General features: G+C 42.6%; 1 protein-coding gene and 1 non-coding gene across 4 annotated transcripts; one reads left to right on the top strand and one right to left on the bottom strand.

Moving 5' to 3' along the window:
* Positions 1 to 7,478: 7,478 nt before the first annotated feature.
* On the bottom strand, positions 7,479 to 7,550 carry TRNAE-UUC (transfer RNA glutamic acid (anticodon UUC)). The gene has a single exon. It is a non-coding gene; the product is annotated as a tRNA-Glu (tRNA).
* A 4,590-nt stretch (positions 7,551 to 12,140) lies between these two features.
* Positions 12,141 to 38,710, top strand: ANAPC4 (anaphase promoting complex subunit 4). 3 transcript variants are annotated; one of them, XM_077815789.1, is made up of 28 exons: positions 12,141 to 12,317; positions 14,339 to 14,444; positions 15,374 to 15,506; positions 17,104 to 17,178; positions 17,338 to 17,364; positions 17,452 to 17,496; positions 19,091 to 19,175; positions 20,023 to 20,133; positions 20,628 to 20,711; positions 20,938 to 21,024; positions 22,491 to 22,555; positions 22,650 to 22,692; positions 22,790 to 22,866; positions 23,354 to 23,454; positions 23,528 to 23,579; positions 27,850 to 27,905; positions 28,566 to 28,612; positions 31,021 to 31,077; positions 31,282 to 31,338; positions 31,982 to 32,075; positions 33,247 to 33,344; positions 33,873 to 33,934; positions 34,030 to 34,068; positions 34,154 to 34,255; positions 34,877 to 34,954; positions 35,862 to 36,032; positions 36,801 to 36,924; positions 37,389 to 38,710. In XM_077815789.1, the coding sequence occupies exons 1-28, from the start codon at positions 12,210 to 12,212 to the stop codon at positions 37,602 to 37,604; spliced, it is 2,400 nt and encodes a 799-aa protein (XP_077671915.1). In that variant the 5' UTR covers positions 12,141 to 12,209; the 3' UTR covers positions 37,605 to 38,710. The 3 variants fall into 3 exon arrangements, with proteins under 3 accessions (XP_077671915.1, XP_077671914.1, XP_077671916.1); XM_077815788.1 differs by having other exon boundaries at positions 28,566 to 28,615; XM_077815790.1 differs by lacking the exons at positions 20,023 to 20,133; positions 20,628 to 20,711; positions 20,938 to 21,024 and having other exon boundaries at positions 28,566 to 28,615.
* Positions 38,711 to 68,218: the final 29,508 nt, after the last annotated feature.

The following is a 68,218-nucleotide window of genomic DNA, read 5'->3' as shown; positions in this document are numbered from 1 at the left end:
GATGTGTAGAAAGAATAGTAAATATGGCAGGCAACCAGCTTGGCTTAACAGTGAAATCCTTGTTGCTCTTAAATACAAAAAAGAAGCTTACAAGAAGTGGAAGATTGGACAAATGACCAGGGATGAGTATAAAAATATTGCTCGGGCTTGCAGGAGTGAAATCAGGAAGGCCAAATCACACTTGGAGTTGCAGCTAGCAAGAGATGTTAAGAGTGACAAGAAGGGTTTCTTCAGGTATATTAGCAACAAGAAGAAAGTCAAGGAAAGTGTGGGCCCCTTACTGAATGAGGGAGGCAACCTAGTGACAGAGGATGTGGAAAAAGCTAATATACTCAATGCTTTTTTTGCCTCTGTCTTCACGAACAAGGTCAGCTCCCAGACTACTGCACCAAGCAGCACAGCATGGGGAGAAGGTGACCAGCCCTCTGTGGAGGAAGAAGTGATTCGGGACTGTTTAGAAAAGCTGGACGAGCACAAGTCCATGGGGCCGGATGCATTGCATCCGAGAGTGCTAAAGGAGTTGGCGGATGTGACTGCAGAGCCATTGGCCATTATCTTTGAAAACTCATGGCGACCGAGGGAGGTCCCAGATGACTGGAAAAAGGCTAATGTAGTGCCCATCTTTAAAAAAGGGAAGAAGGAGGATCCTGGGAACTACAGGCCAGTCAGCCTCACCTCAGTCCCTGGAAAAATCATGGAGCAGGTCCTCAAAGAATCCATTCTGAAGCACTTAGAGGAGAGGAAAGTGATCAGGAACAGTCAGCATGGATTCACCAAGGGCAAGTCATGCCTGACTAATCTAATTGCCTTCTATGATGAGATAACTGGCTCTGTGGATGAAGGGAAAGCAGTGGACGTGTTGTTCCTTGACTTTAGCAAGGCTTTTGACACGGTCTCCCACAGTATTCTTGCCAGCAAGTTAAAGAAGTATGGGCTGGATGAATGCACTATAAGGTGGATAGAAAGCTGGCTAGATTGTCAGGCTCAATGGGTAGTGATCAATGGCTCCATGTCTAGTTGGCAGCCGGTATCAAGTGGAGTGCCCCAGGGGTCGGTCCTGGGGCCGGTTTTGTTCAATGTCTTCATAAATAATCTGGAGGATGGTGTGGATTGCACCCTCAGCAAGTTTGCAGATGACAGTAAACTGTGAGGAGTGGTAGGTATGCTGGAGGGTAGGGATAGGATACAGAGGGACCTTGATAAATTGGAGGATTGGGCCAAAAGAAATCTGAGGAGGTTCAACAAGGACAAGTGCAGAGTCCTGCACTTAGGATGGAAGAATCCAATGCACCGCTACAGACTAGGGACTGAATGGCTCGGCAGCAGTTCTGCAGAAAAGGACCTAGGGGTGACAGTGGACGAGAAGCTGGATGAGAGTCAACAGTGTGCCCTTGTTGCCAAGAAGGCCAATGGTATTTTGGGATTTATAAGTAGGGGCATTGCCAGCAGATCGAGGCACATGATCATTCCCCTCTATTCGACATTGGTGAGGCCTCATCTGGAGTACTGTGTCCAGTTTTGGGCCCCACACTACAAGAAGGATGTGGAAAAATTGGAAAGAGTCCAGCGGAGGGCAACAAAAATGATTAGGGGACTGGAACACATGACTTATGAGGGGAGGCTGAGGGAACTGGGGATGTTTAGTCTTCAGAAGAGAAGAATGAGGGGGTATTTATAGCTGCTTTCAACTACCTGAAAGGGGGTTCCAAAGAGGATGGCTCTAGACTGTTCTCAGTGGTAGCAGATGACAGAACAAGGAATAATGGTCTCAAGTTGCAGTGGGGGAGATTTAGGTTGGATATTAGGAAAAACTTTTTTACTATGAGGGTGGTGAAACACTGGAATGCGTTACCTGGGGAAGTGGTAGAATCTCCTTCCCTAGAAGTTTTTAAGGTCAGGCTTGACAAAGCCCTGGCTGGGATGATTTAATCGGGGATCGGTCCTGCTTTGAGCAGGGGGTTGGACTAGATGACCTCCTGAGGTCCCTTCCAACCCTGATATTCTATGATCTAGACCGTCCCTGACAGGTGTTTGTCCAACCTGCCCTTAAAAATCTCCAATGATAGAGATTCCACAACCTCCCTGGGCAATTTATTCCAGTGCTTAACCACCCTGATAAACCACCTTTTCCTAGTGTCCAACCTAAACCACCTTTGCTGCAATTTAAGCCCATTACTTCTTGTCCTATCCTCAGATCTTAAGGAGAATAATTTTTCTCCCTCCTCCTTGTAACAACCTTTTATGCACTTGAAAACTGTTACGTCTCCTCTCAATCTTATCTTCTGCAGACTAAACAAACCCAGTTATTTCATTCTTCCCTCATAGGTCATGTTTTCTAGACCTCTAATCATTTGTGGTGTTCTTCTCTGGATTCTCTTCATTTGTCCATATCTTTCCTGAAATGTGGTGCCCAGAACTGAACACAATACTCGAGTTGAGGCCTAATCAGCATGGAGTAGAGTGGAAGAATTACTTCTTGTGTCTTGCTGACAACACTCCTGCTAAAACATCCCAGAATGATGTTTGCTTTTTTTTTTTTTGGAAAGTGTTACAAACTGTTGATTCATACTTAACTTGTGATCCACTCTGAGCCCCAGATCCCTTTCTGAAGTACTCCTTCCTAGGCAGTCATTTCCCATTTTTTATGTGTGCAATTGATTTTTCCTTCCTAAGTGGAGTACTTTGCATTTGTCCTGATTGAATTTCATCCTATTTATTTCAGACCATTCCTCCAGTTTGTCCAGATCATTTTTAATTTTAATCCCATCCTCCAAAGCACTTGCAACTCCTCCCAGCTTGGTATTGTCTTCAAACTTTATAAGTGTACTCTATACCATTATCTAAATAATTGATTATGTTTATTATGTAAATCCTTCTAAGCATTTATATTGGCAACACAGTAGTGTAATGAAATTATCTGCCTAAAACTGGCAATTTATCTCTAACGTCAGGAAGAATCCTGAGTTTGAGAGGCTGTTTCAGTAGAGCAAATAAGCTATTGACATGCATGTTGAAGTGTAGGTCTGAGGTTACAACCATTGGTGGTGGGTATCAAAGGCCGAGGAAGTCTGATCCTCCCCAAACAGCTTTGTGTAGCCCTGCCCACGCTCCACATCCCGACCCTTTCCTGCTTCCCATCGCTGTGTTGTAGAGGGCTATTCCCCCCTGTGGCCAGGGCCCAGGCTGGGGCTAATGGGGGCTGGCCTGAGCTTTGGGGGTGGAGGTACATGCCTCCCATCCGGCACTCTGGGGCTGGGGATGGGGGAAGCGTGCTGCTCGCCCAACCGTCCAGAACTCGGGCTAGGGGAGGAGGGCCATATTCCCTGCCCACCCACCTGGTGCTCTGAGGTTGTGGGGGGGCTGTGCCACCAGCCTGGGGCTTGGGGTGCTCAGACAGCCAGGGAAGAGGGAAGGCTAGCAGCTGCATGAGGGGACCTCTGCATTCCGGTGAGAGGGGCAGGGCCCGGGGTTCACCCACCACCCATGGTTACAATCCAGGTTCACTCCACTTTCTTGATTGAAAAACATCAGTTTGCGTTTTATACTACTATTTTTTTTATTGATACATAGGTTTAATTATATCAGATATTCACACCAATTTTGTTTTGTAGCAGTGTAAGGTTCAAAGTTGAGTGCTAGGCTGAATTTAAGGTGTTTTTTTTTTTAAAGTTTATAAAGCAGTCAAATACCTTGTTCTGAATGCTCAAACCTTAAAAGGAGAGAGTTATCAAAAAGTAATTTTCCTAGTACAGTGTTTATCGCTCACTCAAATTCCTTCACCTATGTGAACACAGGGAGAATATTATCCTGGGACAGGAAGAAAAAATAGTTTGATAAACAACTAAGCCCTGGTCTACGCTATGGGGTTAGGTTGAATTTAATCGCGTTAAGTAGATTTTTAAAATGACTGCATCTACACAATCAAGCCCGTTCTGTCGACCTAAAGGTCTCTGAAAATTGACTTCTGTACTCCTCCCTGGTGAGGGGAATAGCGCTAAAATCGACCTTGCTGGGTCGAATTTGGGGTAGTGCAGACGCAATTCGATGGTATTGGCCTTCAAGAACTATCCCAGAGTGCTCCAATGTGACCAACTTTGAACTCCAATGCACTAGCCAGGTACATAGAAAAAGCCCCGGGAAATTTTGAATTTCATTTCCTGTTTGGTCAGCGTGACGAGCTCAGCAGCACAGGTGACCATGCAGTCCCCCCAGAATCGCAAATGAGCTCCAGCATGGACCGAAAGGGAGACACTGGATCTGATTGCTGTATGGGGAGATGAATCTGTGCAGGCTGAACTCCGATCAAAAAGAAGAAATGCTAATATATATACCAAAATCGCACACGGCATGGTGGAGAGAGGCTACAACAGGGACACACAACAGTGCTGCGTGAAAGTTAAGGAGCTCAGGCAAGCCTACCAAAAGACAAAGGAGGCAAACGGTCACTCCGGGTCAGAGCCCCATACATGCTGCTTCTACAATCAGCTGCATGGCATTCACTACCCCACCATTGTCCATGGACATCTGCAAAGGGGTAGTCTCATTCAACAGGGAGGAGGATTTTGTGGATGAGGAAGAGGAGGAGGAGAATGCGCAGCAGGTGAGCGGTGAATCCATTCTCCCTGGCAGCCAGGACCTTTTCATCACCCTGGAGCCAATACCTCCCAAGGCAGGATCCCCAACCCTGAAGCCGGAGAAGGCAGCTCTGGTGAATGTACATTTGTAAGTACAGTACAGGGTTTAAAAGCAATAGTGTTTCATGTTTGATTTGCCCTGAAGAATTGGGATGCATTTGCGGCCAGTACAGCTACTGGAAAAGTCTGTTAACGTGTCTGGGGATGGGGCGGGAATCCTCCAGGGACATCTCCATTAAGCTCTTCTGGAGGTACTCTGAAAGCCTTTGCAGAAGGTTTCTGGGGAGGGCTGCCTTATTTCATCCTCCACGGTAGGACACTTTACCACGCCAAGCCAGTAGCAAGTAGTCTGGAATCACTGCAGCACAAAGCATGGCAGCAAATGGTCCTGGGTTTTGGTCACATTCAAGCAACATTTGGTCTTTATCTTTCTGTGTTAGCCTCAGGAGAGTGATATCATTCATGGTCACCTGGTTGAAATAGGGGAATTTTTGTAAGGTAACAGTAAAAAGACCCTGTTAATGCTGGGTTGTTTGTGCTTGGCTAAAAGGGATCATCCCACAGAATAGCCATATTGTGGGGTGAGGGGAGGTGTGTACTGCACATCCACCTGAAAACCGCAGGCCCTCCTTTTTAAATGTGGAAACCCAACCGGCATTGCTTGCTATGGGAAAGGATGGCGCTGCTGTTTGAAACCATTCCGACATGTTATGAAGGTGGAAGAAGCCAACCCTGAGTACCAAAAGGCTTACCATGGCTGCTTAGAAACCAAATTCTGTTGCCCAGCCATTTGTGATGTGTCACCATACTGGCAGGTGCTCAATATAAAAGGCAAAATGCAACCTTGTACCTAAAGCACATGTGCTGTGTGCTGTGAATTGCTTGATTCACTGTGAAAGAGTCTCCCTTTTGTTCTCAGAAATGTATCATCTTAAATTTTACTCTCCCTTTTTATCTCCTCCCAGGTGCAAATGTTTCTATGCTCCCCCTATCATCTCCGTCCCTGAGGTTTTCACAGATTAGAAGGTGGGGAAAAAACGCACTCACGATGACATGTTTTCCGAGCTCATGCATTCCTCCTGCCCTGATAGGGCACAGCTTAATGCATGGAGGCATTCAGTGGCAGAGGCCGGGAAAGCATTAAGTGAGCATGAACAGCAGAGGCAGGAGGTGATGCTGAGGCTAATGGGGGAGCAAACAGACATGATGAAGCATCTGTTGGAGCTGCAGAAAAGCCAGCAAGAGCACAGACCCCCGCTACATCCATTGTATAATTGCCTGCCCTCCTCCCCAGGTTCCATATATCCTTCTCACCCAGATGCCCAAGAACGCGGGGGAGAGGCTCCGGGCACCCAGCCGCTCCACTCCAGAGGATGGCCCAAGCAACAGAAGGCTGTCATTCAAACAGCTTTGATTTGTAGTGTGGCTACAATAAGCAATGTGGCCTTGTCCTTCCCTCCTCCTGCACCCCACCCCACCTGGGCTACCTTGTCAGTTATCTCACTTTTTAAAAAATTAATAAAGAAAGAATGCATGGTTTCAAAACAATAGTGACTTTATTTCCTTTACCAGCTGTGATTGAATGGGGGAGGGTGGTTGGCTTACAGGGAATTAAAATAAAAAAAGGGGGCGGGTTTGCAGCAAGGAGAAACACACACAACTGTCACACCGAAGCCTGGCCAGTCATGAAACTGGTTTTCAAAGCCTCTCTGATGTGCAGCATGCCTAGCTGTGCTCTTCTAATCGCCCTGGTGTCTGGCTGCTCAAAATCGGCCACTAGGCGATTTGCCTCAACCTCCCACCTCGCCATAAACGTCTCCCCATTACTCTCATAGAGATTATGGAGCACACAGCAAGCAGCAATAATGGGAATGTTGGTTTTGCTGAGGTCTAACCTCGTCAGCAGACAGCACCAGTGAGCTTTTAAATGTCCAAAGGCACATTCTACCACCATTCTGCACTTGCTCAGCCTATAGTTGAACTGCCTCTTACTACTGTCCAGGCTGCCTGTGTATGGCTTCATGAGCCATGGGAGCAAGGGGTAGGCTGGGTCCCCAAGGATAACTATTGGCATTTCAACATCCCAACATTTCAACATTTAATGGACTGGGAACCAAGAAACCTATAGTAATGGCTTTGTAAAGTATGTATAATTTCTGTATGGACACATGTATTTAAAGAACATTTTGTTATTACCTTTTGAGTTTTTGGCTAGCTGTTCTTCAAACTCCTTTTTGGCTCTTCTTCTTACATTTTTACACTTAATTTGGCAGTGTTTATGCTCCTTTATATTTACCTCACTAGGATTTGACTTCCACTTTTCAAAAGATGCCTTTTTATCTCTCACTGCTTCTTTTACATGGTTGTTAATCCACGGTGGCTCTTTTTCAGTGTTTTTTAATTTTGGGTATACATTTAAGTTGAGCCTCTATTATGGTGTCTTTGAAAAGTGTCTATGCAGCTTGCAGGGATTTCACTCTAGTCACTGTGCCTTTTAATTTCTGTTTAACTAACCTCCTCGTTTTTACATAGTTCCCCTTTCTGAAATTAAATGCCACAGTGCTGGGCTGTTGTGGTGTTCTTCTCACCACAGGAATGTTAAATGTTATTATATTATGGTCACTATTTCCAAGCAGTCCTGTTATAGTTACCTCTTGGACCAGATCCTGCACTCCACTCAGGACTAAATCGAGAGTTGCCTCTGGATTCAAATGTGCAAGAATTAGTACTTTTCTGCTAAAGTTTTTCAGTCAGATTACACAAGGATTCTTTCTCATTTCATAGAAGATTAGGGTTGGAAGAGACCTCAGGAGGTCATCTAGTCCAACCCCCAAAATTTTGCTGTTCCCATACCGGGAGTTGAACCCGGGCCACCTGGGTGAAAACCAGGAATCCTAACCACTAGACCATATGGGAGCTGATATTTGAGGAGTTATATAGTTACATAAGTATATACAATGTAAATGTTTGCTATTACATTGTTTTCACTTATCTGTGTCCTGTTATAATGTATGTAACATTCAGTGGCACAAGTACAGTGGTACAGTCTGATAGGCCATACCAGTAAGATATTTATAGCTGGTACAGCATACTGGAAAGACAAAGGAGAAGCCCGCCCCCCAGCCCCGCTGTGACACTGTATTTCAGGGGAACACCCTGCATCCCCATGTTCATCCTTATGACATGGTTATGTTGGATTAGATTGATAACTGGTATATTTCTGATATGGGCAATGTAAGAAAGAGTGACTCCACAGCAGACCCCAGAATTTGGCCTGACCATTAGAAAGAAATATGTTTCTCAACCACCCTGCTGAGTCTGTGCTGATTGAAATTGCCTGTCAGTTTTACAAGATCAGTGTTAATTGTAGAAGCACATCCAGAGACAAAGAGATTGTTCTAAAAGTAACAAGATAATAGCTGCCTTTATGGCTGGTACAACTTTGTTTTCCTGAACTCTGAATAAGATGTGTGAACCCCTCACTCTTGCATGCTTATCTTGTTCGTTTCCTTTTAGATATAAGTGGGATGAATAGACTTATTGAAGTCTGCCATGTCCCACTGATTTTAGAACGGTTTGTTAAAGGATGGGTAGATGATAAAATGCAGATGTGACAGGATATACGTTGGAGTGTGAGTGTGATTGTATGCATGTATGTATGATTGAATGAGGAATGAAAGATTAAAGGTTGAGGTGCCAGCCTTAAAATAAGATTGTCTGGCTAAAGAAAGCAGTGGACGAGATAGCCTGATAACCCTGAGGGCATACCTGTGCCAAGGACAAGAGGGCTGAAGAACAAGATAACAACATACTGTCATTTTGTCATTTCTGTACCATCTGCATGATTGACTATCACCTCAAACATGAGAACAGTGATTGATTATCATTTCAAACATGAAAACAACATGATGAAGCAAACCCTTTAAACTTGTATGAGAATAAATCCCTATAAGAACAGACCCTGAAGACTGAGGACTTTGGGTCTGATTCTGCAAACCAACCCCCAGCAGCATCGGATGCACATCTGACAAGGCCCTGCTCCACCCTCATGTCCAGGCCACCTGGCCAGTGACTTGGCACGAGCAACTCCTAGGCTGGTAACTATAACAGCTTTGCAAAACTTGTGTGTGTATGTGTGTGTGTGTGAGTGAATGAGATGTTATAGCTATAACTGATTGCTTACTCTGATTCTTTCTGTATTCAAAATAAACGTGGCATTTTGCCTTACCCCCTTTAATAAGATCCTGCTGGTTTTTATTTTATTGGTAAAACAATTGTGTGGTATCCAATGCAAAGTTTGTCATGTCGGGTGTCTACGGAAGGCTCACAATGCACTGAGCATTGTTGTTATGGTAATATTACAGGTTGTAATTTCATGTATGTAGTTATGAGGCTGAAAATGTGTCGTCATAGCTTAAAACAAGTCCAGGCAAAACTCCAGGAAGAGGGGCAGTTCACACCTCATCAGGGCATGCAAGGGGCAAACCCAGCCCAGCCGCACAGGAACAAAGGACACTGGCCTAGGCAGCAACAAAGGATCTGCTGGACTCTCAAGTGAGTCACCCCCCTTCCCTTGGTCAGTTTGGGACTACGATGAGGTAATGCTCACCTGACCTTGAAGGGAGGGCAAAGCCAAGAGGGAAGAAAGAACATGATAAAAGGGAGAGACGTTTGCCATACTCTTCTTCTCTCTTCCACCTCCATCTACAGACACCACCACCAAACAACTGAAGCACTGATCAAAGGGGAGAGCCTGGCTGAAGGGCAACCAGCCAGCCTGTGGTGAGAAGCATCTAAGTTTGTAAGGGCACTGAAAGTGATAAGATCAGCTTAGAATCCATTTTGCTTTTATTTCATTTGACCAAATCTGACTTGTGCTTTGACTTATAATCACTTAAAATCTATCTTTTGTAGTTAATAAATTTGTTTGTTTATTCTACCTGAAGCAGTGCGTTTGGTTTGAAGTGTGTCAGAGACTCCCCTTGGGATAACAAGCTTGGTACATATCAATTTCTTTGTTAAATTGTTGAACTCATATAAGCTTGCTGCATCCAGGGGGAATAATTGGACACTGCAAGACAGAGGTTCCTAGGGTTGTGTCTGGGATTGGAGATACTGGCTAGTGTCATTCAGTTGCACAATCCAAGCAGCAGCTGGCCAAAAGTGCTCATTCATGTAGCTGGGAGCAGCTTTCATGCCAGAGGCTATGTGTGAACAGGAGTGGGGGTTCTCACAGCAGAGTAGGGTAAGGCTAGCTCCCAAAGTTGAGGACTGGAGTGACCTAGCAGATCACTGGTCCAGATAACAACAAGGGAACATCACACCCGCCCCCTGCCCTTCCACGGAGCTGCGTCTCCTCCATCTGTACAGCATCCCCGCCGGAGGACAGGGCTGGGGTGGTTCTGGGGACGGTACAGGCACCAGAGGAGCTGCCAGAAGTCTGTTCCTTTCCCCACTGGGGACTGCAGTGGGGAAAAGGAGTAGAACACCAGCAGCTCCTCCGGCACAGCTGTACTGCTCCCAGCTCCACCCTCCGGCAGGGCTGCTATACAGACAGAGGAGACACATCTCAGTGAAAGGGCAGGGGGAGGGGCTGGGGGCAGCACAGCTGTGCTCTCCCAGGAACCACTATGGGGAAAGGAGCAGAACGCGTGGCCGCTGGGCAGCCCCACGCCAGCAGCTCCTCCAGCGCAGCTGCTGTACCACTCCCAGCCCTGTCCTCTGACCGGGCTGCTGTACAGACCCCAGGCAGGAAGACTAAGGAGATGCAGCTGCATGGAAGGGCTGGGAGTAGGGCTGGGGGCGACACAGCCATGCTGGTGGAGCTGCTGGTGTGGGACTGCCTGGTGGCCCCATGTTCTTGTGCTCCTTTTGCCGCTGCGGTTCCAGAGAGCCCTGATCTCCCGGAAACCGCAGTGGCTAAAGGAGCAGAATGTGGGGCCGCTGGGCAGCCCCATGCTGGCAGCACCTCCGGCGTGGCTGTACTGCCTTCAGCCCTACCCCCAGCCCTTCCACGCAGTGGCATTTCCTGAGTCCTCCTGCCTGGGGTCTCTCTGTACAGCAGCGGAAGGCAGGACAGAGCCCCCCCACCAACCCCTGGTAATTTGGGATGGATATTCATCATGAGAAGACTGCAGGGGCCCCAGGCTGGGGGGCAGGAGGCAGAGGAGTCACGTGGGGAGGTCATGTGCCCACCCCCACTTTGTGTCACTCCCATGAGTGCAGTGTACCAACAAGAAATGGGTTCTACTTGCACCACTGGTAAAATTCCATTAATTTTCATGAACTTTAAGCACCAAATACACTCTTACACACTTAACAATCACTTTGATCTATACTAATATACAAATGAATTAGCTGGCTTCTAGCTATCCATCTGTAAGCGTTCAGTGAGGCCTGGGGGTTTGGCATGAGCTGGCACCTGGTCTGCTAGCATCAAACAGCACACAATCTCTCTACCACAAAAAATGGAAGATCAGAAATGAAAATACTCATTCCTATTTAGCATTACAGCTACAACTCCAATCTGTGAAACCACGGGAGCAAACTACCCCACACAAAAGCAAATGATAATTACACCCCCACTTACACTAATATTTAAGCAAGTGCTTTATTTTAAGTGAGTAGTCTCATTTAAGCCAAAGGGCCTACTCTCATGATTAATGTTAAGCATGTGTACTTGCAGAATAGGGATCTGAGACACTGATTCAAAATCCAGAAATATTGCTGAGAACAAAGTGATCAAAAGCAACTTGGCCTGAAGCAGCTCTCTCCAGTCTCACTGCACTGAAATCTGCAAAATGAGGGCAAACCCTGGGTTATTTTTTGCTGTCTATAGGGGAAAGCTGCATTGGTTTTTAAACGGATACAGTGAAACTGGCACAAACTTCTGTGTGGATGCTCCTGTTGCAGTTTGAGCGGCTTACTTCTGTTCCACTTCTGCTTGTTCCCAGCTGACTCAAACCCACTTACACCGACGGAGGAGCGTCCACACAGGCGGCTGCAGCAATTGCCTAACCCGGTTTACATTCCCCCCTTAGGCTGCTATCCCAAGGCCCTCCCCGAGATAAGGGGCTTTCTATGGCTCGAGCGGCAGCGGAGGGGTCCCCGCTTGGCAGTACGAGTGGGGCCCGCCCCAGGGCCAGGGCCAGCCACCCGCTCGGGCCTACGCTGGGGCCAGCGAGGGCGTTGGGCCCCAGTCCGAGAGCGGCCCCCGGCGCAGGCCTAGGCGGGAGGCGCCGGCGGGAGCCTGGCTCCCCGGCACAGGCGGCCCCTGAGCGCCGCACGGCCGGCTGGGGAGGCGGAGCCGGCGGCCGCGTAGTGACGAGGGCAGGGCGGCCGGGAACTTGGGAAGGCGGGAGCGCCGGGGCGGAGCTGCCTCTCGTGGGGGCTCTCGCTGTGTCCTGTGGGCAGCCGCCCGGTGAAGCCGGGGTCCCTGCTGGCTCCGGGCGCGGAGGGGGGCTGCCGGGGGAGTGGGGAGGGTTTAAGGGGGACGGAGATCGGCGGTGAGAGGAGGGGGCTTCCGAGCAGGCTTTGCCGCGAGCTCCGTGCCTGAGGGTGCAGGAGCCCCCCGCCATGCCGGCGTTCCGGCAGGTCGGGGAGAAGCAGCTTCCCCAGGAAATCATCTTCATGGCCTGGTCTCCCAAGAGGGATCTCATCGCCCTTGCCAACAAAGTGGGGGAGGTAAGGCGGGGCCGGGGGTAACGGGGAGCAGCTGGTCGGCCCGGCTCAGCGAGCTGGAAATGGTGGGTAGAGAAACCGCCCCCGGAGACAGGGCTGTTGTGATCTCTCCTGCTAGGGGGAGCGGGGTTCGCTGGCTGACAGCCCGTCTCCGCTCGCAGCGAGGGGCCTGCTGCCTGCCCCTCCACGAGCAGTTCCCTTAGGGCTCACCACACAGGGCTCCGCTCCATGGATCCAGTCCCGTGCCCTGCCTCTGGCAGGGCCCCGTACCTGGTACTCCAGAGAGAAAGAACTCTAGTCTTCCCCTTGGTAGCTGGGCAGTGCTGTGCCAGGGGGGCTAGCATTGGTTACCCTCAATGGCCATTACTGACATACCCCAAACACGCCTCCTTATTCCTTGTGGCCTCTTCAGCCACATGAATAGTGGTGCTTGGCTGTCTCCAGTGTTAGCGTGGCATGTGTCTTTATGAGTGTTTTATTTTAAACCCTTCACATGAGAATGACTTGGTAAGTGCCCTGGGTTTACTATCTTGGCAGTTCCAGGGCATTTTTGTTAGCTGTACAGCTAATTTAGCCAGGAACTGTGTTCTTTCATGCTGGCTGTATGGCACAGTTGCCAGCATCAGTGCAGGAGAGACCCAGGTTTACAGTAGCTGCTTGATGTGTTGCAAGGCAGAATTTGGTGGACCAGTGGTGTGAAGAATCTGGCACAATGCCTGAACACGCTGTATCTGAATCTATCTCAAATATTCAGTCTCTGATGACTTTGGGAAGCATCCTGTTTTCGTAAAGTGTATTTAAAAATTGCTTGCTGATTTTCTTCCTGTCTTATGTTCTCTCACAATCCTGATGTTCTTCAGATGTGTTCTGGAAAAGGGGTATCATTTAAATGTTCATGCCGTCACCATAAGATTCTGTACTCATCTTCAAAATGTTCAGGTTAAGATCCCTGGGAGTAAAGAGCAATAGTTGCTGGTGGAGGTGGAGTGGGTATATTGTCTCTCTGTGTTTTTTGCTACATATGTCGTCCTTTGTCCACAATATAATAGTTTTAGAATATATTTTGTGATAGGAGAATTTTTGCCTTACTCTTATCCTTTGTTAAAAAAAACAGAATCTAAGTAAATGGTAATTCCCAGCTGAATACCTGGTTTTTTGTGTGTCCCAGCAGAGTGCATGTTTTTGTGTGTGATTTAACAAGTGTAGAAAAATTAATTTATATTTAAAATAATTTTAAAACCAATAGAAGCATCAAAAACTGGTTAGCGGTGCAGAGGCAGACTGTATGTCCTGGAACAACATGTTGTAGATCTCAGTTTATTTCTTGAGGTAACGTAATTCAGAGCTTCCCTTGCCAGTTTGCTACATATTGCTTCTGATCTTACGGCCGTGCTGTCCGCTGATGACAGGGTAGGGGGGTTGCTTCTGTCAGAGAGCATTGTTTTTTTAATGTCTTTTTCTGGTCTCTCTGTCAGTTCCTGTTTTCCTTGTTTCCCTCTCTCCCTCCACAGCACATTCTTTTTGCTGTCTACACCAATGGTTTTCAACCTGTGGTCCACAGACCCATGGGGGTCCGCATACTATGCCTAAGATTTCCAAAAGGGTCTGCACCTTCATTTGAAATTTTTTAGGGTGTCCGCAAATGAAAAAAGATTAAAAACCACTGCTCTGCACTTTGGTCTCCTCATGATGCATCTGGCTATGCATGGGAAGATCAACTGCAATGCTTCCACAATACAGTTGCTATCTACCATATTATTCCGATTAGCCAGGTTGATTGTAAACTTCAAGTCTTAACCTAAAACCTCTTTTCATTGCTTCATAGTAGACAGTATGCCCCAGAACTCTGTGTGTGTATGTAGAATGACTGCTTTCTTGATACAAATAGTTCTAGATCTGACTTTCAGGATGTGGGATTTTCTTAAATCTAATAAAAAGGAGTGATACTTTAGTGGCTGACTTACAAAATATTGTTAAAGGAGAAGATGTTCAAGTTTCCTACATTTAATCTATCTGCTTTTCAGGTTTTACTTCACCGACTTGCAAACTTTCAGCGAGTTTGGAGTTTGCCACCAAATGAAAATACAGGGAAAGAAGTTACAGCCCTTGCTTGGAGACCAGATGGCAAAAGTAATGTTAAATATATGATGTTTTGTGCTGCAATAAAAATGGTGTTGGAAATCAGCAGATACCTTTCGTGAACACAGCACCACCTGTCTCGAAAAGAAAATACTCACTACAAAATATTAAGAAAAGGGTAGCTTAATTTTATGTAGCAATACTATTAAAATAATAGTGAAAGGTACCCCTTTGATGTGTGATGTGATGTATAAAGAATGGCCAAATTATAGTGGCACTGAAGTAACAGGTGAAATCTAAAATCTGATTGCAATTATGGGAATATTATTCTTCAAATTGCATGGCACAACTTTCAACTCTTAATAGTGCAGAGATGTTCCATGTCAATCATCCATCTGCATATGAATGAGCAGAATCTCCAATTATATTGTAACCTGGCATTCTTTGGGAATGAATTAGTTCAAAAAGATGAATATATTCATGTAAGTTCTTATGCAAATGTTGCCCAATGAATATTTGTGTCAGTGTTCTAATCAAGTAGGGATGAGTTCTTGTGAGAATCTTAGCATTATGTTACATTGCAATAAAATATCCTTGCTAATTGAACAGTGTGTCTCAAATGTATTTTTGGCACCAAATATGCTAAGACTTTAGTCCATGCTTAGCTTATGTTTTCTCCCATGAGTAACAGAAAGCTAAGCATCGACCTAGGTTAAACATATGTGTAAGTCTTTGCAGGATCAGGTCATTTTGTCAGGTGTGATCCAATATGCCATTTTAAAATAAAAAGGTTGACTTCAAGTGTGCTTTTTAGTAAGATGGTTTAAAATTAGAAGTGACATTAGAAAAAGATCAAATTGTATGTAGTATTTGGATTTAATGACTGAAGAATCACATTACATTTCCTAACTTGTCATATGTTTGAGCAGCTGCAATGTTTTGTGTGTTGATTATTTAACATTATTCTGTTACTTCTCTAGTTTTGGCTTTTGGCCTAGCTGATACCAAGCGTGTTATCCTGTGTGATGTAGAAAAACCTGAAAGTTTACACTCTTTCTCAGTGGATGTTCCTATTACTTACATGCATTGGATGGAAGTAACTGAAGAAAGCAGGTAGCTCTAAAAACTTTACAGTTAAATAGTGCAATATAGTAGTTAAGCCAAAAAAAAAAAAAAAAGTAACTCACATAGCTCAGTCACTTTTCCCACCACTTCATTTAAAAAAATCCCCTTTTTTTTGTTTCTAGTGTAGGTTTTTAATACATTTATTGATAACAGTGCAGTTCTAGTGCTAAAAGTTTGATATTTTTGTTTTCTAGTTATAAGAACAAGAACACTTTTAATAGTATCTTGTGCATCCATTTATTAATTTATAGTTTATTATAGCTTATTTATTTAGATATATGAGCTAGTACTGACTTGCATAATTGCTGCTCAGTTTACGTAACGGTGTTCTACCAATATCAAATGTATTGCTGTAATCTGCTTCATTGTACCTGGACGATGGAAGGTGATAAATTTAAAATATTATTTTTATCCACATTTTCAAGAATTTTAGTGATTTTGTTTATTTTTAATGCATTGATGGAAAACCCAGAGCTATTGGAAGTGCTGTCTTAATTATGTTTGTATCTCAGGACATAAGAGTACCCCCATTGTCTTGCAAGTTGTGTGCCATTAGTCATAAACTGTGCTTCTGTTCACTCTGACATTCGCACAGATCTGATATGAGCCCTTCATAGTTCCACATGCCATAGGGGAAGTTGGGGGCATCCCCGCCCCCATTTCTGTGTCCTCACAAACCAGTCTACATTGGCTGTATTAAAAAAACAAGAAATTCCATAAACAAAAATTTTGTTTAAAAGGGATTAAGGCTAGGTAAGTGTGACATTCTTCCCCCTCTCCATAAACACAAACCCTGAACCAGCAAGGAAATATTAAGCTAGGGGATATCTTTTAACCGTAGACTAATGCCCTTGTGGCCTGTTTCCACACTCAGCATCTTCATAAGTAATTTCCTGCAGAATATGTTGTGGGCTTCCTTAATCTCTCTTACAGTAATCTCTACATAATTTTAATTGCAACCTCATGCTTCCAGCATAAACATGTAATATGCTGGACACTTAACTTGTGGATATATGTTAACCTGAAATGAGGTTGTAAATAAGGCTTTGCTTTAGACTGACGAGTCTTTCTGTTGACTTCAATGGGCTTTGGATCAGGCCCATAGACTTATGCTAGGAATTATTTAAAGCTGTTTAGGGCAGGAGAAATCTTTCTTTTTTTTTTTTTTTTTTTGTGTTTGTCAATTGTCTAGCACAGTGGGGTCCTGTGCTCCACGATCAGGGCCTCCCCGCACTGTAGTAATGCAAATAATTAATAATAATGGAAGATTTGGGAAGCAAACCACTGAATCAGCAAATATAAACTTGTTCTACACCTTTCTATGTGGGAAACACTAAGCCAAAAGAAGAGGATATAAAAACAAAAAGAGAGCTCTCTAGCCATCTTGTATTGATGTGATTGTGTTTTTAAAAGATTTTACTTAGAAAACAAATGATATGCTTGTGAGATTTGTAACTCTTTGAACATACATGATATGTTAAGTCTAAATTACTACCTGGCATTTAATTTTAAAAAAAAATCTTTTACAATTTTTAAAGTCTGGCAGCAAAGGCAAAGAAATTCTTAATGATTCCTTTTTTTTCAGTGTTCTCACTTCATTTTATAATGCTGAGGATGAGTCAAATCTTCTCCTGCCTAAATTACCTGCATTGCCCAAAAAGTAGGTGTTAAATTAAAAAACCTAAATATCTTAATTTGTCATTTGGTGTCATTTTATGGGTTCTTTATGTTTAAAAGTACACAACTGTTCTGAAGTAAATAAGAAGACATCTTTACTAAAGGCACTTATTTCTCAAACTTTATTTTGACTTCAATTTAGCTACAGTACCTCTGCAAAAATTTTCAGGTAAGAATTGATGACTTCATGTCTTCTTATAATGATGCTTATGGTTGCCTATGGGTTATCATAATCATACCATTTTTATATTTTTAGTGAAGAAAAATCAGATGAGATTATGAAGCTCTTGGGTGATGTAAGGTAAGTATTGTTCTTTGAAATCCATAAAATAACGGCAAGTTTGGATTTAAAATAAATTGTAACTTTTTTTCTTAATGGTGACCTACAAAAGGGGTGGTAGGAAAGTCTCTTGGCTTTCATAAAGTGCAAAGAAGGATTTAATGGACCCAGGTCTCTCTCTTTTTGCTGGAGGACTTCTTGAAGGAATATAGAACTGAAGTGGGAACTTTATTACCCTTTAATTGAAAGAGAGGGAGAGTTGGTTGAATATTTCAGAGAGCTTTCTTTCAAATTGTCTTAATCTTGAATTAAATACATGTTAAGCAAAACTAAATCGTTCTGTAGTCGGATAAAGAATCCCTTCATCTCTCAGCTGATCATGTTTAAGTTTTTTGTGATGTCATAGTTCAGCTAATTCTCCATGCCTCCAAAGAATCCACTAGCAAAAAAACCCTAAAGCCCCTGACGTAGTTTATAAGCATTAAGCATACAAATTCTTGTAAAACCACCCTTTGTCTCATTGGCAGTATAATTAGAGTTACTTTAAAACTAGCCTATTTAAAACAAATGGAAGTGATGGGTATTCTTTAAAATAATTTTCCCTTCCTTTGTCTCCCCCATTTGCAGCTTGGATAGGTCCTCTTCTTAGATTAGAGAAATGTGCTATCAAACACACCATAAATGCTTAAAAAATAGCTAACTGCAGCTTCCTCCTCGTCCTCTAATATAATTGGAAAAAAAGATCTCTATTGACCTATTTTTGCAGGGAATGGTTTGTTTGTTACTTCAGCAGGACCTGAAACCACTTGGAAATATGATAAATACTTATTCAATTTAAAATTACAATTACAGGGTCAGATTCAGCCCTATCATAGATCACCTACCCCAAAGAGTTTACAATACAAATGGACAGACAAAGGATGGGAGAGGAAACATAGGCACAGAAAGATGAAGTGAGTTGTGCAAGGTTACACAGCAAGTTAGCATTACAGCCAGGAACAAAATGCCACTCTCTCAGGACCAGTCCAGTGCCCTGTCCACTGGATGGGATTCCCTCTTCTGTTGCTGTTGTCATTGGTGCTTGTTCTCAGGTGCTACATTTGTTTTCAGTTTTCATTGCATTTGAAATTGAGTGGGGCAATGCCATTCTGTGACTGCTGGTGATATATTCAGAGTTATATTAGAGTAAAATTAGCTGAATATAAGAGAAGATTTAAAAGAGGAAATATGCTGTTGTCTACTCTTTAGAAAGAAGATTGCTAGTTAGGGTGTATGTATAAATCAAATTTTCTTTCATCATATATCTATACTAATAGCATTGGTGCTAGTAAATTTTTTGTAGAGCTATTAATTTCTCTCTTTAAACAATATTTTAATGTATTTTAAATTTTTGTCTTGTTTTAATGTTGACTATATATTGGTGATAATCTTCACACTACAGACTTTGATTACTTTTAAATATTAAATGCTAAGAATAGGTATTCATGTGGAATAGAAATAGCCAACTAGTGATTTACTGACTAGGTTTGTCATAATCCAGTAAAATTTGATTCACCCCCGTCCCCTCCCATTTGGACAACTCACTGAGTAATTTCTGAGTCTTATTTGTTATCAGGCTAAATGCCCTTGTTCTTGGAGGCAGTTCTGGATTCATTGAGGTTTATGCTTATGGAATGTACAAGATTGCTACAGTAATAGGGGTAAGTGTTTTTGTTTTGTTTTTATTTTTAACTTCCCTTGTTATTTCTCCTCTTAAAATACACTTTGTTAGTTAAACACAGTTTTTAGTTCATCTTTGGGAGTGTAAAGTATATGCTTAAAACCCAGAGAGAGGAATAATTGTGTGGTTTTTATTTTGTTTTTTAATTAGTATTCCATCTGGAAATCTTCAAATCCTGTATCATTTGAAACAAAGTGCACCTTAATTGTACTTGTGGTACCTTGGAGACTAACAAATTTATTAGCCCGCTTCATCAGCTGTAGCCCACGAAAGCTTATGGCTCTAATAAATTTGTTAGTCGCTAAGGTGCCACAAGTACTCCTGTTCTTTTTGTGGATACAGACTAACATGGCTGCTACTCTAAAACCTTAATTGATTAGTCTCCTTAGTGTTGGTATGGCAACCCCCGTTTTTTCATGGTGTGTGTGTGTGTGTCTGTCTCTGTATATCTTCCTTATGTATTTTCCGCTGCATGCATCTGATGAAGAGGGTTTTAGCCCACGAAAGCTTATGCCCAAATAAATTCGTTAATCTCTAAGGTGCCACAAGTACTCGTTCTTTTTGCTGATACAGTCTAACATGGCTACCACTCTGTAATTTAATACTGATTATCCAAAACAAAACAGTATGCACACATTTTTGTTTCCCCTCAATAGCTGAGACGTTTGTTTCTCTTTTCAGGTGATACTTACACAGAAATAGAATGCAGTTTCTGTTTGAAATAAGGGCATGTGTTCAATTCATCAGTTAATAGATCAGTGTACTTGTACCTATTGGGCTATTGAGAAAATGAGATACTTTAACCCCTTTACATTGGACTCTTTCAGGTGGCAGGTTCTTGCCTTGGATTATGCTTTTCTAGTGATTTGAAATCACTATCCGTCATTACAGAGGTGCAAGTTTCCCCAGACAGTGTACCGGAGATTACCTATTTCCAGGTGAGTAAAATGCAGACTGCAAACACACAAATAGTGGTGTTTTCTAAATGTTCTGTTAAAATATTTAAACTATTTATTTTTACTACTCATATGAAACAATTCTAATATATTGTCCTCATTTCTATTTACATAACGATAAAAATATTTTTATTCCCACCTTCTCTAAAGTTCATGTAATATTATTTAGTTTTTTTGGCTTCTCCATTTTGACTCAAATTGTTGTAATACGTGATTGACAGTGATGAAGCTCTGAAGTGTTTGCATTTTTCTGAACAGTAGCTGTATTCTAAAGGCTTTTTATGTACTGTCTCCTTTCTGCCAAACTAACAACTAAATAATTTCATTATTCCCTATTATAGTAGGAAATATATTTTAATATTCCCTATTTTAGTGACTGTGGTTTTTGCCTTAATGAACGTGATCGAGGCTATTGTTACAGAAAATAAAAAGACCATCCATCTGATTATAACTGTTGCTTATCTTGCATATTACAGCTGGACACCAGTCTGCTATCGGTTTATTTACCTGAGGTAACTCGAATGGCCAGGAAATTTACTCATATTTCAACTCTCCTACAGGTACATTTTTGTTATGACTTTTTTTTTTAATTCCACAGTTATTACAGGCATTGGATTTTGTAACCCTATTAGTATAAAACACTTGCTTACTTAGGGATTTAGGTTGATTTTAAGTTAATATAGAGCACCGCTTTAGAAATGTAAAGATAAGAGTCCTCTGAGAACATATGTATGTTTAGTCTGAATTTTAAAAAAGTCACTGCACTAACTTCTCTTTGCATTGCAGTATATAAAGTTATCATTGACATGTATGTGTGAAGCATGGGAAGAAATATTGATGCAGATGGACTCACGTCTAACCAAATTCGTACAGGTATTGTGGTATAAGCAATTATTTGGGGAAGGCAGAGAATGAATAGCTTTCTTATTTATATTAAATTATTTCATATCTCAGTTCTGTTTCTTTCATAGAATCATAGGTCTGGAAGGGACCTTGAGAAGTCATCTAGTCCAGTCCCCTGGACTCCTGGCAGGACCTAGTATTAGACCATCCCTGGCAGGTGTTTGTCTAACCTGCTCTTGAAAATCTCCAATGATGGAGATTCCACAACCTCCCTAGGCAATTTATTTCAGTGCTTAACCATCCTGATAGTTAGGAATTTCTAAACCTCCCTTGCTGCAATTTAAGCCCATTGCTTCTTGTCCTATCCTCCAAGGTGTTAAGAAGAACAATTTTTCTCCCTCCTCCTTGTAACAACTTTTTATGTACTTGAAAACTGTTATCATGTCTCCTCTCAGTATTCTCTTTTCCAGACTAAACAAACCCAATTGTTTTCAGTCTTCCCTCAAAGGTCATGTTTTCTAGACCCTTAATCATTTTTGTTGCTCTTCTCTGGACTTTCTCCAATTTGTCTCAGAGTAGTAGCCGTGTTCGTCTGTATCCGTCAAAAGTGCCACAAATACTCCTGTTCTTTTTCCAATTTGTGTATATCTTGTGTAATGAACAGCTATCACAGGATAATGGTCTCTGTAAATTCAGAGGCAAGCTGGAGTCCATTAGTAATTAATGTTTGTCAAGTGCTTTGAAGTTGAAAAAGCATTGTTTGAGAGTTCAGTAGTTTTATCCTGTGACTTTCTAGTCCATTGACAACAGTCAATTGGTATACCATCATCAATCTCATTATTTTAATGGATTCATGTTCATGCAGTAGTGATGGTTGTCCACTAATATAATTATTGGCTGATTGCCTTCTTATTAGATTTGTGTTTTCTAACCCACTGAGTATACTTCTGTTAGTGATTGACCAGCCTGTCCATGAAAGTGTACAACTTGAGCAGTACGTTTACACTCTTAATTTGTGAGTGGCTAAAGTTGAATTTCTTTTTTATAAGCAAATAATTTCCTAGCACAGATTCCAATTATCATAACTATTGAATTGGAGCACCTGCAGCTTGGTTCATCTCACTGGCTCTATGTCAAGTAGGAAAAAGTATAGTAGAATATGTATAAGGGAGCTACCAATGAGGTGCTGTTGGGGTGGCATAAATTTTGTAATCCTTGCTAGTATTTAACAAATTTAAAAAATTGTTTGGTAACATACATTCTGAATTAATAAAAATAATGTTCAAAACTCTTATCGCTAATGGAATAAATGTGAAAGTAGTGAATATTTTTTCCTATTTTAATCATTGAATTTCCAGTGATCAAGAATGCATTTTCAGTGTTCAATGATGTATTTTGTTTCTCTGTATTTTAAATGAGGTGTTTGCAATTCTAATGTTGTAAATTGGTAATTAAATAAAAATCATCAGTTTATTTCAGTAATTTTTGATTAACAGGAAAAGAACACAACCACTTCTGTACAGGATGAGTTTATGCAGCTGCTGTTGTGGGGCAAAGCAAGGTAGTTGCTGCTTGGGTTTTTATATTCCTGTTTCAACTTGTAAATGCATATTCAGATTAAAGAAAGAACACTTATTTTCATTTTTGTCACTTAGCCTTGAACTTCAAGCACTTTTAATGAACCAACTAACAGTAAAGGTATGGTAATGTTTACTGTCTTTAAATGGTCTATTTCAGTATCTTTCATAAGTGTCGTATTATTATACTATAATGAAGCATGTCTCTTTTCTATCAGGGCTTAAAAAAGCTTGGTCAGTCCATAGAGTCTTCGTACTCCAGTATACAAAAATTAGTCATAAGTCACTTGCAGAGGTAAGTCATATAACACTTAATGAATTACAGAGATAAATTTATTAGTAAACCTTGTTTAAAAGAAACTGAGCCCAACGAAAAACATAACCACTTCTTGTCATGATCGTGCAGAGTTTAGTCTGTTATTATTTTGTGACATCAGAAGACTATAAAATGTAATTTTGAATGTTAACTCTTTTCTCCCTAAAATACTGTAAGGGAAGAAATACTTGATTTATTTAACTGATTAGAGCTAGAAAAGTCTAACACTGTACAGGAAATGTGCTGTAGCTAATGTTTAAGGACTTGGGACTGTGATTCAAAAAAAGTAGATAATGCTTTTGGACAGAACGCTTGCTCTCTGTAAAATGAGGATAATGATATATTTGAAAGAACTTTACAAAGTAGGGATGAGAAAGTGCTGTATAAGAGTAAGATATTATGTGTAAAATATTTGTCAGTTAAACGAGTCTCCACTTGATTAAGAAATTATGCTTTTCTGTAATAGTGGCTCTGAGGCATTGTTGTACCATTTGAGTGAACTGAAAGGAATGGCATCATGGAAACAAAAATATGAGTCTCTTGGACTAGACGCAGCAGGAATTGAAGGTACAGTAATTGGCTTACTACTCATCACGCTGATGTTCGTTGTGAAAACTAAAAATGGTTGCTCTCTTTGCAGATGCTATTACTGCTGTGGGCTCCTTCATCTTGAAAGCAAACGAGCTTCTTCAGTAAGTATTTATTTGGAGAGTTGCAACACAATTTTATTTTCAATAGGGCTGTCAATTAATCGCAGTTAACTCATGTGATTAACTCAAAAAAATTAATCGTGATTTAAAAAATTAATCGCGATTAATCGCACTGTTAAACAATTGAAATTCATTACATATTTTGGATGTTTATCTACATTTTCAAATATATTGATTTCTATTACAACACAGAATACAAAGTGTACAGTGCTCTCTTTATATTATTATTTTTCCTTACAAATATTTGCACAGTAAAAATGATAAACAAAAGAAATAGTATTTTTCAATTCACCTCATACAAGTACTGTAGTGCAATCTCTTTATCATGAAAGTTGAACTTACAAATGTAGAATTAAGTACAAAATAAAACTGCATTCAAAAACAAACCAATGTAAAACTTTAGAGCCTACAAGTCCACTCAGTCCTACTTCTTGTTCAGCCAATCTCTAAGACAACAAGTTTGTTTACATTTTATGGGAGATACTGCTGTCTGCTTCTTATTTGAAATGTCACTTTGTACTTAATTCTACATTTGTAAGTTCAACTTTAATGATAAAGAGATTGCGCTACAGCAGTGCTACTCAAAGTGGTGGTCCGCGGACCGGTGCCGGTCCGTGAGCCATCGGCTGCCAGTCTGCGCGCACATTGGGAAAAAAATTGCTGGTCCCCCCACATCAGATAGCTTGAGAAGCACTGCACTACAGTATTTGTAGGAGGTGAATTGAAAAATACTATTTCTTTTGTTTATCATTTTTACAGTACAAATATTGGTAATAAAAAATCATAATATAAAGTGAGCACCATACACTTTGTATTCTGTGTTGTAATTGAAAAAATATATTTGAAAATGTAGAAAACATCCAAAAATATTCAAATAAATGGTATTCTATTATTGTTTAACAGCGCGATTCATTGTTTTAATTGCGCGACAGCCCTAATTTTCAAATATAAAAACGTAACGTATAGCTGAAATGAATGTTTGAAGATTTTTCTATGTCATTTTATGTATTAGAATGATCCCCTCTAGTAACTGTTCTATGACCTCCTTTATTTAAAACATAACTGAAATGATCAAGTGAGGTATTGGAATGATGAGTAGGGCAACCAAAATGGATCTTAGGAAAAGAAGAAATGTAACTGGCACAATAGAGGCGTTTTATTCTACATTGTGAGTGCCAGTTTTGTAGACAGTGGGGTCCTTTGGGAAAAATAACATGTGATCATGTAATTGGAGACTGTCTCATAATGCACAGGCACATGCACTTGACTTTGCAACCTGAATAACGGTTGACATTAATCTTTTAACCGAGCTAAATTTGTGGGTAATATAAAATTTTTGATATTGTTTAGTCCACAGTTCATATTTCAACAAAATTAGTTCTCTTAATGAGTAATTTCCAATAACCAGAGCAGTTTTAAACTTAAGTATATAGTAACTATCTTAATTTTCCTTTCACATAGTTTATGTATGTGCAATTTCCTAGGTTATTAGAAAAGTAAACTGAAAAAAAATAGAAATTCCATTAGGTGGCATCCTCTTGATACTCACATGGGTCATCAGCAGAGTTGGAACCTTTAGATCCTCTGCCATTTGAGGTAATGGAGTAACAGCAGTAGTAAGCTGTTACCCTCTGTATGGACCAGCACTACAAGAAGATGAGAAACACATTTTGCCACTGGGCTTCACAGATATTTACTGATGAGAGGAATGGTGAAACTTAGGAATTCCGAGCTCCATTCCAATCTCTGGAGGGGAGTGTTGTCTAATGGTTAGACCCTTCTGTCTGTTCTCCCAGCTGTGATCCCTTCTGCCCCATCCCCTCCAACCTGTCTCAGTCCTTTCTCTCCCCTACCCTGTCTCCTTGTCCCAGTACCTTTCTCTTTACTTCCCAATCACCACTCCTCAGACTTTTCATCCTAGTCCATCTCCTTGCCCAGCCAATTCTAGGCTCCCCCTCTGGGCTTGTTTTTGGAATCCCATTCTTCCACTGACTACCAGTTTCTCCACTTCCCCACACCTAGTGCCAGTCTCCTTTCCCAGCCAGTACCTCTCTACCTCACCGTAGCCCCTTGTTCAATCTCTCTCCCCATTTCTGCCCTGCAGCTGGGTCCCAGTCTGCCTCCTCAGTCTCCTGCCCCCCATTCTGTCCCTGGTTCACTGTCCCAGGCTTTTTGCCCAGCCAGTCCCTGCAACACCTCATCTGATTTGTGTCTTGTTCCTTCCCTGCAATTTGGCTCCCAGCCTCCCCACCCAACCAGTATCAGTTTTTCCCCACCTCCAAGTCCCAGTTTCTCTCCCCTCTAGACCTAGTCTCACCAAACTCCTTGTCCCAATCTACTCCTTTCCCTCTCTCCTGTCTGGCTTTTATCCCCTCTGCATCTTACTCCTGCGGGCATTCTGCACCAAAAAATTATAAATTCTGTACACAATATTTTTAAATTGACAAATAAAACTTGCAGAATTTTGCACAATAAATCAATGTGGAGGCTCCAGCATGGCAGTGGGATGCACAGTCCACTGGCTGCACAGAGGTGGGAGATCACCCTGCAGCCTCCCCCTGCCCCCTCCTGGGACACTGATTTGGCAGTGAGGCTGCACCCAACCCTGACACAATGCAAGGGCTGGGCCTGCCCCCAGAAACACCCCAGGGGTCTGCTCCTTCATGCCAGGCACACTAAGGTGGGGGCAGGCAGGCTCAACCAGGCAGAATCCAAGTTTGGAGAGGCTTAGTGTGGGGGGGATCCAGGTGTGGGGTGAGAGGGTTCTGTGTGGGACAATCTGGATGCAGACAGCTTATTGTCGGGGTCCAGGTGTAGGGGGATCTGGATGCACAGAGGCTTGTTGTGGGGTGGGTTCCAGGAGCAGGAGAAGTGGGACTCTGCAGGGGGTTCCAGGTGAAGGTGGTTGGGGCTCAGGGGGAGGGTTCTGGGTGTACTGGATGAGGCTTGATGGGGGGGTCTGAGTATGGGGAGGTCCAGATGCAGGGGGTTGGTTGGATGGGGGAGCAGCTTCTCATACAGTGACCCCTCCCCCCGTGGCTGAAGAGTGATGGGGGTAGGAATCAAGGGAGGATGCTGAGATTCCTGCAGCTGGGGGAGCTTTCTGGGGATGGGTCTGACCCAGCCCCAGCCGTTCCTTGCAGGGGAAGAGGAAGTCCTGTCCTCCCCCTGCCTCCAGCTCAGCTAGCAGCTGATCCCAGCTCAGGGTAGGAGCCACCAGCTGGGGTGTCCCCAGCCGTGTGGTGATTTACCTCCCCACCGGCTGCTCTGAGTGCCTGAAACAATATACCTGCACTGCTAAGGAAGGGTGAGTGACCATTCTTGCAGCTTCCCTTCTCTTCCCTGTCAGAAAGTAATTTTTCTGTAGGGAAGCAAAGGACTTTGTGATGGATGTGAATTTTGCGCACACACACACACCAGGGCGCAGAATTCCCCCAGGAGTAGTATTTGAATCAAATGGCTTCCTCCTCCAGTAGATGTTAGTAGTGGGATTTTTGAGAGCACAGGAGAGAGATTTCCCTGCTCTCAGTTCCAGTGCCTGGCTCAGAGAGCAGCTGGGAGCAGCAATTACAAGAAAACTCTAACTTCACCACTATAGCCCTGGACTGGAGGGAGCATGCTCCACTGCTCTGTGGGGATGGTACATGCACCATCCTGTCATCTATAGGAGTTTTTTGGGGATGGAGCATGCTCAGTGAGGATGGAATCTACAGAGATTTTAGCTGTTAGGGTCTAGCAAGTCTGTACTGAGCATTTGTGAGCCATGATTTCCCCCCTCCTCACCCCCGGCTTATAATTTGGCAAAATACTGGGTGAATTCTCATGCAGACAACAAAAGACATACCCCCTGACACAAGTTTCTGCCCTCCTTCCAAATTTCAAGTCCCTATTCCAAAACATGAGGGTGCTACAATGTATCAAAGAAAAGGTCACCAGAATCTTTTAACTGGGAAACATAGTTTTCACTAGCCTCGTTCTCCAAAATGACTGAACCAGTTTGACTGAAATTTTCCAAAACAATTCAGCCTGAGGCAGACATCTAGTATGGGAAAGTCCAGCTCAAAGAGTTAAAGTTTGGCAAAGTTATAAACAACCGAAAGTAGTATTGTAATGGGAAGCGAAAGGCCAACTTAACAAAACGGCATTGCTGCCATCCCAACCTATAATACAGTTAGAACTTCTGCATAAACTTGCAGCTTGTGACCTTTGTTTACATCAAGTTTTCTACCAATTTGCATTTTTTTTTATACAGAGTTATAGACAGTAGTATGAAAAACTTCAAAGCATTTTTCCGATGGTTGTATGTGGGTAAGCTTAATTATATCCTAAGTATTTCATATCTCCTTTATATTTTAATTATTTGCTTTGATATTCTATGACAATTCCAGAATTAGTGTAATAATATTTGCCTATGGGTTTAATCTGTGGAATTGACTTCTAACAAATGTAGTTTGATAAGCTCCTTGATAGCTTTTTAAAAAAGAAATTAAATGATGAAAAGAGCCAGTATTGTATTTAAATACTGAAATGTTGGCAAAAAATAGATTTGACTGACTAAATCCAGTTGTGGAGCTGGTGTTATGACTTTCTATTTATTGCCATCCTGGAAATTCATACAAGTTAAAGTGACTTTTTTTCCTTTATATAGGTGATTGGCGGAGCGGAGGGAATCTTTGGCTATGGTTTAGCTCCGGTATATTAACAGTGGCAGCTCTTGGCCAGTCTAAATGAAGAGCAGTCACTTAATTGAGGAATCATTCCCTCCCCTCATTTCAAAACCTATATTAATACTGAATCATACTAATAAATAAAACCTAAGAATCTTGATTCCTTGTCCCCTGCGCTAGTCAATATTGCATCTAAAGAGTAAACTTTCCTGCTCTGTCATCTGTATCTTAATATTTTACCTTAGGAAAATTTTAAGTGTATTGGAAAAATAGCATTTTCGCTGTTCTTATTTTCCCCCAGCCATGCTGAGGATGTCAGAAGATCATGTTCTTCCAGAGCTGAACAAGGTAGTAGTAACTTCTTCCGATTAGATGCTTTTTATAATATTGCAATGTAAAATCTAATTCTGAAGGTAGCCAGTGGTTTAGTGCAGTTAGAAGCAAAAACCAACCTTTTAAGGTTGTTTCTTTAAAGTAAATTGCATTTAAAGAATAATGCTGTCCTGCTAGCCCTTTGGGATAGTTAGGGCATGAAATGCCCTCAGTTGCACATTATCGGCTGTAATGTGGTCAGCCTTATGTCTATTACTCTTCTGAAAAAATTCTCACTTTTCTCTTTGAAATTGAGTAAACTATATGTTGACCATTTTAGTGAGTAGGCTGTATAGTGGATCTTTTCACCTCTTGAAGGAGGCTTACTCTCTGCTCCCCTCTCTAGTGGGCACCTTTGCCCTGACTGGGGTGTCTACTTCCACCCCCCCCCACCCCGCCCCCGTCAGCATTGCTTCTGTTTCTTTGGGTCTAAGTTAATATCACTGCTGTTGCATGATCTTCTCTGCAGCAGTCCTTTAGACACTATATAAAAGCAGTTGCTGCCCATCTAAACTTTTACTAATGTGAAGCTTTGTGTTTGATTTGTTCCGAAGAAAATTGTTGCTTCCCAGTATTCTTCACTAGCAAAACTAGCTCTAACTAGCTCTAACTTATTACCGTATTATCCTCTAGGTGCTTACAAATTGATTGTTTTAATAATTTTGTTCCAGTATATTTCCAGATATTGAAGTTAGGCTGACTGGTCTGTAATTCCCCAGGTTCTCTTTGTTCCCCTTTAGACAATGATATGTTTGCCCTTCGTCAGTTTTCTGGGACATCACCCATCTTCCATGAGTTCTCAAATATAATTGAGAATGGTTCTGTGATTTTTTTTTTTTTTTTCAACTAGTTTCTTAAATACCCTAAGGTGCATTTCATCAGGTCCTGCTGACTTGAATTCATTTAACTTATCTAAATATTCTTGTTCTTTCCTTATTTTGGCTTGTGTTCTTTTCTCCTGGTTTAATATTATTTGTTTTAGGTATCTGGTCATAGCTTACCTTCTTAGTGAAGACTGAAGCAAAATTTGCATTAAACACCTCAGTCTTCTTGATGATGTCCATTATTAACTATCCTTCCCCACTAAGTAGAGGACATAAACTTTCCTTCCTCTTCTTCCTAATGTACATATAGAACCTCTCTGGATTGCCTTTTATGTCCCTCACAAGGTACAACTCATTTTGTCCTTACATATTTGTGCTGGGTTTTTTTACTTATCCTTAGCAATTTTTCCATGTTTCCACTTTTTGTACGATTCCTTTTTGATTTACAGGTCATTAAAGAGCTCTCAAGGGAGCCATATTGGCTTCTTACTATTCTTTGTATCTTCTTCCTTCACATCAGGATAGTTTGCTGTTGCACCTTTTAATATTGTCCCTTTGAGACAACTTCCAGCTCTCCTGAACTTCTTTTTCCCTCTGATTTTTCTTCTTACAGGACCTTATCTGCTAGATCTCCAAGTTTGTTAATATCTGTGTTTTTTAAGTCAATTTTTTTCTTATTCTGCTGCTGGCTCCTTCCTTTTCTTAGAATCATGAAATCTATCATTTCATGATCACTTTCATGCAAAGTGTCTTCAGGTTCGCAACCAATTCCTCCTTGTTAGTCAGAATCAAGTCTAAAAGGGCTGGTTACTTCCTCCACTTACTGAAAGAAAAAGTTTTCCCCAATGCATTCCAAGAACTTATTGGACACTTTGATTTGTCTTATTACTTGTCCAGCAGATGTCTGGGTAGTTGAAATCCCCTATTACTATGATGTCTTATGTTTGGATATTTCTGTGTGGTTTTTTTTGTTTTTTTAGAAATTCCTCACCCACCACCACTTCCTTATTTGTTGGTGTGTAATAGATCACTGTAATGACATTGCCTCTGTTCTTTTCCTCCCTTTTATCTTCCTCACTTTTATCTTTCAATTGGTCTGCCCGTCTCGTCCTCTGGACCTTCATAACAAGTGTGTGTTCTTGACGTACAGTGCAACATCTCCCTTGTTCCTCTGTGGGCCCTTCCTGAGCAAGCTATGCCCCTCTATGCCAGTGCGGTAGTTAAGAGATTTATCCCACCAAGTCTCTGTGATGCCAGTTAAGTAATTTAGTTTATGGACTAATACTTTCAGTTCTTCCTGTTTATTCCCAGTACTCTTTGCATTTGTGTGTAGACATCTGAAATGGTAAGCAAAGTCCCCCACTTTGCCCTGTTGTTGCTCTTATGACCGTCTTGTAATTTTCCATTTCTCTCTCCCAACATTTAGCTCTCTGTTAAGGTCACCTTTTTTTTTATATCTACCTGTAGGCTTTTGTCACCTGCCTCCTTGGAACCTATTACATTCTATATTTGTTTGAATTATGGTTATTTTATAGTCTTTCCCCTTTTTATTTCCATTAGATGACTCAAAAAGATATCACATTTGTTGCTGATTTTCTTACTGAACACTTCAATGAGGTAAGGTATTTCAGTTTACTGAGTGCTTTTATGCATGCACCGTAATTCTGTCTTCAGACAACTGAACTGGAAAGGCTGGTTACACTAAATTGTCTTTTGGTTTTTTTTGAAGTGTCTCACTATGAAAAATCATCTAATTTCCCTTGTCTTAAGTACTGTCAAGTCAGTATTTTGTGTTTAAAATTTGTTTTATATTTGGTTCAGGCACCAGAGCTCTACAATCGTAAAGGAAAATACTTCAATGTCGAGAGAGTTGGTCAGGTAAAGTATCAGGCTGTATATTGAGATAAGAGAGACAAAGTATACGGACAAGCACCAGCTGGGGAAAGAGGGACAGGGGAGCAAGGGCTAGAGAATTAAGATGATGTAGTTACTAAAGAGCAGTTCTTCTAACTCCCTTCCTGCTGCTCAACACACACACAGGTGTTAAGAGTGGAGGATACTATTTTATCTCCCTGATTATTAGGGAAAATTAATTGGATTCATACCTTATAAATTATTTCCTTCATTTGTGTGGTGTATTTAAAAAAAAAAAAGTGGAACACGGTTGAAACTAATGTTGATGGAATGAAATTGAAATCTGTTTGCTTGATGTCCTTCAAATCCTGGGGCACTAGTATTAGAATCTAAAATTGCAGTTTCAAAGAGAAATGGCTTATAACTATCTCTGATAAGAAGTTCCACAGCATTTTGAGTAACCTGTTATAATCTGATTTAGAATGGACAATAAAACATTTTCTAAAGATGTGGGAAGAAGGCCCAAAAACTGGGTTATTTATTTTTTAAAAAGGCCAATTAAATGAAGATATTATGACACATATTCCTCTCACACAGTCCTTCAGTGAATGTGTCAGAAGTATCTTGTTCTTAAATGTTTACTGCATGGATCTGTCATTTCTTGCAGTACTTGAAAGATGAAGATGACGACCTTGTATCCCCACCTAACACAGAGGGAAATCAGTGGTTTAACTTCCTTCAAAACAGCACACATCTTAAAGGTATTGCATGCTGTGCAATCAAAGAGACATGTGCAGATTTGATGATGATAATCATACCTGGGTAGGCATGAGTGCAAGTAGATTATACTGTGTCAGTTGCGAAGAATATCAGTGGTATAGAAACAAACCTGCAGATCTCATTGCCCTATAAAGATGTTTCCATACAGGCCCCTGCTCAATCTAGAATAAGATCACAGTTTTGCAAACTGTTTTTCCTCAGGCATTATGGAATCCCTCTCCCTTTTATATTCTTCTCTCACTCATGTAAATTAGACATCAAGTAGTTGATGCTCATAGTAATTGTTTTTGATTGTCTTGGTGGTCTAAAACTCTTCCATAGCATGGACCAAATTATAACAGAGAGACTATCTTGTAGACCCTTTCTGCCTATTCACAGTCATGTAGCATCCTTATGGCAACTACAGCAATTGTTTATATGACAAAATATATCTAGAAAGTTATGTAATATAATTTAGGTATCTTTCCATTTGATTTAGTGGCTGGAAATAGCCAACACCGTGTAACCAGCCAGTTTTCTGCCACCAGCAGAGAACGCTGCACAGTTTGAGAATGATTGTATACACCAGCTTCTTGCTAGTATCACAAGTCAGCAAGTATTAAGGCATTCACTTGCCTTGTTATCTGCATAGAACTGTAAGCTTGAAGGAGCTAGGAACATAATAAGTGGTTTTGTGACTGATGCTATATTTCCAGTTTTTGGTAGTTTATATTACCTTCTAACTTAGCATATATTTATTATTTTTCCAGTAAAATCTTTGTAGCGAAATGAATTAGATATACTTCAGAAGATAATTAGTAACAAATAATCTTAAATGTGTGTGCATCAAATGTATCATGTCTCAAAGCAAGGAAATTCTAGCTGAAAATATTTCCATTTTGCCCAGACAGTAGATTCGCTAAGAAGAAAAAAACATTTTTTGGTATAACAGGATGCTTCATGACACATGTATTGCTAGCTGTTGGCTGGATGCAAGTCTCCTGTTTCTACTATTGGAATTAGTTGGTGGGGAAGAGAGCTACAAAGGGCAAACAAGACTCCAGTTCTGATTTCTATATCCAGACCCACACTTCTGCTAGAATGCAAACTCATTTAACTGTATCTTTACAGAAACTGTATTTTTCAGTAAAAACCCTAATTATTTGTTTGCAGAAAGTCCACTGCTGTTTCCCTATTACCCTCAGAAATCACTGCATTTTGTCAAAAGGCGAATGGAGGGTATTATTGATCAGTGTCTACAAAAACCAGCTGTAAGTCCTGTTTGTTACAAACTGTGTGCATTTTGGGCCGTCAGTTGCTGCTGTTTTTTGATCTTGTCATTAATTACTCTAAATTGTTTAAAGTGAATTTAGTACTCATTGAAGGTGCCCCATTGCATGCCCTAAGGGCTGAAGTCCCCTAATATACAAGGTGTACCACATGGATGGCTGTAATGCAGCTTCCCCTTCCAGTGTGTCTTGAGCCTGTCATGGGGCTGAGAAGGTGGTTAAATCTCCCTGCCTCTTCAGTTCTTTGCTTCTCACACACACACAACTAGTATCCATTTTTAAATTTAATTCATTTTATTTTCCAAGAAACAGTACAGTGGTTTAAATAAATAATTTTTAAAAGTGTGTCAAGTGATACGAGATTTTGTGATAATGACATTTATTCAGAAGAAACTGGGCTGAGTCAGTCTGTTTCAGGTAGGTTGTGATTACTTTAAAAAAGTCGGGAGGTGTGTGTGTAACTGAATAATTTTTTCTGCATTTTGGAATGTTTTCATGGATGTGTTTCAGGATGTGATTGGAAAATCAGTACATCAAGCAGTTTGCATGCCTCTATACAAAGGATCTAAAAGGTACATTTTTTTTTCTACATTATGTTTAGTGTTAATGAGCATAGAATTATTGTAATTGTTACCTTCTGACTTTTTTTTTTGGTTTTCTGTTTTAGTGAGGACTCTACCCCTCGATTATTTAAATTACCCTTTATGTAAGTATACTGCTTCTCGTACTGTATTTCATTTACCATGTTTTATGTTTTGGTCTAACTTTTTTGTTTTGTTTTTGTATTTTAGGTGGAATGACAAATCCTCCAACTTACATTATGTTCTCTTCACGATGTTAGAAAGTTCTCTTTCTAAAATTTACATTTTGAGGCGGCACACGGATGTTTCCAGGTAATAAATTGATTGGAAATGGAAAAGTATGCTCTTGGGGCCTGATTTTGCAGCCAGATGTATCTAGATCCAGTTCCAGGCTTAGGACCTTGCTCTTCATTGCTGGATTGAGTTATTTTACTCTTCTGTGATTGTATGCTTTATTGAAAAGGAAATGTGTCAAGTATTCTCTGCTCCTTCCTTTCAGTGAGCAGTAATGGTAATGTTAAGTGGGCTCTTCATCTTACTTTATCAATATTCACCTTGGTCAACACCTCAAACATTGTGATAGACTTTGTATACTTATTACAAAGCTTATCACAGTCTGTAAAAATGGGAAGATGATCTCAGTGATACGGACAGTTATACTCTTAATTTCTTAATGCCAGTGGTTAGTAGCGCCTGATGCCAAGGTCTACAACACAATTCTGTAACTTCAGTCCTTTCATCCATATTGTCTTTTGCTTTTCTTCTTCCACAGCCCATCCTTCAGAGTGGAAGCAACATATAGCTTGCCTGTCTGTTCTCATCCAAATAGGCTCTGCAGTCTGTTCCAGTAGTTGGTGTAAATCTTTGGATTCTGGTATTTTGGCATGGAACTTCAAGGACGAGTAACACAGCTAGTTTTCTCCCTCCTTTTAGGTCTGCTGCTAATGGACTACTTGCTGTTGATTTTGGAAACTTTTTGAACAACAGTATAAATGAAAGCTCAGATACAAGGTTAGTATATCTGGGAAACAGGGTATTTAATAATTTGTCAGATTATATTCCTTCAAGGGTTTGCTTATCCTATTTAATATTTTTTTCAGCTGTTTACACTTAGAGCAACTTGCAGGATCAGGGTCTTTGTGGGCAGACCTGGGCACCTGCTTGCATCCTCATAGATCTTCATGAAGTAACTTACAGGATTTTGGGCAGGTGGCTTACTTTGTACTTGAACTCAAGTTCAAGGAAACTGTCAGAATTTGCTAGATGGAAACAAAATTAGTTTAGTTCTGAAACTGCTCTTGCCTAAACATGGAATACTGACACTTTAAAAACAGTGACACAAATAATAATATGCATGAAGTGTGTAATGGTTGGCCATAATTTTCTCAATGCAGTGTCTTTGGGGAATTCTCTTCCCAGGATTTCCCTTTTCTCTGCTCTCCACATCTCAGAAAAGCCATGTCAGGCCAACTTCTCCTTCTAGCAAAGGAGGGCTAGATACGACTGCCTTCAGAGCTAACCAGCCAACACCTGTTTCAGCAATACCAAATATTTCCTGGGGGCTTGCTTGCTGTTTTTTAGTATTCCCATTCCCTGCCTTTTTGTGTGAAGGATCAGACAAACTTTGGCCCTGAACATCTATCGCCTGCACATGGCATTGCCATAAAAACCATGGACTGCCAAGCTTTCTATAAGCTTAGGTTCATGACTGCGTATTTTTATGACCTTTATGATCATTAGCCCATTACCAGGTTAAGAACACGTCATTTGTGGGCTGAGGCAAAATTTGGATCTAAAATGTGAAACATAAATACTGATAACTTACTTAAAGATCTTTCAGTATTTATTCATTCAGCTTTTTCATTTACTGTTTGTAAAACTTGATGGAATACAAATAAACATACCTGTTTTGCTATAGCTTCTACAGTTGTATAGATGCACATTTTTATGATGATGAAACTATAACCGTGGTTCTTAAGGAGAATGTGGAACAAGAAGGCAAAGAGAGAATCTTGGCTCAGTTGCCTTTATCTTCAGTGTATGTTGACGAGGACCAAGAAAGGGAATTCATCTTGAATTCTAGTAAAAGGTATGAAAACATGACCCCCTGAAAATTAAGAGCCGAAAAGCGGATTATACAAGTATCTGATTTGTATACAGTTATACACTTAACACACACGTATTTTAAAGAGGAAAAAAATAACTTTTTCTCTTCCTCTGAGGGGAGATGATTACAATTGATTACAACTTCCAAATCTAATGTTTGTGCATATTTGAGATTGCATGCTATTTCTTATAATAAAACTTCGCATCTCTTTTTTTAATAAATGAGAGAGCCAATTTTGAGAATGTATTGAGGAAGTAGAAACTTTGTCTGCTTCTGTGTAAGAGGTTTTGTGCCTCACCACTCAAAGGAGTACTAGAGACTCAGGAACAGGAGTGAATGCACAAGATCTGCAGTTGCACTGAGAGGGATAGGGTAATAAAAGGTTGAGGGAATATTTCTTCCTCATTCTCCCAGTGGTTGTACCTATGAGAATTATCACTATCTGTTGAAAAAACATAACTAACTTATCTTTGGAACGAAACAGCAGGATCAATGCCTTCCTATACTTTATTTATATTGCCATAATGGTTTCAGGGTGAGAAGAGAGATTTTCAGTACACTGTAAAGAAAAATATGTCCAGTAACAGAAATCTAGAGTATATGCAGTAGGAGAATCACAGCGTTTATAAGCCTGTTGCCTGTGGTACAGTAAAATTTTAATTCTGTCATTTTTGTCTGAGGTTACTCAGGGTAGAGTTGCTGCTTACACAAACACACACACAATGAATTTCTGTTTTTTACCAAATGTAGGCTGGATGAGCAATCTGATGATATTCCTACACGTACTATCTTTTTGGAAAGTCAGTGGAGAGTACTGGAGAATATGAAAGCTCAGTATGTTGCAGTGAATGGCATTCGGAAAGTTTCTTGTGTGGTAAGTATCATGTTTACAGTCTAGCATATAAATCATTAAGGGAAATAGTTTGCTGGTGCAGTGACTGAAGAGATTGATACTCTGCATCAGTTACTCTTAGGGCACTTAATTTGTTTTGTAAAAAAATGTTTTCTATATCCTGTGTTCTACAAGATCCTTAGAAAGAAAGGAGGAGACAACTTGCATCTCCACTCCAGAGTCGAAAAAATTATAATAATAGAACTTAAATGTTTGCTTGCCTTCTGTGTAGATAGATTGGAACAGGTTAGTTTAGTCATATTTACCTTATTCTTAATCAGCCGTAGCAATGAAATAGGTTTGTCACTAACTTGTTACTTTACTTCACTCCATTTAAAAGAAAATCAGGGTTTTGGTAAGTGCTGTTTTTAAAGGCATTGGCCAACATTTTCAAATAATTTTTTTCTGTTTATTTTGTTAATGAAAACTTCTAAATATTTCCATAGCTAAGTTCGAATCTCCGTCATGTCAGAGTGTTTGAGATGGATGTAGAAGATGATGGAGAGGCAGAGGAAGAGGAGGAGGAGGAAGAAACCACTCAGATTGTGGGTGGTGAACATGAAGAGCTGAATCTGTCTGCAGTTAACCACAGTAGTGTGTGTGGTGGTTCTGCTGAGCTGGCAGATGAAACAGAAGAACATGAATCAAGCCTGGATTCTTGACCTGATCCTTGATATTTGTGCCTTCACTGTAACAAAAAAAAAAAAAGGAGAAGAGACTAAAAGCTAGCTTCAAATCATTGAGACTTTTCTTTGTACTGTACCAAATATTATATTAATGTTGTGGATGTTGTAGAATACTACACAGTGCTTCAGACAAAACCATTTCTTTGCTCCAGAGTGTGTTTACTGAATGTTCATTCTGTTACAATTAGTTTGTAACAAACACAACAGTTTCTTCCTGGAGTATTGCAGTATTGAATATATATGGGGAAGGGGTGGTGGAGAGGGCTGCTGGAGTTTTAAAGAGACATAACCAATCTGTGTAGCCCATAAATTTACCTACCTGAGGAGAACATGTTATAGGGGTCAGATTTTCAGATGTGTGCTTAATGTTTATGTCCAGTTGAGGGGTGCGAACACGCTGTGTCCTTGAAGCCAAGGTTTACATACGTATTTGACTAACACACAGGTTTGCAGACATGCATTGGGTATTTGGCTACCCAAGTTTAGCTAGTGCACATTTCAGAAGTTTGACTCGTGCTTTTGTAATTCTTGCTTGTGTTACTGGGAACCCAAAAATTGTTAAAACAAACCCCCCTGACCAACCCATTAAAGTTGTTAGACCCCAGCTATGTCTGTGTTACTTTATATGCAACAGAAATATATTGCAACCCATGGTGTGGTGCATGAGACAATTCTTGAACATTTTCCCCTGTGTATGTTATGATGGAAAATTTATATTATTACAGAGAATATATTTTTCTATTCTGATGTGTTTGTATGTCCCATGTATGCTTTCAATTTTGCCATATTTATCTCCTTTTCTAATTTATGTTTGTTTTGGTGCTCAATGTGAAAGCTAGAAACCTGTTTAAAATCTGAAAATGTTTGCCTGTTGCTGACTAGTTGGTCTCCTTTGTGTTCTGTAACTGCAGCTCAACTCTTTGAATTAACAGTGCTGCTAAATACATAATTCTATAAAACTGTGTGAGTGAATTTGTGTAACTTGAATTGGGTGAAGTTAGTTCTTATGCATGTGTTCTGGTTCTACACTTTTTTTTAAATTAAAAAAATACCATAAAACTTTTACAACTATTCTCTATAAATTGCTTTTCTTTGGTTGTGTTGGTATGTCTAATGCCAATGAGTGATTCTAGAAATTATCATTCCTACCTTATCAATATGTAATTTGATTTTTTTTTAAATGGACCCTTATTGGATGTATAATTTTTTAACTTCTAAAGAGAGTGTGTGGACTTTTTACTGGCAGAGAGAGCTTTGTAAATGTAAAGTGATTGGTATGCTTTGAGAGGTTTTAGGCTATGAAGCTCCTTAAAAATCAGCTCCCTCCCATTGCCTGTTGGACTATCTAAAAGTTCAAAGGCTGCTCTCTGCAGAGTGGGCTTGCTTGTTGAAACATTCACTACTGCTGGAGAGCAGGCTCAGTCCAAGTCTTCCTTAGATTTGAATTGTGAAATGGCCTAGTTGAGTGTTCTGGAAAACAAGTCACCTGGATCTGCCTTCTTTTTAAGTGGCTGTAGTGTGTGGGGTTTGAAGCATTGCTTTCTGCTTTGCCACAGTTCGTTTTTCTAAATCTCTGTAATAGGTCCTAAGTCCTGCACTACAATATGCTCTTTAGAAATATTCAATTATTACTTCCGTTCATCTTCTCCAGTCTTCCTAACCCAATCTATTCAGCACATACATGCACCTCCACCCACTGAAATCAATCGAAGCTTTGCTGCCGGCTTCATTTGGTACATGACTGGTACCTAAATCTCTAGTATGCATAATACAAACGATGTGTCAGTTTAGAAGTATTTCTCAGTCTATTTAGGTTGGCAACTCGTTAACTAAAGTAAAACATTTTCCTGACTCCCTTACATTTACCATGGAAGTAGAAGTACAAAAGTACTGTATAATTTGTGTGTGTGTGTTTGTTTCGAGACATTGACAAAATACATGGCCTCGAAAGGTTAGAGTGCACAGCAATTGGGGAGTAAAATTTTCTTTGTTTAAAATTTGTAATACATTTTTCAACACCTCACAGCCGCCTTGATCATCTTTTCTGACCCTCCTGGGGGTCACAACCCACTGGTTGAGAAACACTGATTTAGAGCCGTTAGTCTTTCCTGCTGATATTTCTTTGCAGGCAGTCCTCGGACTTACGATACAATTGGTTCCTGAAAATCGCATCTTAAGTTGAAACATTGTAAGTTGGAACTGAGCACGTATGAATGTAGATTGAGCGTCGTAAAGTCAAAACCAACATTGTAAAGTTGAAACAGTGTGTCAATTTATAAACAGCATAAGTGCCGTTCATCATAACTCAAACGTCAAGTCGAGGACTGCCTGTACCTCTTAATCTTTGTACTGAATCTGATTGTTGGAGCCCATCACCTTCAGCAGACAGGACTCCAATCAGCCCAGTTGTTGCTATCATATCTTTCATTTTGATGGGTGGTGTGTGGCCAGTCATTTGATCTTATCTTCTCTAGGACTTGCTTGTACTCCTGGGGGAATTCTGTGCCACTGCAGGTGCAGCCTCACCTCTGAGTCCATGTCCCGGGGTGGGGGTGGGGAGGCTGCAGGGCAGTGGTGAGCTGAAGCCGGTTCCCACTGGTTCGGTAGAACTGGTTGTTAAATTTAGAAGCCCTTTTAGAACCAGTTGTTCCATGGGGGGGGAGAAGCAGAGCGGGGCGGCGCGTTCAGGAGCGGAGGTGAGGTGGGCTGGGCGTGGGGCGGGGAGCTGCCGGTGGGTGCTCAGCACCCACCAAATTTTCCCCATGGGTGCTCCAGCCCCAGAGCCCCCACGGAGTCGGTGCCTAAGGCGCCACTTTTGATGTGATCAGTGGAGGGAATGGCTACCCCCCTCCCCCAGCTATGCTCCCCCGCCCCTAGGAGCCAGGAGGCACCTGCAGGATGCTTCCTGGGAGCTGCCCCAGGTAAGCACCGCCGGGACTCCTCACCTTGCCCCCCAGCATGTCCTTCTGGCTCTTAGGGGTGGGGTGGGGTGGGCACCTACTATGGTGGCCCACGAGACCCTCCTGCCCGGTTCTGGGGGCGGTCAGGGAAGTGGGGTGGATGGGGAGGGGGGGCCTCAAGGAATGCAAGACCCCCTCATGGGGTGAGGAGGGAACCAGTTGTTAAGATTTTGGCAGCTCATCACTGCTGCAGGGTGATCTCCCCACCTTTGTACAGCCAGTGGCCTGTGCTCCGCACTGCCATGCTGGAGCCTTTGCATTTATTTATTGACAAATAAAACTTGCAGATTTTTTTGGAATTTTAAAATATGCACAGAATTTTAACTTTTTGGTGCAGAATGCCCTCAAGAGTAAAACTGCTTGTTCTCCAGTCACACTAGTGGCATTTCTACTCTGGGTACCATCTTATCTCTTCAACTACCATCCCTCTGCCATGTAGCCCTTCTGTGATTTCACAACTGCTATTCTGTTCCCACTTTCTTCTTGCTCCACGGTTGACTCAGTTGCTAAATCCCTCTATTCTGCTTTCTCCTAAATTCCTTTGCCTCTCCCTCCCATTTTAAAGTCTGTCTCTTTTACCTCCAACATCTGATTTGTTCCATTCTGTACCACTGAAGGAAATTCCCTCGTTCATGCAGTCTTCCTCTACTACAGATGCGTTCTTTCCTACTTCAGTTTTAATACCTTCTTATTGGTCAGACAAAACCATTTCAGCAACAATCACGTCCAGAATCCCAGTTGCTTAATGGTAACCTTTTATTATAAAAGCTGCCCCCTCCTTTCTTATGTTCTTCTCCCTGCACTTGATCTTTCCAGCTTCTTCCAAAAGTTAGACAAGATCTACCATATTTTCCTTCCTCTTATTCTATCACTAAGGGTATGTCTACACTACGGAATAAGGTTGAATTTATAGAAGTCGTTTTTTTAGAAATCGGTTTTATATATTCGAGTGTGTGTGTCCCCACAGAAAATGCTCTAAGTGCATTAACTCGGCGGAGTGCTTCCACAGTCCCGAGGCTAGAGTTGACTTCCGGAGCGTTGCACTGTGGATAGCTATCCCACAGTTCCCGCAGTCTCCGCTGCCCATTGGAATTCTGGGTTGAGATCCCAATGTCTGATGGGGCTAAAACATTGTTGCACGTGGTTCTGGGTACATATCGTCAGGCCCCCCTTCCCTCCCTCCCTCCCTCCTTGAAAACAAGGGCAGACAATCGTTTCGCGCCTTTTTTCCTGAGTTACCTGTGCAGACGCCATACCACGGCAAGCATGGAGCCCGCTCAGGTAACCGTCACCCTATGTCTCCTGGGTGCTGGCAGATGCAGTACGGCATTGCTACACAGTAGCAGCAACCCATTGCCTTCTGGCAGCAGACGGTACAGTACGACTGGTAGCCGTCCTCGTCATGTCCGAGGTGCTCCTGGCCACATCGGCTGAGAGCGCCTGGGCAGACATGGGCGCAGGGACTAAATTTGGAGTGACTTGACCAGGTCATTCTCTTTAGTCCTGCAGTCAGTCCTATTGAACTGTCTTATGGTGAGCAGGCAGGTGATATGGATTGCTAGCAGTCCTATTGCATCATCTGCTGCCGGGCAGGCAAGAGATGTGGATGGCATGCAGTCCTTCTGCACCGTCTGCTGCCAGCCAAAGATGTAAAAGATAGATGGAGTGGATCAAAACAAGAAATAGACCAGATTTGTTTTGTACTCATTTGCCTCCTCCCCTGCATAGGGGATTCTTTCCTCTAGGTCACACTGCAGTCACTCACAGAGAAGGTGCAGCGAGGTAAATCTAGCCATATATCAATCAGAGGCCAGGCGAACCTCCTTGTTCCAATAAGAACAATAACTTAGGTGCACCATTTCTTATTGGAACCCTCCGTGAAGTCCTGCCTGAAATACTCCTTGATGTAAAGCCACCCCCTTTGTTGATTTTAGCTCCCTGAAGCCAACCCTGTAAGCCGTGTCATCAGTCGCCTCTCCCTCCATCAGAGCAACAGCAGACAATCGTTCCACGCCTTTTTTCTGTGCGGACGCCATACCAAGGCAAGCATGGAGGCCGCTCCGCTCACTTTGGCAATTAGGAGCACATTAAACACCACATGCATTATCCAGCAGTATATGCAGCACCAGAACCTGGCAAAGCGATACTGGGCAAGGAGGCGACGTCAGCGCGGTTACGTGAGTGATCAGGACATGGACACAGATTTCTCTGAAAGCATGGGCCCTGCCAATGCATGCATCATGGTGCTAATGGGGCAGGTTCATGCTGTGGAACTCCGATTCTGGGCTTGGGAAACAAGCACAGAGTGGTGGGACCGCATAGTATTGCAGGTCTGGGACGATTCCCAGTGGCTGCGAAACTTTTGCATGCGTAAGGGCACTTTCATGGAACTTTGTGACTTGCTTTCCCCTGCCCTGAGGCGCATGAATACCAAGATGAGAGCAGCCCTCACAGTTGAGAAGCGAGTGGCAATAGCCCTGTGGAAGCTTGCAATGCCAGACAGCTACCGGTCAGTTGGGAATCAATTTGGAGTGGGCAAATCTACTGTTGGGGCTGCTGTGATGCAAGTAGCCCACGCAATCAAAGATCTGCTGATATCAAGGGTAGTGACCCTGGGAAATGTGCAGGTCATAGTGGATGGCTTTGCTGCAATGGGATTCCCTAACTGTGATGGGGCCATAGACGGAACCCATATCCCTATCTTGGCACCGGAGCACCAAGCCGCCGAGTACATAAACTGCAAGGGGTACTTTTCAATAGTGCTGCAAGCTCTGGTGGATCACAAGGGACGTTTCACCAACATCAACGTGGGATGGCCCGGAAAGATACATGACGCTCGCATCTTCAGGAACTCTGGTCTGTTTCAAAAGCTGCAGGAAGGGACTTTATTCCCAGACCAGAAAATAACTGTTGGGGATGTTGAAATGCCTGTATGTATCCTTGGGGACCCAGCCTACCCCTTAATGCCATGGCTCATGAAGCCATACACAGGCAGCCTGGACAGTAGTCAGGAGTTGTTCAACTACAGGCTGAGCAAGTGCAGAATGGTGGTAGAATGTGCATTTGGACGTTTAAAGGCGCGCTGGCGCAGTTTACTGACTCACTTAGATCTCAGCGAAACCAATATTCCCACTGTTATTACTGCTTGCTGTGTGCTCCACAATATCTGTGAGAGTAAGGGGGAGACGTTTATGGCGGGATGGGAGGTTGAGGCAAATCGCCTGGCTGCTGGTTACGCGCAGCCAGACACCAGGGCGGTTAGAAGAGCACAGGAGGGCGCAGTACGCATCAGAGAAGCTTTGAAAACCAGTTTCATGACTGGCCAGGCTACGGTGTGAAAGTTCTGTTTGTTTCTCCTTGATGAAACCCCCCGCCCCTTGGTTCACTCTACTTCCCTGTAAGCTAACCACCCTCCCCTCCTCCTTTCAATCACCGCTTGCAGAGGCAATAAAGTCATTGTTGCTTCACATTCAAGCATTCTTTATTCATTCATCACACAAATAGGGGGATGACTACCAAGGTAGCCCAGGAGGGGTGGTGGAGGAGGGAAGGAAAATGCCACACAGCACTTTAAAAGTTTACAACTTTAAAATTTATTGAATGCCAGCCTTCTTTTTTTTGGGCAATCCTCTGTGGCGGAGTGGCTGGTTGGCCGGTGGCCCCCCACCGCGTTCTTGGGCATCTGGGTGTGGAGGCTATGGAACTTGGGGAGGAGGGCGGTTGGTTACACAGGGGCTGTAGTGGCAGTCTGTGCTCCAGCTGCCTTTGCTGCAGCTCAACCATACACTGGAGCATACTGGTTTGGTCCTCCAGCAGCCTCAGCATTGAATCCTGCCTCATCTCATCATGCTGCTGCCACATTTGAGTTTCAGCCCTGTCTTCAGCCTGCCACTTACTCTCTTCAGCCCGCCACCTCTCCTCCCGGTCATTTTGTGCTTTCCTGCACTCTGACATTATTTGCCTCCACACATTCGTCTGTGCTCTGTCAGTGTGGGAGGACAGCATGAGCTCGGAGAACATTTAATCTCGAGTGCGGTTTTTTTTCTTTCTAAGCTTCACTAGTCTCTGGGAAGGAGAAGATCCTGTGATCATTGAAACACATGCAGCTGGTGGAGAAAAAAAAAGGGACAGCGGTATTTAAAAAGACACATTTTATAAAACAGTGGCTATGCTCTTTCAGGGTAAACCTTGCTGTTAACATTACATACATAGCACATGTGCTTTCATTACAAGGTCACATTTTGCCCCCCCCCCCCCCATCGCGTGGCTACCCCCTCAACCTTCCCCCCTCCCTGTGGCTAACAGCGGGGAACATTTCTGTTTAGCCACAGGCAAACAGCCCAGCAGGAATGGGCTCCTCTGAGTGTCCCCTGAAGAAAAGCACTCTGTTTCAACCAGGTGACCATGAATTATATCTCACTCTCCTGAGGATAACACAGAGAGATAAAGAACGGATGTTGTTTGAACGCCAGCAAACATACACTGCAATGCTTTGTTGTACAATGATTCCCGAGTACGTGTTACTGGCCTGGAGTGGTAAAGTGTCCTACCATGAAGGATGCAATAAGGCTGCCCTCCCCAGAAACCTTTTGCAAAGGCTTTGGGAGTACATCCAGGAGAGCTGCGAATGCCAGGGCAAAGTAATCCTTTCACATGCTTGCTTTTAAACCATGTATAGTATTTTAAAAGGTACACTCACCGGAGGTCCCTTCTCCACCTGCTGGGTCCAGGAGGCAGCCTTGGGTGGGTTCGGGGGGTACTGGCTCCAGGTCCAGGGTCAGAAACAGTTCCTGGCTGTTGGGAAAACCGGTTTCTCCGCTTGCTTGCTGTGAGCTATCTACAACCTCATCATCATCATCATCTTCTTCATCCCCAAAACCTGCTTCTGTGTTGCCTCCATCTCCGTTGAAGGAGTCAAACAACACAGCTGACGTAGTGGTGGCTGAACCCCCTAAAATGGCATGCAGCTCATCATAGAAGCAGCATGTTTGGGGCTCTGATCCGGAGCGGCCGTTCGCCTCTCTGGTTTTCTGGTAGGCTTGCCTCAGCTCCTTCAGTTTCACGCGGCACTGCTTCGGGTCCCTGTTATGGCCTCTGTCCTTCATGCCCTGGGAGATTTTGACAAAGGTTTTGGCATTTCGAAAACTGGAACGGAGTTCTGATAGCACGGATTCCTCTCCCCATACGGTGATCAGATCCCGTACCTCCCATTCGGTCCATGCTGGAGATCTTTTGCGATTCTGGGACTCCATCATGGTCACCTCTGGTGATGAGCTCTGCATGGTCACCTGCAGCTTGCCACGTTGGCCAAACAGGAAATGAGATTCAAAAGTTCGCGGTTCTTTTCCTGTCTACCTGACCAGTGCATCTGAGTTGAGAGTGCTGTCCAGAGCGGTCACACTGGAGCACTCTGGGATAGCTCCCGGAGGCCAATACCGTCAAATTGTGTCCACAGTACCCCAAATTTGAGCCGGCAAGGCCGATTTAAGCGCTAATCCACTTGTCAGGGGTGGAGTAAGGAAATCATTTTTAAGAGCCCTTTAAGTCGAAATAAAGGGCTTCATTGTGTGGACGGGTACAGGTTTACATCGATTTAATGCTGCTAAATTCGACCTAAAGTCCTAGTGTAGACCAGGGCTAATACTGAGGTTCTTCAGCTGCTCATCTCTAACCCCTCATTCTGCCTAACTGTACCTAACCCCCTCCTAATTTTGCTAGCTCCCATGCAGATTATATGACTTCCTTTCCTTTTCAAAACCTTACGGTCCTCTGCTTCCCTTCAGAATACAAGTATGCTATGTATAATTCAGGATCTTATAGGTCTCTTTATTATGGCATCTGATCACCTATGCTCTCCCTTCAAAAATCCAACCCTTGACTGTCATACATCATTTGCTTTTGGAGGTGGCGGATCGGGGGAAAGATGGAATTTAACAACTCCCTGAAAAGCTAAGTACTTTTAAACCAGCCCCACAGTCTGTTTTTTTCCATCCTGCTAATAATAACTTTGGAGCATTTTCCAGGTACATAGACTGTAGAGCTGGGCAGGAAACAGTTTTTCAGCTTGCAAAAATTTGAGATTTTGAAAAACTTTCCTGTTCCACAATGGGACAAAAGTGAGACCTTTTGAAGTCTTTCGCAAAAACCAGAGCAAGAGAGAGTCTGACTCTAGATTAGCCTATAGCATTGGTGCTGATCTTGGATTTGCAAAATCCAGCTTCAATTCCCATCTCTTCCTGACTTGAACTGGGGTCTTCTCCTATCCCAGCTGAGAGCTCTAACCAGTAGGCTATAGAGTCAATTTCCAGCTTTCTCAAATTCTCTGGTTGGAGCTGTTCTAAACTCACACTTGGGATACGAAACCAGACCTCACTCTATAGCCAAGTGGTTAGGGAACTCAAGTGGGAGATGGGAGACCCAGATTCAAATCCCTGCTACCAAATTGGGCAGAGCAGGGACTTGAACCTTGATTTCCCCACATTGCAATGGAGTGCCCTGACCAGAGGGCCTTTTGGCTATTGTGAGGTAGGGCTCCCTGTGGTTTTTGATCAGCAGTTCCATCCTGGATCTGAGAAACCATTTTGTTGAAATTGACTCCCAAAGACAAAAAAACCCCAACAACAAAAAAACAACTGACCACACACATTTTGTTGAAAAATACTTGACCAGCTTTACTTATCAGGGATGCAGTTTTAAGGCTCTGAATAATTAAATTCATTTATTTTGACACAGTTTGAGTTTGGAAGTGTGGGAAATGAACCTTTTGCCTGTTTATTTTTTCAGAAATTTTGGAGAGAAGAAAAATGGCTTTTGTAAACTCTACTACTCAAGGATATAGACACATCACTAAGCATTGTGTAATTATATGAACAGTATGTGTTCCTTTGAGTCAGACTCTTATGTATGTTGTTACTGAAGGAAGCCTGTTCTGCTCTCAAAAGTGTCCGTGCTAATCTAATTAAAAAAATTCTAGCCCTTGTCTTGTTTCAGAACAAAATCTGCAAAATATAAACCTAGTGCTTGCTAGGGTTGGATGTTACACTGTGGAGTTTTTTCACTAAAAACCATGCTGCCCAGTCCAAGCCTTTAGCACCCACACATTCTGTGGTAGTAGATCACCTACATTTTGTTGGGACTTCTGGCTGATCTGTGGGTGTAGGAGCTGCTTACGCTTCCCCTGCTGCCTCTTGAGAAGAGCTCGCTTGCAGACTCAAATGGGCCATCTGCATTGCGCTAGCTCCTCTGTTGAGCTGATCTCCAGCCACAAGGACTCACTCACTATCAGTGCTGGCTCAGGCATCCTAGTCCTCCAGGAAAGGATGCATGGGGGAAGAGGAATGGGGTCTTCACCACCTGCTGTTGGCACCCTCCTTGGAGTCTGAGTAATTAGAAGAAGGATGAACCTCAGTGAGAGGAGACGAAGAAAGGTGTTGCTATACGGAACGTCTCAAAGGGGGAAGTGGAAAAGAATGGAGAAAGGGAAGCTTTAAAGAGGAGAGAGAACAATAAGGAGAAAAAGAGAATGGTGTGGAGGTGGGAGAGGAGAACTGTGACACTCCCTTTAGGACAGCCCAGACCTGAAGAAGAGCTCTGTGTGACTCGAAAGCTAGGCTGTCTCACTAACAGAAGTTGGTCCAATAAAACATATCTCACCCACCTTCACCCTTTAGGTTAGTGACTTGTATTTAATTATATGCTGCTCTAGTATCGCTCTAGCTACCCAGGCAATAGAATACAATTATGTCAGACTGACCACCAATGAAATCACCCAAGAGACCTCTGGCCCCAGCAAAAGTGCAGGTTTAAAGTAGTTTATGCTATGGTGTCATGAGGACTGCCTTTTTAAGACAGACAGAGCCAGGACTCTTGGCATTCTCCCTGCCTCCAGGGGGCACCATGCACCTACCTCTGTATCTTGGAAGGTTAGTTTAGCAGCTTCTGCCTGCCTTGGGTGTTGTGATCCCCAAAGGCCCTGCGATGGTGGGCAGCGCTGTGATCGCCTCAAGAGAGGATCCAATGCTATGGGCCAAAGGCACTTAGGCAGAGGGCAGTAACCACAGCAGCCACCTTCTAGCCTATGCCCTGGCACCGTGTGGCAGACTGGGCTGATAGGCGGCGACTAGCAGCAGCGGCAACAAGGAACCTGGCCCTGCAGTCCAAGGACGCCAAGGTAGGTGAGAAAGCAGCCTGGGAAGTACCTGCAGGGAGGGGCCATTTCACTTGAATTTGGGGGTTGATTTGATTTGTGGAGGGTCTTTTGGTGGGAGGAGGAAGTGACAAATCTGACTGAGTGGGGAGGATTTATAAGAGAGGCTGTGTTGGAGGTGAGTGGGTCAGTATATGCATAAGGGGAGAAGCGGGATGAGTTATTCCACAAATTTTCTATGTGCTGTACTGAAATGTTTGTAGTGAAAGCACCTAACTAATTTGTAGAAGTCACTGGAGATGGGTAGTGGAGGGACTGGAGGATTTGGCAGCTGAAGAGGCAATAACCAGGGATCTGGCATTTGCGAAAGTACCTATTGACACTCTAGAGGTAGCTGTAGCCTTATGGCGAGTGGGAGGGGCTGGATCTCCTCTCTCCTTATAGGCATGGTCTATGGCAGTGGCTCTCACCTTTCCAGACTATGGTATCCCTTTCAAGAGTCTGATTGGCTTGCGTACCCGCAAGTTTCACCTCACTTAAAAACTGCTTGCTTACAAAATCAGGCATAAAAATACACAAGTGTCACAGCACACTATTACTGAAAAATCACCAGAACAGCTGGGCCTTAGTAGCCATTAGCCCTCCTACATAATTGCCTGCGTATTAGCAACTGGTGTCTGCATACATAATCCTTAACAGAAGTAGCTGGGCTTCCCTTCTGCTGCAGAGGAGGCTCTGGGGGCCCAAAGATGCCTCCTTCTTGAAAATGAATTGGTTAAATTCAAGAGTTTCCTCAGAGACTTATTTTGCTGGACCTCCCAGACATCCATAGGTGAGCTCCTTTATAAGAGAGTCTATTAATCAAGCTGTAGACCTTTCCTAGGATGCATTCCACATCCTTCTCTTATCTGGTCAGTATATACAGATAAGCATTCAGGGGCAAAGGTAATGAAATACCTGATGAGATATTTATTTTAAACTAAATTTTTGATGACAGGTTTCAGAGTAGCAGCCATGTTAGTCTGTATTCACAAAAAGAAAAGGAGTACTTGTGGCACCTTAGAGACTAACAAATGTATTTGAGCATAAGCTTTCATGAGCTACAGTTCACTTCATTGGATGCCTTTTTTTTATGAAGTAACCAACCATTTCCTAAGGGAAGCTCGAAGAGCAGCTGCTTAAAATGTTACTGTGAACTGAAGAACAATAAACTTTATCTCTTGGATGCAGAATTGATTAATTCCTATTTATCAGTTGGTGGGGGACAGGGATGACTTAGATTAAAACAAAATGGATAAAATTGTTCAGATTTCTCTTTTAGATACATATTTTTTAATTTTTTTATCCTACGGTAATACAACTATATTAGCATCTACGTCTCCATCCTTTAGTCAGTCCTCAGAATATTGGGAGTTAGGTTTGGGATTTTATGATGTGATACTGTTTTTAAATATGGATTTAAATTGTTTTCAAAGTGGGTTCATTTTACATGTTGATCATTTAAATGAAATCAATACTAACTTTTAATTATTTTTTAAAAAGTACTAAGGTAAGAAAACAAGCTGGTGAAGTAGAGCAGATGAGAGTTGAAATGCTATCATTACAGTACATAAAAATAACTTCCTTTAAATTGGCCCGTTTTCTGGAGCTTATTTCAATATGTATTAATCCTTTGAGAACCTGAAATTATATAATGAGGTAAATGTAAAATCTTATAGGCATTCTGTTTGATTAAACACAATTTAACATTAAAAAGAAAAGGAGTACTTGTGGCACCTTAGAGACTAACAAATTTATTTGAGCATAAGTTTTCGTGAGCTACAGCTCACTTCATCGGATGTATGCAGTAGAAAATACAGTGGGGAGATTTTATATATACAGAGAACATGAAACAATGGGTGTTACCGTACACACTGTAACAAGAGTGATCAGGTAAGGTCAGCTATTAGCAGCAGCAGAGTGTGGGGGGGGAAGGAAACCTTTTGTAGTGATAATCAAGGTGGGCCATTGCCACAGCCAGAAGAGTACCAGAAGTTACCTACTACAGGACAGGCCCAACAAAGAAAATAACAGAACGCCACTAGCCATCACCTTCAGCCCCCAACTAAAACCTCTCCAACGCATCATCAAGGATCTACAACCTATCCTGAAGGATGACCCAACACTCTCACAGATCATGGGAGACAGGCCAATCCTTGCGTACAGACAGCCCCCCAACCTGAAGCAAATACTCATCAGCAACCACAGAACAAAAACACTAACTCAGGAACCTATCCTTGCAACAAAGCCCGTTGCCAGCTGGTGTCCCCTGAATAGATATGTGGACACATCATAGGGCCTAATCACATCAGCCACACGATCAGAGGCTCGTTCACCTGCACATCTACCAGTGTGATATATGCCATCATGTGCCAGCAATGCCCCATTGCCATGTACATTGGCCAAACTGGACAGTCTCTACGTAAAAGAATAAATGGACACAAATCAGACGTCAAGAATTATAACATTCAAAAACCAGTTGGAGAACACTTCAATCTCTTTGGTCACTCAGTTACAGACCTAAAAGTGGCAATTCTTCAACAAAAAAACTTCAAAACCAGACTCCAACGAGAGACTGCTGAACTGGAATTAATTTGTAAACTGGATACAATTAACTTAGGCTTAAATAGAGACTGGGAGTGGATGCGTCATTACACAAAGTAAAACTATTTCCCCATGTTTATTTCCCGCCCCCCACTGTTCCTCAGACGTTCTTGTCAACTGCTGGAAATGGCCCACCTTGATTATCACTACAAAAGGTTTCTTCACCCCCCGCTCTCCTGCTGGTAATAGTTCACCTTACCTGATCACTCTTGTTACAGTGTGTATGATAACACCCATTGTTTCATGTTCTCTGTGTATATAAAATCTCCCCACTGTATTTTCTACTGCATACATCCGATGAAGTGAGCTTTAGCTTACGAAAGCTTATGCTCATATAAATGTGTTAGTCTCTCAGGTGCCACAAGTACTCCTTTTCTTTTTGCGGAAACAGACTAACACAGCTGCTACTCTAAACCTACAATTTAACATTATCGATGACTAAATTCTAGTTAGTTGCTTTTTTCATTTCTTGCCCTAAATAGTTGTGTAGTTTTGCTGTGTACTGTTAAAAGTTGCGGAGTTTCTCTCCAGATGTGACGGGATTTGCTCATAGAGTCATAGTTTCTAAGACCAGGAGGGACCATTATGATCATCTAGTCTAACTTCCTGTATAACACAGGCCATAGAACTTCCCCAAAATAATTCCTAGAGTAGATCTTTTAGAAAAACAAGCTGAGATATGGCCAGAAAAAGGTCATTTGAAACCTTAGATCACTTTTGGAGAGAATATAAAATGAAACTGGGGAACAGACAACTGAGGCAATGCTTGTTAATGATGTGGTTAGCTTTTAGGGTTTTCTATAGTATCTATGATCTTGGTATCTAAGTGTTGTTGCACTGGTTAAACAGAAACAAAACAGAAATCCTTACAGGCCAAATGCAACCCTCAGTTATACATGTAACATCTCACTGAAAATGGTTGGTTATAACTGAAAACAGACTTTGGCTTTAAATCCCTACTGTCTTTGCAACACCAGTCTTTGGTCTCATCTCAGGATTCACAATAAGTGACTGGTTTCAGAGTTGCAGCCGTGTTAGTCTTTATTTGCAAAAAGAAAAGGAGTACTTGTGGCACCTTAGAGACTAACAAATTTATTTGAGCACAAGCTTTTGTGAGCTACAGCTCACTTTGTGTCCATTTATTCTTTTCCGTAGAGACTGTCCAGTTTGACCAATGTACATGGCAGAGGGGCATTGCTGGCACATGATGGCATATATCACATTGGTAGATGTGCAGGTGAACGAGTCTCTGATGGCGTGGCTGATGTGATTAGGCCATATGATGGTGTCCCCTGAATAGATATGTGGACACAGTTGGCAACGGGCTTTGTTGCAAGGATAGGTTAGTGGTTCTGGTATGTGGTGTGTGGTTGCTGGTGAGTATTTGCTTCAGGTTGGGGAGCTGTCTGTAAGCAAGGACTGGCCTGTCTCTCAAGATCTGTGAGAGTGATGGGTCGTCCTTCAGGATAGGTTGTAGATCCTTGATGATGCGTTGGAGAGGTTTTTGTTGGGGGCTGAAGGTGATGGCTAGTGGCGTTCTGTTATTTTCTTTGTTGGGCCTGTCCTGTAGTAGGTGACTTCTGGGTACTCTTCTGGCTCTGTCAATCTGTTTCTTCACTTCAGCAGGTGGGTATTGTAGTTGTAAGAATGCTTGATAGAGATCTTGTAGGTGTTTGTCTCTGTCTGAGGGGCTGGAGCAAATGCGTTGTATCGTAGAGCTTGGCTATAGACAATGGATCGTGTGGTGTGGTCTGGATGAAAGCTTGGAGGCGTGTAGGTAGGAATGGTGGTCAGTAGGTTTCCGGTATAAGGTGGTGTTTATGTGACCATCGCTTATTAGCACCGTAGTGTCCAGGAAGTGGATCTCTTGTGTGGACTGGTCCAGGCTGAGGTTGATGGTGGGATGGAAATTGTTGAAATCATGGTGGAATTCCTGAAAGACTTCTTTTCCATGGGTGCAGATGATGAAGATGTCATCAATGTAGTGCAAGTAGAGTAGGGGCATTAGGGGACGAGAGCTGAGGAAGCGTTGTTCTAAGTCAGCCATAAAAATGTTGGCATACTGTGGGGCCATGCGGGTACCCATAGCAGTGCCGCTGATTTGAAGGTATACATTGTCCCCAAATGTGAAATAGTTATGGGTGAGGACAAAGTCACAAAGTTCAGCCACCAGGATTGCCGTGACATTATCGAGGATACTGTTCCTGACGGCTTGTAGTCCATCTTTGTGTGGAATGTTGGTGTAGAGGGCTTCTACATCCATAGTGGCCAGGATGGTGTTTTCAGGAAGATCACCGATGGATTGTAGTTTCCTCAGGAAGTCAGTGGTGTCTCTAAGATAGCTGGGAGTGCTGGTAGCGTAGGGCCTGAGGAGGGAGTCTACATAGCCAGACAATCCTGCTGTCAGGGTGCCAATGCCTGAGATGATGGGGCGTCCAGGATTTCCAGGTTTATGGATCTTGGGTAGCAGATAGAATACCCCAGGTCGGGGCTCCAGGGGTGTGTCTGTGCGGATTTGTTCTTGTGCTTTTTCAGGGAGTTTCTTGAGCAAATGGTGTAGTTTCTTTTGGTAACCCTCAGTGGGATCAGGGGGTAATGGCTTGTAGAAACTGGTGTTGGAGAGCTGCCTAGCAGCCTCTTGTTCATATTCCGACCTATTCATGATGACGATAGCACCTCCTTTGTCAGCCTTTTTGATTATGATGACAGAGTTGTTTCTGAGGCTGTGGATGGCATTGTGTTCTGCATGGCTGAGGTTATGGGGCAAGTGATGCTGCTCTTCCACAATTTCAGCCCGTGCACGTCGGCAGAAGCACTCTATGTAGAAGTCCAGTCTGTTGTTTCGACCTTCAGGAGGAGTCCACCCAGAATCCTTCTTTTTGTAGTCTTGGTAGGAAGCTCTCTGTGGGTTAGTATGTTGTTCAGAGGTGAGTTGGAATATGCTGGGCCCAAGCTGTGGAGTGATTTGAACATAAGGACAGAGACCTTGAACTTGATTTGATATTCTATGGGAAGCCAGTGTAGAGAGCAGAGGGCAGGTCTGATGTGTTCCTGGTAGCCTGTTTTGCTAACAAGATGTTCTGCAGCAATCCGTACTAGCTGGAGTTCCCTAAATGTTGAAGGCTTCATGCACAGGCATATTGCATTGCTGTATTCCAGCTGAGAGGTGATGAAGGAATGAATAACCAAGGCTGGATCTTTGTCTGGTAGGATGGAATGGCATTTCCTAGCCAAGTGGAGACGGTAGAAGGTCAGAACAGCCTAGCCATCCTCTTCAGACCCCACCCCCTTCAGGTAGTTGAAGGCTGCTACCAAATCCCCCTCACTCTTCTCTTCTGCGGACTAAATAAATCCAGTTCCCTCAGCCTCTCTTCATAAGTCATGTGCCCCAGTCCACTAGCCATTTTCATTGCCCTCTGCTGGACTTTCTCCAATTTGTCCACATCCTTTCTGTAGTGGGGGGCCCAAAACTAGATGCAATATGTTGTTAGCCTTCTTGGCAACAAGGGAACACTGTTGACTCATATCCAGCTTCTCGTCCACTGTCACCCCTAGGTCCTTCTCTGCAGAACTGCTGCCTAGCCATTCGGTCCCTAGTCTATAGTGGTGCATGGGATTCTTCCATCCTAAGTGCAGGACTCTGCACTTGTCCTTGTTGAACCTCATCAGATTTCTTTTGGCCCAACCCTCCAATTTGTCTAGGTCCCTCTGTATCCTATCCCTACCCTCCAGTGTATCTACCTCTCCTCCCAGTTTAGTGCCATCTGCAAACTTGCTGAGGGTGCAATCCACACCATCCTCCAGATCATTAATGAAGATATTGAACAAAACCGGCCCCAGGACTGATGCTTGGGGCACTCCGCTAGATACCGGCTGCCAACTAGACATGGAGCCATTGATCACTACCCGTTGAGCCCGACAATCTAGCCAACTTTCTACCCACCTTGTAGTGCATCCATCCAGCCCATACTTCTTTAACTTGCTGACAAGAATACTGTGGGAGACCATGTCAAAAGCTTTGCTAAAGTCGAGGAATAACACGTCCACTGCTTTCCCTTCATCCACAGGACCAGTTATCTCATCATAGAAGGCAATTAGATTAGTCAAGCATGACTTTCCCTTGGTGAATCCATGCTGACTGTTCCTGATCACTTTCCTCTCATCTAAGTGCTTCAGAAGAGAAGAGGTAGATACGCTGGAGGGTAGAGATAGGGTTCAGAGTGACGTAGACAAATTGCAGGATTGGGCCAAAAGAAATCTGATGAGGTTCAACAAGGACAAGTGCAGAGTCCTGCACTTAGGATGGAAGAATCCCATCCACTGCTACTGGCTGGGGCGGACTGGCTAAGTGGCAGTTCTGCAGAAAAAGACCTGAGGATTACAGTGGATGAGAAGTTGGATATGAGTCAACAGTGTGCCCTTGTTGCCAAGAAGGCTAACAACATATTGGGCTGCATTAGTAGAAGCATTGACAGCAGATTGAGGGAAGTGATTATTCCCCTCTATTCAGCACTGGTAAGGCCACATCTGGAGTATTGCATCTAGTTTTGGGCCCCCCACTACAGAAAGGATGTGGACAAATTTAAGAAAGTCCAGCAGAGGGCAATGAAAATGGCTAGTGGACTGGGGCACATGACTTATGAGGAGAGGCTGAGGGAACTGGACTTATTCAGTCTGCAGAAGAGAAGAGTGAGGGGGGATTTGGTTGCAGCCTTCAACTACCTGAAGGGGGGGTTCTGAAGAGGATGGCTAGGCTGTTCTCAGTGGTGGCAGATGACCGAACAAGGAGCAATGGTCTCAAGTTGCAGTGGGGGAGGTCTAGGTTGGATATTAGGAAACACTATTTCACTAGGAGGGTGGTGAAGTACTGGAATGGGTTACCTAGAGAGGTGGTGGAATCTCCATCCTTAGAGGTTTTTAAGGCCTGGCTTGACAAAGCCCTGTCTGGGATGATTTAGTTGGGGTTGGTCCTGCTGTGAGCAAGAGGTTGGACTAGATGACCTCCGGAGGTCCCTTCCAACCCTAATCTTCTATGATTCTATGATATGTGGTGAAGGATGGGCAGAGCTGTGTATCACTTGCATATTGTTGGCATTTTAGTCCTTGTCATCTGGCCCGTTCACCTAGTGTTTGCATATAGATCCTGAAAAGGACCAGAGAGAGTTGATCCTTGTGGAACTCCACAAGTGAGGGGTATAGTGGTGAAGGTGCAGTTTCCCATCACAACTCATTGAGATCATCCTTCCAGGAAGGACTCAAACCGTGTTAGCACATTAACCTGCCACCCCTCTCAAGTGAGACAGCAGAATCTCATAGTCAAAAGTGTCAAATGCTACAGAGAAATCCAGCAGGATGAAAATGGATGTTTGTCTTTTATCCATTCACAGGAGATCATCTGTGATGGGACGTCTGCCCCACACTGGCAGAGAAGGGGTTAATAGAGCCCTAGGGAGGCTGCACTGGAAGCAGCCAATCAGAGGGGGGCTGTGGAGAACAGCCAATCGGGGCCCAGCAGGGCCATATAAAGAGAGCCACTGGGCAGAGCAGGGTCAGTTGCTATTGGGAGCCTGGAGAGCAAGCACTGTGTCCCTGGAGAGCTTAGAGCTGTAACCACTTTGGATAGAGCAGTGGCTGGCTCCTGGGAATCAGCAGCTAAGTGCCTCAAGGTGAGGGCAAAGAAGGTTCTGGGGCCATGGGCAAGTGGCCCAGGGAAATAGAACAGCATTGACAGAGGAGTAGTAGGAGGCTGCTATTTATAGGGTCCCTGGGATGGAGCCCAGAGTAGGGGGTGGGCCTGGGTCCCCCCTGCCCCAGTTGCCATTGGGGAAGTGACTGGACTGTTGGACAGAGATGCTCACCCCTGGAAGGGGGAAACACAGATGATGACCTAGCCAGAGGGCTGAGTTGAGAAGAGGATGCTGTGGTCCTGGGAGCTGACAGAGGAGCTGTAGGCAGGAGCAGAGACAGAGTGCCAGTGTGCAGACTGTGGATGTGGGTGTCTGCCTTGAGTTAATCCCCAGCATTACCAGGAGGAGGCTCCAGTCTGGTGATGAGGGCTGCATCCTGTGACATCATCCATCAAGGCAACTACAGCAGTTTGGTTCCATGTCCTGTTATGGATCCAGATTTTGCCTGGGCTAGAATGTTGTCTTCAGTTAAGGGAGCATGTAGTCCATCTTTTGATAACAAGGAGTCTGGTGGCACCTTAAAGACTAACAGATTTATCTGGGCATAAGCTTTTGTGAGTAAAACACCACTTCTTCAGATGCATGGAGTGCCACCAAACTCCTTGTTGTTTTTGTGGATACAGACTAACACGGTTACCCCCTAATACTTGACATCTTTTGATAGATTGTCTATGACCTTGGTCAGGAATGGGAGGCTTGACACTGGGCAATAGTTAAGTAGGATTTCTAATAGTTAGGGTGGATTTTTACAGTGTTGGTTAGACTACTGTGTGTTTGAAGGAGGAAGGTAAAATTCTCTTCATGTGTCATTGGCTCTTTAGATAAGGATGGCACCAGTTGTTCATGATGCTCTTTCACAAACCAGGAAGGGAATGGGTCAGATTCACAGGTCTTGGGTGGAGACTCCTTTAGGGTGCCCAGAATTTCTTGATGAGTGTATTTACTGAACTCTATAAATGCATGTGGGCTGTTGGTTGGTGAGTGGAGGTGGAACAGATCATAAGAACAGCCATACTGGGTCAGACCATAGGTCCATCTAGCCCATTATCCTGTCTTCTGACAGTGGCCAATGCCAGGCGCCTCAGAGGGAATGAACAGAACAGGTAATCGTTAAGTCATCCATCCTCTGTCGCCCATTCCCAGCTTTTGGAAAACAGAGGCTAGGGACACCATCCCTGCCCATCCTGGCTAATGATCACTGATGGACATCTCCTCCATGAATTTATCTAGTTCTTTTTTTAACCCTGTCTTGTCCTTCACAACATCCTCTGGCAAAGAGTTCCACAGGTTGACTGTGCATTGTGTGAAGAAATACTTGCTTTTGTTGGTTTTAAACCTGCTGCCTATTAATTTCATTTAGTGACACCTAGTTCTTCTGTTATGAGAAGAAATAAATAACACTTCCTTATTTGCTTTCTCCACACCAGTCATGATTTTATATACCTCTAGCATATCCCCCCTTATTCGTCTCTTTTCCAAGCTGAAAAGTCCATCTTATTAATCTCTCCTCATATGAAAGCTGTTCTATGCTCTTAATAACTTTTGTTGCCCTTTTCTGAACCTTTTCAAAGTCCAATATCTCTTTTTTGAGATCGGGCGACCACATCTGCATCCAGTATTCAAGATGTTGGTATACCATGGATTCATATAGAGGCACTATGATATTTTCTGTCTTATTATCTATCCCTTTCTTAATGATTCCCAACATTCTGCTAGCTTTTTTGACTGCCACTGCACGTTGAGTGCATGTCTTCAGAGAACTAACCACAGTGACTCCAAGTTCTCTCTCTTGAGTGGTAACAGCTAATTTAGACCTCATCATTTTATATGTTTAGTTGGGATTATGTTTTCCAATGTGCATTATTTTGCATTTATCAACATTGAATTTTATCTGCCATTTTGTTGCCCAGTCACCCAGTTTTGAGAGATCCTTTTGCAGCTCTTCACAGTCTGCTTGTGACTTAACTATCTTGAGTAGTTTTCAGAGTAGCAACCATGTTAGTCTTCTTCCGTAAAAAGGAGTACTTGTGGCACCTTAGACGCTCAAATTTATTTGAGTATAAGCTTTCATGAGCTACAACTCACTTCATTGGATGCAGGCAGTGGAAAATACAGTGACGCACAGAGAACATGAAGCAATGGGTGTTACCGTACAGACTGTAACAAGAGTGATCAGATAAGGTGAGCTATTACCAGGAGGAGAGAAAAAATAACCTTTTGTGAGCTGTAGCTCACAAAAGCTTATGATCAAATAAATTTTTTAGTCTCTAAAGTGCCACAAGTACTCCTTTTCTTTTGTAGTGATAATCAAGGTGGGCCATTTCCCGCTGTTGACAAGAACATGTGAGGAACAGTGTGGGGGCGGGGGGAATGGGGAAATAGTTTTACTTTGTGTAATGACACATCCACTCCCAGTCTTTATTCAACAAAAAAAAAAAACCTTCAAAAACAGATTCCAACGAGAGACTGCTGAATTGGAATTAATTTGCAAACTGGACACAATTAACTTAGTTTTACTTTGTTTAATGACACATCCACTCCCAGTCTTTATTCAAGCCTATTTCCCCATGTTTATTTCCCCCCGCCTAATGTTCCTCACACGTTCTTGTCAACTGCTGGAAATGGCCCACCTTGATTATCACTACAAAAGGTTTTTTCTCTCTCTCTCTCCTGCTGGTAATAGCTCACCTTACTTGATCACTCTCGTTACAGTGTGTATGGTAACTGTTTCATGTTCTCTGTGTATATAAAATCTCCCCACTGTATTTTCCACTGCATGCATCCGATGAAGTGAGCTGTAGTTCACGAAAGCTTATGCTCAAATAAATTTTAGTCTCTAAGGAGCCACAAGTACTCCTTTTCTTTTTGAGTAGTCTTGTATCATCTGCAAATTTTGCCACCTCCACTGTTTACCCCCTTTTCCAGATCACTTATGAATATGTTGAATAGGACTGGTCCCAGTACAGACCCCTGGGGGACACCACTATTTACCTCTCTCCATTCTGAAAACTGACCATTTATTCCTACCCTTTGTTTCCTATCTTTTAACCAGTTACCAATCCATGAGAAGCCCTTCCCTCTTATCCCATGACCACTTACTTAGCTTAAGAGCCTTTGGTGAGGGACCTTGTCAAAGGCTTTCTGAAAATCTAAGTACACTGTCTCCTCTGGATCCCCTGGTCCACATGCTTGTTGACCTCCCCCTCAAAGAATTCTAGTAGATTGGTGAGGCATGATTTCCCTTAACAAAACCCATGTTGACTCTTTACCAACATATTATGTTAATCTATGTGTCTGATAACTTTGTTCTTTACTATAGTTTCCTCACACAGCATCGACCAACCAACAAATTGGTTGAGTCTTCTCAGATGTGTGTGGTCTTTTCAGTGAAGTAGTTCTTCACCTTGCCTGGTGCTCAGCTCTAATGTAGGCTGAAGGCATTCAGGACTGATGAAGTAGTTTACCACCTTGGTTAGCTCCTTTGGGCTGGATTTGGCACCTTCAATGGAAGCTGACAGGAAGGCTCTCTCAGCCTGTAATACAGCCTCAGTATAGGCTTTGTCACATTCATTATGTTTTGTCCTCTCTGAATCAGGCTTTGTTTTCCAATATTTGCACTAAGTTTCTGGCCCTCTCTTCATCTGGCACACGGCATCAAAAACCAAAGAGATCTGTGTGGGTGATGTGGGGAGGGAAAAGAGGCTGTTTCAGGACCTGCGTGTCAATGGCCAAGACCAGGGTAGACTGGTAATAAGTAAGCAGGTCCTAGACTTCTTGTCCTGTGAGTGAGGTGCTGTCCCTTAGCAGGGTTTGGAATTTGTTGCACTCCATCAGTCTTTGTGATTGAATCAGGATGGTTTGTCTTGCCTTTTGCCTGGTCATCAGAAGGTCTCTGACCACTGCCCTAATGATGTGATGGGCTGTCCAAGACAGAGGACATCACAACCCAGCCACCATTTTGACATCTAGGCTGAAAATCAGAGACAGGGTGTGACCGACTGTGGGTTGGGCCAGAAATGATCTGTGAAGTACTAGGGAGGCAAGTGAGGAGATGAACTGTTTTGGGCTTTTGCATCTCTGGCCTTGTCAATATGCATGTGCCCAGGACAACAAGTCTGGGGTATTTCACCACCATCGCCAACAAGATATTGGTGAGCTCCTTTACGAATTCTTTTGGCTATGGTGGTCTGTAAGTGAGCACAGAATCAATATTAGCTTTGGTTCTGGTTTCTACTATCAGATGAATCAATTTAAATAAAATTGTGGTATCTGAGACACCTTCTTCTCTGCAAAGACCTAATACAAAGATGAATGCAAGGTGGCCTGCCTAACTGCCCTGTCTAGGGGTGTGAAGTACTGAGTATCCTGGGGGGAAGAGGTGTACTAGCTCTGGGCTTGCATCATCATCCAGCAGGGTCTCAGTGATGCAGGCTATATTAGATGTGTTTCATCACTCATAAGGTCCTCTATCGTGTGTGTTGTGTTGTGTTTTTTTTTTTTTTACTAGCAACAGAGCTTGTGCGGATCAGCATCAGTTTTACTTTGTGTTGCTTTCTGCTGTCTGCTTTGGGTTTTAATATTCTTTTTAATGGGTCTTAATCTTCAAGGTCCTGTTGTCAGGATCTGACAACATCATGATCCATCAAGACAGTTGCATTCTTTAGGGACAATTCAAATAGCAAGGCCAAAACAAAGCTTGTGAAAGTCAGATGCAAAGTGTTCTTGGTTGAGAGTGGTATAGTTGGGAACAAGCTACCAGAAAGGGTAGACTAAATTAAACTCTACCCTTTTTCAGAGGACTCTGCAAAACTCATCTATTTTTCCATAGTCTTTCATGCTATTATCAAAGATAAGGAATTGCTGACATTCATGCATAACCACTAGATTCATTCTCATACATGCCATCTTCTCCCACTCTCCGACCAATAATCCTAAATAAAACCACAAACCCCCCCCCACCAAAAAAAATGGAACAAAAGCAAAGATTCTGAAAGTTTAGGAGAGGAAAAAAGCAGGATTCATTATGAAGTCTGTTTTGGACCATGATATGTTAATCTTAGTGTATTTAGTGCGTAGATAGTGTGGTGATGGATTTTCTAGAAGTATGTAGAGGTCAAACATCCATCCTAGTAGTTCTATAACTATTTGCAATTTTGAAACCATCTATTATGCAACACTGCAGATCTGCCAAAGGGACCTAGCTGGTTATATGTAATAATGGAAGAGTGTCAAGCTGGCTTTGCTCTCTTCTCTCATATCCTTCCAACTTGATATGCGGCTGCTTCTGCTCAGCAAGGGCCCTCATTAGAGAGTTCTGCAGGTCTCAATCTTGTCACTTTTCCTGTTTGACAGACAGTATATGTGAAGCCACTGTGGGAGAGTATAAGGTGCTATGGGTTGCAGTAGCACCAATATTCTGAAAACACTTACTTCTGTATCCTCTTATAAGCACAAGCAATGCTGACTTCTTGCTATCCCAGTATTAGGGATCTGGATCAAGTTCAATCCAGATAAAATGGGGACATGATATCTGTTGGCAATAGGAAACACTTTGGCAAGTTAACAAGTGCTCTGAACATGCCCTCAGTTCATAGCAGTTGCTAGAATTTCCTCTTGTTTTTTCCTCCTCCCTCCCCCCAGATGTTCTGGTTTAACTTGGATTTAAACTTGGAGAGTGGTCAGTTTGGATGAGCTATTACCAGCAGGAGAGTGAGTTTGTGTGTGTATGGGGGTGGGTTTTTGGAGGGGGGTGAGGGAGTGAGAGAACCTGGATTTGTGCAGGAAATGGCCTAACTTGATTATCATGCACATTGTGTAAAGAGTTGTCACTTTGGATGGGCTATCACCAGCAGGAGAGTGAATTTGTGTGGGGGGGTGGAGGGTGAGAAAACCTGGATTTGTGCTGGAAATGGCCTAACCTGAAGATTACTTTAGATAAGCTATTACCAGCAGGACAGTGGGGGGGGAGGAGGTATTGTTTCATATTCTCTGTGTATATATAAAGTCTGCTGCAGTTTCCACGGTATGCATCTGATGAAGTGAGCTGTAGCTCACGAAAGCTCATGCTCAAATAAATTGGTTAGTCTCTAAGGTGCCACAAGTACTCCTTTTCTTTTTGCGAATACAGACTAACACGGCTGTTACTCTGAAACCTGTCTTTCTTTTGTCTGTCTGGCCAGGAGATTGCGCTGTTATCTCATGAATCAGGATTCTACCATATGTTGATGCTGATAATTTTGAGTCAGGTTTAAATGAACTATTGCAATTTAGTCTACTTTTTGTTTGACCTAAAAACCGCTTGGAAACTACAAGTTATTCAACATGAACAGATAGGAACACATCACACTATAGAATTCTAATTCACTTCCATGCCTACATTAATATCCTTTCCTTATTTCTAAAGCTCTAAATGTACTAGAACCTGGCTACCTCGACAGCCTTTTTTTCTCCTCCTCTATTTTGAAAGTACACTCTACGGGAGTGCTACATATGTGCCCAGCAACTCTCAGGACCCAGACACTTGGTATTCTCAAGTCAAGGACACGCTGCCACAGGAGATCATGTTGAACCGGTGTTGCAGTCTCTACGGCAAGTCTCATCTGTATCTGAGGGCATCTGAATAATCAAATGAGCTGTGGCACGGACCCAAAATTCTGCTCCCCAAGTATCTACCTAAATCCTAACTTCTCAGATACAATTTCCATAGAAAGAGAGGAGAGTTTCCTTATAAATTGTATATTGATGACTTGATACTAATCATGAGTAGAAATGCACATATATATATATGTGTGTGTGTGTGTGTATAGTGTATTCTCAAAATTTTATGTCTCTGGTGGATATATCAAAAGTGTGCCTTAAATTTTAATTTAGTCAAAAAGGATTTGTGCGATCCATTAAGTTAAACTGAAGTCCAATGTGAAAGTTACTTTTTTTTTCCAGTTCAAAGATCAGCTATAAAAAGGTGGACTTGCTCCAAGTTCTTAAGTTGGCATTTTATCGTATCTGTTAGTGAGTATACTAACATTCACTGTATAACTCCTCAATAAACTGACAAATCTGCTAGGGGAGAGAAAGCATCATGTAATCAGATATACTGTTTATGAGCCACTGCACAACAGAAATCCATTCTGTTTGCCAGGAAATATTGGCAAGAAGGACCCAGAAAGTATTGTAGACACAACTCAAGGCTGATTAAATTGTTTTTCTCTCAGCCAAAAGGTGTCAAGGCAGCAATTTTGTGCATCCTTTCATTATGCTGGCTCTGAGGGAAGGAAATAATATTCTGTTAAATATTCTGAGATGTTAAAGCTGGCTGGAGGGAGTCCATCAATTTGTAAATTACACTTCTGTCTAAAATTTTTTTACCTACTGTTGGTACATGTCTAACCTAAGATTAGAAGAAAATCTATTTTTGCAGTTAGTTTATTTTGTGCATTTGACAGCACTTCGTAGACTATTCTACTGTTTCCCCTTTATCGTTTGTAAATTTCCTGTTTGTGTGTGTGGATATTTCGCATGTTAGCCAGGGAGATAGAAGGGAGAATATTGTAAAACCATTACAATTGGAATCTGAACTTGGGGTCAAAAGTAAAGCCTGGAACTGCTGGGTGACTAATAGATGTTTTGGTTTACTGACAATTCTGAAAAATCCAAAGAAGTTTTTGTTTTGGGTTGAACTGCAAATTAACTTTTTCCCCAAAAATGTTCAGGTATTTGAAAAATAGAAAAATTTCACACTGGGTTGAAACAAAACATTTTGATCTAATGTGAATTTTTTCATTTAGATTTCAGGCATCTTAACAAAAGCAAAGAAGGACTAAATGCACAAAATTCCAGGTTACTCACCTGAGATGTGGTAGACCCAAGTCTGTGCCCCTGCTCCAATGACTATTTATAAAAAGTAGAGGCTGAACTCCAGACCAGAATATTCCATAGCCCAGTGGTTAAGGAATGTGCCTGTAATATAGGAGAGCCCTGTTCAAACCCTTCCCCAAGAAGGTAGGGCAGGAATCGAACCTGAGGCTCCTATGTCCTAGGAGAGTACCCTGGTCACTGGGCTAAAGGTTATAAAGGAGCTTATCTTTCTGGCCCCCCAGCGTTTTGTGAATCTAGTCCCCCCCCCTTTGCTTTTGTCAAAATGCCCAAAATTTTAAATGAAAAAATTTGAGTCAGGTTGAAATGAAATGTTTTGTATATTAGTTTCTATTGAGTAAACTTGATACAAACTCTTGAATAGTTTTGTGTTGATCAAAACTGCATTTTTCAGCAAATTTATTATAATTCATTTTTAATAATGGTCTTGTGTCTTTAATGAATGCCAGATCAGTGCTGTTCATCCAAAACACATACTGTTTCCATAGCTAAGCTGTGTGTGTGTGTGTGTGTGAACTGTAAATCTTTATTATAACTTTATACAGCTGCTACTAAGTACAGTCCTACTAATTTTCCAAGTACAGTAACTGCATTGCTGTATTCTTGATACTGTAAGTTATTTATTTACTAGCATGCAGTAAATTGATTTACCTTAACCAACATTATGGCTGAGCCTCATGGAATATTTTTATCATTGGGTGCAGCTGTACACTTTTGATAAAATGCTTATTTTTCCCTCTCCTTTGCCTAGATGACTTTCCTTTGCCTCAATTATCATTGCTGAGTGCAACCATCTTGCTCCACCCCTCTGTCTGATTAATCTATTTAACTTGTTTAGTTTATCTATCCTCTACTCCTAACATTATAGGAGCATTCTGATGATACTGCTCAGTTTCACAGATTCCAAATGAAGTGCTATTACAAACGAAGTCGGCATGTTCAGTATGAGTCCCTTAGATTACTTACTTACTTTTACTTACTCCTAACTTACTTTTAGGAGTTTATAATGCAGTGTTGTTCTCCAAGCACCCTGATAAGCTATGGTCCATCCTGGGCTCCACAGCCCATTCAACATTGAGGAAATCCTATTACTCCACCATGGAATTGGCCAGAACTTTCTTCACTCCTTCAGAACCCTCTGAAGACAGGATGGAAGAAGCATTGCTGACATGGTGACTGGAGATGTAGATCTCCCTCTCTGACCAGGAGCAGATACAGCCTAGCAAGCAGTCGAAAGCCTAGATCAAGTGCTGATGGTGCCTGAACACTGACAGGTCACTGACCGACCTTTGCACAGTCTCCAGAACAGTGGTGGGCAACCTGCCGCTTATCAAAGTAATCTGCTGGCAGGCTGTGAGGCGGTTTGTTTACATTGACCGTCCACAGGCATGACCACCCGCAGCTCCCAGTGGCTGCCTCTATAGTGCCTACATCTAGAAAAAGCAGGGAGGTGCTATGAAGACCCCTGCAAGGGTTTTGAGGATTTCTTCTACCACCTGACACTGGGCTCTAGTCATAGCCATGTCCAAGAGAAGTCCGCAGATCCCCATAAGCATTTCCAAAGGATAAGGAACAAAACAATGTTGGACCCCTTCTATTCCTCAGTCAGAAGTTGTATTCCTCAGTCAGTCTACAAATGTGCTTTATGAACTACCAAGTACTCCTGGCCAAATATGACTTCCTGAATTGAGACCCTGTTTCTCAATGTGCTGACAGACTCCTAAAAGAAAAACAGACAGGAAATCAAGTCTCTGATGCAGGAGGGACAGCTGGATGCACGCACCTCATTGCAGGCCACATTTAACATCTCCAATATGGTGGCCAAGGGTATGGCTCCTGTGATAATGATGGCAGGGTCTCCCGATTACAATTCTTGGGAACACTGAGGGAGATTCGCATAACAATCAAGGACCTCTTGTTTGAGGGTTGCAACCTTTTCAGTACAAACACTGATTAACATTGAAGGACTTGGGTTACCTTGTGTCATGGCTTCCAGAAAGAGACAGTACAAGCCTCAGCATTATTTGCGGTAGAGGTAACCATCCTCATGCTACTACAGTAAGCAGATATCACCTGAGAATGGATGAGTCATTACACTAACTAAAAACTATTTCCCAATGCTAATTTTCCCCCTACTGTTACTTACACCTTCTTGTCAACTGTTTGAAATGGGCCATTCTGATTATCACTACAAAAGTGTTTTTTTTCTCCTGCTGATAATAGCCCATCTTAATTGATTGGTGGTGTTAAGAGTTGGTATGGTAACCCCCGTTATTTTCATGTTCTCTCTCTCTCTCTCTCCTGTATTTTCCACTGCATGCATCTGATGAAGTGGGCTTTAGCTCACGAAAGCTTATGCTCAAATAAATTTGTTAGGGTCCTCAGATTCAATGAAGCATACTTGTGGCACCTTAGAGACTATCTGCCTCTTTCTCCTCCTCCGCTGTACACCTTCCCAGCTACCTCAGAACAGCAGGTTTGATTGTGCTGCTGAGAGCCTTGCAGAGCTAGTGGATCCAATTCCACCTCCTCTCCTGTCCTTTCCTAATCTATGGGAAATGTTTAAGTTTTGTTTTTGGGAGTCATGAAACCAGATTATGTTGTAGAGATTGTGGATAAGGGATACTGTTTCTAGTTTTGAATCTTTCCTGACCCTTTTCCCCTTCAGGCACCCCACTCATGAAATATTGCTCACAGAAGAAGTAGACTCCCTCCTATCACTTGAAGTCATTGAAGAAATGCTTTTGGAATTCCACGGAAGGGAATTCTAGTCTCATTATTTCCTGGTAGCAAAGAAGAAAAGGGGATGGCACCCTATCCTGGACCTCAACCATTTCACCCAATGATTCAAATTCAGGATGGTGACACTGGTATCCATAATCCCTACACTAGATCCTGTAGACCAGTTCACAGGTCTCAATTTATAAGACCAGTACTTTCATATTGCTTTTCAGCTGGCCCGCAGGAAATGTCTCAGGTTTCTCATTGAAAAGTGTCACTACCAATCTAGGGTTCTCCATTCAGTCTATCCACGCTCCTGAAGGTATTCACCAAGTGCCTAGCAGTGGTGGCAGTAGTCCTGAGAAGGCCAGGGATCTAAGTCTACCCTCTCGACAACTGGCTAATCTGAGGCCAGTCACTGCAACAGTGAACATCCTAATCTGAGTAATCCTCATCCTTTTAACTGAATTTGGCCTCAGAGTCAACAGAGCAAAGTGTTCATAGGGACCGTGATGGACTCCTTAGTGGAAAAAGCTTATCTGCCACATAACATTTCTCACC

This window comes from Eretmochelys imbricata, chromosome 4, assembly GCF_965152235.1.
Source record: "Eretmochelys imbricata isolate rEreImb1 chromosome 4, rEreImb1.hap1, whole genome shotgun sequence".
NCBI classification, from domain to species: Eukaryota; Metazoa; Chordata; order Testudines; family Cheloniidae; genus Eretmochelys; species Eretmochelys imbricata.
This window is presented reverse-complemented; position numbering and strand designations above follow the sequence as displayed.

Bases quoted from the DNA above. Each gene is read 5' to 3' on its own strand.
- ANAPC4 (XM_077815788.1), top strand. From the start codon at position 12,210: ATGCCGGCGTTCCGGCAGGTCGGGGAGAAGCAGCTTCCCCAGGAAATC. The intron at 21,025-22,490 runs GTATTGTGGTAT...TTTGATTAACAG, and splicing joins GTCTAACCAAATTCGTACAG to GAAAAGAACACAACCACTTC. The intron at 22,556-22,649 runs GTAGTTGCTGCT...TTTGTCACTTAG, and splicing joins CTGTTGTGGGGCAAAGCAAG to CCTTGAACTTCAAGCACTTT.